We start from the raw sequence: 72,089 nt of genomic DNA on the forward strand, positions 1-72,089 counted from the left end.
TTTTGTAATCGATCTTTAAGACTTGATCCGCCTTGGGGCCCATCACCATACTTGCTTTTGCTCTCCATACTTCGAGTTGTTGCATAGGTAGTGGTTTTTTCATCATATCTGACCCATTCTCATCGGTATGTATTTTTTCAATCTGTAACAACTTGATATCCAATGCATTACGAATCTAGTGATATCTCACATCAATATGTTTGGATATTGAATGAAATGTTGAGGTTTTACTGAGATGGATGACACCTTGGAAGTACCTTTGAGGTATCTCAAAATCCACTTAACTACATTCCAATGCTCTTTTCTTAGATTTGAGAGAAAACGGCTTACTACTCCAACCGTGTGAGCTATATCTGGCCTCGTGCATACCATTGAGTACATTAAGCTACCCACTACTAAGGCATATGAGACTCTTTCCATATCTTCATTCTCTCTATTTGTGGAAAGACTTTGCTTTGTGGTCAACTTAAAATGAGTAGCAAGAGGAGAGCTAACTGTCGTAGCTTTCTTCATATTGAATCTGTCAAGTACTTTTTCAATATATCGCTCCTGTGACATACGCAACTTCTTCTATTTTCTATCTCGGTAAATTCAAATACCAAGAATTTGCTTTGCTGGACCCAACTCCTTCATAACAAAGGACCGATTTAATTGATTCTCCAGATTTTCAATTCTTGAAGAATTCCTACCAAAAATCAACATGTCATCAACATAAAGTAGTAATATTATAAAGTCATCATCACAAAATTTCTGCACAAATAGACAATGGTCAGAGGTGGTCTTCTTGTAGCCTTGCTCTTCCATAATTGACTCAAATTTCTTATGCCATTATCTAGGCGCTTGCTTTAGACCATATAGACTTTTCTTTAGCTGACACATAGAATCTTCTTTTCCTTTCAGCTTGAAACCCTTTGGTTGCTTCATATAAATCTCTTCCTCTAATTCACCATGTTGGAAGGTAGTTTTTAGATCCATCTATTCAATTTCTAAGTCTAGGCTAGCTGCTAAACCAAGAACCACACGGATGGAGGACATCTTCACAATTGGAGAGAAAATCTCATCAAAATCGATATATTTTCGTTGACTAAATCCCTTTTCAACAAGTCTAGCATTGTATTGTGGCCGGAAGTGCGTTCATCTTGCTTTAATCTATAAATCCACTTGTTCTTCAAAGCTCTTTTGCCTTTGGGCAACTTTACCAGTTTAAAAGTATGATTGTCATGCAATGAATGCATCTCATCTTGCAAGGCATCAACCCACTCTGCCGTATGTTCGTCTTCCATGGCTTCAACATAACACTCAGGCTCTCACTTGTCAATCATTAACACATACTCGTCATTAAAATACTGAGTGGAAGGATGTCGGTCTTTGATAGACCTCATGAGTGGAACATTAGGTGTCATCTCTAGTTCTAGCAACTAATCAAGGGTCTCATTTTGTAAGGGAGCATCTGCATCACTTGGACTCTGCTGGTCATCTTGAGTAGCATGTTCAACCTGCGCCGGCAAATATGTCAATGGCACCAGCTCCAAGTCAATCGAACCATCATTGTATTGGATCACTACTTTATCTATCTACTCAATATCTCGTATGGTGTGATCTTCAATAAACACAATGTCTCAGCTTCTCACTAGTTTCTTAACAACTGGATCATATAATCTGTACCCAAACTCATCCAAGCCATAACCTAGAAAGATACATTGTCGGGTCTTCACATCGAGCTTTGACCTCTCATCCTTTGGAATATGCACAAATGCTTTACAACCAAAGACACGTAAGTGATCATAGGTAACATCCTTACCAGTCCAAACTCTGTCTGGTACATCAAATTGAAGGAACACATGGGGTCATATTAAGAACATGTACAATTGTACTCGAAGCCTCACCCCAAAAAGATCCAAGCAATTGTGCTTGTCAAAGCGAACATCTCACTCTCTCAATTAGTGTTTTGTTCATTCTCTTAACTAAATCATTCAATTGAGGGGCCTTCGGAGGTGTCTTTTGATTCCCAATACCTTGTTGTCTGAATAATCATCAAATGTGCTTGAATACTCTCCCCGTTTTTAGTTCGAATGCACTTCAGTTTCTTTCCAGTCTGTCTCCCAACTAAGGTCTAAAACTGTTTAAACATTTCCAATACTTGATCCTTTCTTTCCAAGGTGTAGAGCCACGACTTTCTTAAATGATCATCTATGAAAGTCACAAAATACAAAGAGCCCCAAGTGTTCTTGTCTTTATAGGACCACAAACATCTAAATGAACTAGATCAAGTATACTTGACTTTCTTGAAGGAGGAGAACTTTTGAAGGAAACTCTATTCTACTTCCCTGCCAAACAGTGAGTATACTTTTTCAAAGATGCACTATTCATTCCAGACAGAAAGTTCTTTTTAGCCAATATTGCCAAAGTTCTTATGCTACAATTGTACTGTGAGCTCATTCTTCATAACATTAATAATGTTATTGGAGAGCCTTGCTTGTAGCATGTACAAAGTGGAAACCTTCTTGCCTGGAGCTATAACCATAGCACCCCTTGTAAGTTTCCATTGCCCATTACAAAAGGTATTGCAATACCCCTCATCATCAAGTTGACTTGTTGAAATCAAGTTCAAATGGATATTAGGAATGTGCTTTACATCTCTAAGAAGAAGCACCGTGCCGTTATTAATTTCCAAGCACACATCTCCAATGTCAATAATTTTAGCCAACCCACCATTGTCCATCTTCACTGTGCCAAAGTCACCAGGTTCATAATTTGTGAAGAAATCCTTTCTGGATGTAGCATGAATTGAGGCACCACTATCAATCACCAAGCTAGTTTCATGAGAAACAGTGTTTACAACATCATTATCATCATAAACAATGAAGACGTCTCCAGTAGCAATGGTGGCAACTTGATCATCATTCTTATCATCAACGTGGTTCTTCTCATTCCCTTTTTCCTTGTATTCTCTTTTCAATTTTCTACAATATTTCTTGATATGCCATTTCATGCCACAATGATAGCACTCAACATTAGTAAACTTGTTTGACTTGCTTCTACCTTTATCTCTGTTCTTGGGACCTCTGCTTTTACTCCTCCTCTATTCTGTAACCAAGATCTCTAATTGTGAAGAAGAACCCTGTGATTTTCTTCTCATCTTTTCATTCAAAACAATGCTTTTAGGCAGATCCATATTGATTACACCATTTGGGATTGAGTTAGATAATGACATTCTGAATGTCTCCCAAGAGTCTGGCAATGTACCAAACAAACACAAACTCTATACCTCATTGTTGAACTTGATACGTGACTGACTCAAAAATGAGTAGTACTAAAACTATCCCAAGTGCAGGAGGATGTTGTGTAATAATTAGGAATAAATTCCTAGATCATCTCCTTAGGGAAAGTTACTTAAAAATCAAACTCGTTGAAAAGGGTGAAAAACTTCACAAAGAGAAAATAAAATGATGGTATGTGCAATGGATGGAAAAGGGTACTAGTCATGGACTAGATTTATGTTTTTAGATTTTGATTGTCGGATTGGAATGTAAAGGACTAATAGATTAAACTCAAAAATTAATAAAACTAAATTAAGAATTAAACTAAATTAGGAAGTAATTGACAAAACATACACTGAAAATTGAAAAGCCCCAAAGTCAATGTTCTAGGGTTCATCATTGTATTCAAATCACAAATTCTCAAATTAAACCACCATAATTATAATCACTATTAAAATGAAAGCTTAACGAAACGATAAAAATAAATAACATGAATTAAATGAATAACAAATAAATTACTCAAACGTCTAAATCAAAATTCTCCAAAATAATTCAGAAACTTAAAACTGAAATGAAATAACAAGTAGGGAATTGAAAAGATCAAGCCAATTGAATGGAGATGAAGATTCGAAGCGGTAGAGGAGGCTGAGCTGCCTGGCAATTGGACTCCTTAAGGAGTTCTTCAATCTGCTGCAATGTGAGTGAATGATCCAGTAGAAAATTGTGTAGCTGCGTGAATGATCGATTGTATGAATCCTCCTCTCCAAATCTGAATGAAAATTAATGAATTCTAAGTGTTTCTCTACTCAAAACCGAGTTTTCCAGCCAAAGGTCCGTCCTAAGATGTAAAAAAAACATATATATACTCTGACGGCGGAATAAACCCTGATCTGTAAAATACGATATTCGCTCGAGCAGAGTGTCGAACGAACATTGAGCGTTCGACTCTGCCTAAGTTAGCTCGAGTGGCCTGTTGAGAGAACATCGAGCGTTCGACTCTGCCTGAATTCGCTCGAGCGGCCAAATACCTCTGCTTGAGCGATCTCTTTTCCCGCAACTCGCTCGAGCCCACTGTCGAGTGGAAGTCAAGCGTTTGAATCTGCCTGACTTCGCTCGAGCGGCCAGAAGCAGCCGCTCGAGCGATATGTACCATAATCCATATTAATCAACAGTTGATAAAATTAGAGCAGAAATTCATGCTTTTAATCAATTAAAATCACAACTTTGATTTAATCATTTTTCCATATAAAACTAATGATAAAGTAATGAAAGAATTAATATATATTGGTTCCAAAAGCATTAAAAATGCAATAATTCAGCTCAATCACACCCCCAACTAGCATTTTGCTAATCCTTGAGCAAAATAGCGAAAAGTAATTGAGATGAATATTGCATAAAGATTGAAATTCAAACAAAAACAATCAAACACAATTCTGAATTCTCACAAAAGTGACACGTTACTACTCAACCCCCAAGGGTTATACCCACCAAGACTATCTAAACAATCTTTCACATAAAATTAAGGCAAATGTCTCAGAACTCAAATGTGTGTGTTGAGCTAGACCGGTTGTGTGTTCCTCATTACTAGCCATGATTTGCCATAGGTTTTTTCAACCTTAAGATTAATCATTGCTGATTCTAACTACCTCAAAGCCCAAGCATCTAGCAGTTTTCACGCTAGCTCTGTTTTTAAAGGTTGGACACTCAACCCCCAAAATCTTGGGTAACTGTTTCTAGCCCTTTTTACTTAGGAAAGTTCACTAAGTTGCCTTTATTCCTTTTCTCTCTTTTTTTTTTCCCTTTTCTTTTTGTTTTTTTGTTTTTTTCTTTTCTTTTCATTCTAATCTTTTCAAATCCTTTTCCTTTTTATTTTTCTTTTCTTTTTGGCATGGCTCGGTAGTCCTGCAGTTTACTTCTCCAGTGTTAAATCAATGAATGGTAAATAAGGAACACTACAAGCGTAAGCATGTGCAAAATGTCCTTCAAAATTTGCCTTTCGTTCTACAAAAATTTTATCAAGTTTCATCTCAATAAGCATAACATCCCGGTGTTTTAAGCCACATATCAACAAAATATGATGCATAAAAAATCATGCTCTATGTTTAAGCTTGAAAATAAATCTTCACAAATGATCCCGCTCAACTACTCCACCAAGATGCTTAAATTTCACAAATCTTATTTTTTTTATTTTTTATATATATATTTTTTAAACTGTGCACACATGCTACCCCCAGCTAGTAAGAGACATAGTCCTCAACAAATCGAAAGAAAAGAAAGTGCACAAAACTAAGCAAGCAAAACAAAAAATCAACATGAAATATAAAATCAAAGCAAAAGAACAAATAAAAACAAAGCAAGTAAAGAAAACTGTAAAGAAGGAGAAGCAAATCAAAACACTTCCCTGGGGTCTTGCACAAGCAAGATCTCTTCATGTGGATCAAAGACTTTCAGAAATAACTTTAGACGTTGTCCGTTGACAGTGAAGCTATTACCATTCTTCTGATTGACAATGTCTACTGCATCATGAGGATGAATGGTCTTTACAATATACGGCCCACTCCATCAGGATTTAAACTTTCCAGGAAAAATGTGCAAGCAAGAATTGTAAAGGAGGACTTCCTGGCCAGTGTGAAATGCTTTGGATAAATTTTCTGATCATGCAGAATTTTCATGCGTTCCTTTGCGAGCTGAGCGTTGTCATAAGCATTCCGACGAGCTTCATCCAATTCATTGATCTGCAATTTTCTCAACCCTGAAGTTTCATCAAGTGACATGTTAACATGTTTTATGGCCCAAAGAGCTCGATGCTGAATATCAACAGGTAAATGACAAGTTTTACCATAAACTAATTGATAAGGAGACATCCCTAGATTTGTTTCAAAAGCTGTCCTATAAACCCACAAAGTATCAAGAAGTTTAACCAACCAATCTTTCCTATTAGGCTTGATGGTTTTCTCTAAAATAATTTTTATCTCTCTGTTTGCCAATTCAGTTTGCCCATTTGTTTGAGGGTGATAAGGGGTAGAAACTCTGTGTGTGATACCATATTTCTTCACAAGTATAGAAAATGGTTTATTGCAAAAATGAGAACCCCCATCACTTATAATAACTTTTGGCATGCCAAAACGAGCAAATAAAGATTGCAAAAATTTCAGGACAACATGATGGTCATTTGTTTTGCAAGCAATGGCCCCCACCCATTTTGAAACATAATCCACAGCCAAAAGAATATATGTATTTCCAAAAGAAACCGGAAAAGGTCTCATGAAGTCTATTCCCCAACAATCAAAAATTTCTAAAGTTAGAATAGGGGAAAGAGGCATCATTTCTCTTTTGCTAATGAATCCCAATTTTTGACAAGGCTCACAAGCCTTGCAAAAATTATAAGCATCTTTAAACATGGAAGGCCAGTAAAAACCGCTTTCCAAAATTTTTGAAACTGTTTTCTTTGCTGAAAAATGACCACCACATGCACCCATATGACAAAATCTCAAAACCAAAGAAAACTCATCATCAGGAATGCATCTTTGAATCAATTGGTCCGAACAATACTTAGAAAGATATGGATCATCAAAATAAAAGTATCGTACCTCAGAGAGAAACCGACGCTTATCTTGGGTGGACCATTCAGAAGGCATTCGCTCAGTCACCAGATAATTGACTATGTCAGCATACCAGGGAGCTCTATCAACCACAAACAGCTGCTCATCCGGGAAACTATCATCAAAAGGAAGGCTGACATTTGAAGAAGGAGATGATGACACTCTAGAGAGGTGGTCAGCTACCACGTTTTCAACTCCTTTGTTGTCCTTAATGTTGATGTTGAACTCTTGAAGTAATAGAATCCAGCGAATCAAGCATGGTTTTGCATCTTTCTTAGCCAACAAATACTTAAGAGCAGAGTGGTCAATGAAAATAGTAACAGGAGAACCAAGAATATAAGTCTGAAATTTATCAAGTGCAAAAACCACTGCAAGCAATTCCTTTTCAGTAGTGGTATAATTTTTCTGGGCATCATTCAAGGTTCTACTAGCATAATAAATCACAAATGGCCTATTATCCACCCGCTGTCCCAAAACATCTCCTAAGGCATAGTCACTAGCATCTGTCATAATCTCAAAGGGAAGGTCCCACTGCGGAGGTTGCACAATAGGTGCAGTGGTAAGCGATTTCTTAAGGGTATCAAAAGATTTTTGGCACTCATCAGTCCAAACAAATTCAATATCATTTTGTAAAAGAGTGCACAAAGGTTTTGCAATAGAACTAAACCCTTGAATAAACCGCCTATAAAAGCCAGCATGACCAAGAAAAGAACGAATATCCCTAACTGTCCTAGGAATAGGAAGTTTAGATATTAATTCAATCTTTGCCTTGTCAACCTTTATACCCTCAGAAGAAACAATATGCCCCAATACAATGCCCTGAGTGACCATAAATTGGCATTTCTCCCAATTAAGTAAAAGATTTTTTTCCTCACATTTCTGGAGAATACGTGCCAAATTATGCAAACAACTCTCAAAGGACTTTCCAAAAATAGAGAAATCATCCATGAATGTTTCACAAATATCATCAATCATGTCAGAAAAAATATTCATCATGCATCTCTGAAAATTAGTTGGAGCATTACACAAACCAAAAGGCATTCTAGTAAAAGCAAAAGTGCCAAAAGGACAGGTGAAAGTGGTTTTCTCTTGATCCTCAGGCGCTACAGCAATTTGATAATAACAAGAATAGCCATCGAAGAAACAATAATATGCATTACCAGCTACTCTTTCCAAAATTTAATCCAAGAATAGTAAAGGAAAATGATCCTTCCTACTGGCTGAATTAAGTTTTCTATAGTCAATGCACATTCTCCAGCCAGTAACCATTCTAGTTGGAATCAACTCATTTTTATCATTTTTTATAACAGTCAAACCAGATTTGTTTGGTACCACTTGAGTTGGACTTACCCACTTACTGTCTGAGATGGGATAAATGATACCCACTGCGAGTAATTTAAGCACTTCCTCTTTCACAACTTCCTTCATGGTAGGATTGAGCCTACGTTGAGCATCACGAACCGGTCTAGCATCATCTTCAAGATGGCTTCTGTGGGTACATACAGCGTCATCAATGCCTTTGATGTCGGCTATTGTCCAACCAATTGCGCCTCGATGCTTCCTTAATACTTCAATCAACTGGGCTTCATCCTTCTGATTTAGCTTTGAGGAAATCACCACCGGAAAAGTGCCTTCTTCAGGACCAAGAAACACATACTTTAAATCTTGAGAAAGTGGTTTCAGCTCCAACTGGGGAACTTCTTCCTCTGAAGATTTAAGCATGTCTGGTGGTGGTAGAGCTTCAAACTGGGGTTTCCATCTTGCTCCCGCAAATTGTACTTCAAGTGGTAACAAAGAATCTGCAAAACAATCAAAAAAATCAAAGTCATTTTCATTAATATGATCAATTTTCTCATCAAGTAAAAATTCAGGTGTTTGAAAAATATAATCATCATCAGATAAGGGAGAAGTTGAGCAAATAAAATCTGTTGGTGTCAAACTCTCCACAGCATTCAAATCACTTGTGTCATCAAAATGTGCTGGCATCTTGCAAGCGTTGAAAACGTTCAACTCAAGTGCCATGTTCCCAAAGGTAAGCTTCAAAAATCCACTTCTGTAATTGATCAATGCATTTGATGTAGCGAGAAATGGTCTTCCTAGGATGACAGGAGCTTGGTAAATAGTGGAGACCGGCTGCTGCATGTCAAGAACCACAAAATCCACTAGATAGTAGAATTTGTTCACCTGAACCAACACGTCCTCTACAATACCCCTCGGTACCTTAACTGATCTGTCAGCCAACTGTAGCATGATGGAGGTCTTTTTCAGCTCACCCAATCCCAACTGTTCATATACTGAGAACGGTAGCAAGTTCACACTACTCTCCAAATCAAGTAAAGCTCTCCCAATGCGTGATTCACCAATCATAATGGAAATGTTGGGAGAGCCAGGATCTCCAAACTTCTAAGGAGTCTCATTCAATATCAATGCACTAACTTGCTCCATTAGGAAAGCTTTCTTCTTCACATTCAGCTTCCTCTTCACTGTGCACAAGTCATTCAAAAATTTTGCATATGAAGGCACTTGTTGTATGGCATCCAAGAGTGGAATATTGATCTTCACTTGCTTGAAAATCTCTTGAATCTCCGTGTGATACTTGTTCTTTTGGCCAGCTGCCAATCTCTGAGGATAGGGAACCACAGGTTGGTATCCCTTACTAGTCTCAACATCTACACTCACAGGGTTCTTTAGCTCTGGTCTCACTACCTCTGATTCTTTCTCAACTTCATCAGTCTCTGTTACATCTTCAAATGTAGGACCAACTACCTGTGCATCTATAGGCATCTAATTGGTTGACGCCCATAAAGAAGGTAGTGTTTTTCTGCTATTTAAAAATAGACTTGCACTCTGCTATGGGAGGGATAAAGCAGTACTTTGGCATTACACTTATCCATTTATTACCGCGTGAGGAGGTAATCGATTGATGTAGAGTTGGAGTTTAAAAGTAGTTGCAGTTGGATGCTTCTTTCATTGACTTCCTAAAAAAGGACTAACACTTTCATTAAGTAGAGTTCATACAAAAAAGGGGACCGAATTTATACAAAAGAGAATAAAAAACCTGCAGCCTTTCTTCCTTTTCCTTCTTATGTTCCCCTCTTCCTTCCCCCAGTCAAAACAGCTTGTGTGATGACAAGAGCTTATTGCGGCTTTATAAGTGGCGCCTACTTGCACTAGACGTTGCTCCTCCTGCCATCAGCTTCAGCTCCTGTGCATAGCATTCTTTTGTCGAGGCTTATTTTCCTTGAAGCTCGCTTGCCCCTTGGGTTGTGGGAACTTTACCATTAGATGGTAGGTAAAGGTAATTTCCTTCAATTTGTTGAGCATTGGTTGGCCGATGATGGCATTATAGGATGGGGGAGCGCTTACTATCAAGAAATCAACCATGATTAAGGCAGTGTGGGGTGGGTTGTCGACCAAGACAGATAGGGTGATTGTCCCCACTGGTTGAACCATTTCCCCTGAGAAGCCCTTGAGTGGCATTGGGGTTGGTAGGAGCTGGGTTGCATCTATTCCCATGAGGATGAATGCTTCTCAAAACTAGATATCCATCGAGCTGCCATTGTCAATAAGAATTCTTCTAGTGGTGAAGTTAGCGATATGCATGGTGACCACTAATGCATCATCGTGTGGGTAAAAGACTCCCTCCTTGTCACTTTCTCCAAAGGAGATCAATGGAGTGGGCTTGCCCCTATGATACTTAGTGGGGCAGTAGGAGGTTGAGTAAACTTCCTGATATCAGGCCTTTCTCACATTTACTTCCCTTCTAACAAAACCTCCACTAACAAAACCTCCCGCGATGGTGCTGATTTATCCCGATGGGGGCACCTTTTGGCATGGTTGCTGTGGAGGGGCATATGGTGGTCCCCATTCGGTTTCCCTCATTCTCAAGCTTTCCTGCCTCCTGTGCTGATATCCTTTACTGAGACTCCTCTCCAGAGAACACTCCCTCCATGGCCGCTCTACTTGTCGAGACGGAGGGTATTGGGGTGGAGCCCGATCCCTCCCAGTGTGAACGACATTGCCTCGTGCTGTGGGTGGTCGACTGATGGTAAGTGTAATAACGATGCTCCTCTGGATTTGGTTGTTTATCCTCCTTCATGACGGTGAATGTTGATCGATCGAGTCGATGTGGCAGGTTCCTTACAGTGGGGTCTTCTTTCCTTATCTCAAACTGCTTTTGTTCAGCCTTCTCCTAGGTGTGGCTTTTGGTGTGGGTTTTCCCTTTTCTGCCCGCTTGCTCTAGCTCTTGTCATCCAGGTTCGGCCAATGTGCAGAGGGTATCCTTGGTGTTTATAAAGTTGTTAGCTTGGTCCATAAACTCTTGTAGGGTCGTTGGGGTCCTTTTGGCCAGTTATGCCATGAATGCCTATTTGGGCCAAACTCCCTCGAGGAGTGCTGCTAGGGTGATCTTTTAGTCTTGATCCTCTGTGGTCATTCGTTCCTTGTTAAAACAAGTAGGTAGGTCTTCAAGTTTTCATCTTCTCTCAGTTTGATGGTGAGGAGGAAGGCAGTAGGGCACCTTCTTCTCTTGCTGGCCATGAAGTGGGTGAGAAACAAGCAATCTAGTTCATCAAAGTTTTCAATGGAGCCGGGTGCTAGGGAGCCATACCACGTTCTTACCGGTACAGCTCCCCTAAAGGTCAGTGGGAAGGCTCTGCAAGCCACCTCTTTTGGAAACCCATGCAACATCATGTGAGCCTTGAACATTTCAAAATGCTCAACTAGGTCTCGGGTCCTTCATATGTCTCCATAGGCGGGACCTGAAACTTTGGTGGTAGTGAAACCGCCATCACCTTTGCGCTATAGGACAAATTCGTACTGATAAGTAGTTGATCCACTGTAGACGAGCTCCCCATTTTTCTCATCATCTCCTTATACTTTCCCTTGAGGTTGAGCAGCTCATCTTGCATACATTTCCTTTCTTCTTGGTTGTTTTTGCCCTCTTCTTCCCTCCCAGACTCCCGGTACTCACTAGAGCTCAAAACTCCTTGGTGTGCTGACTCCTAAAGTTTGTCTTTGAGGGCCTGGTTTTCTGCTCGGAGGGCATCCATTTCGTTGGTGAGCTTTCCTATTAGCTATTCCATGGCTGCCAATCTTGTCTCCATGTCACCTGAGTTTTCTTCTTTTGGGTCCCACACCAACTAAGAATGGGTCCTTGCAGGCATATAAATGACACATTTGTTTTTACAATTTTTCAGATCCCACAGACGGTACCAACTGTTAACGACATGTTTTGTACACCTTTGAGCTTGGTCCTCAGTAGTCTTAGGGTGGCCTGGGGAACCTCTAATACCTAAGTTAGTCCAAATTTGCTAAGCAGTGGGGAATTAAGGAGATGATGAGCATTAATATATCTTTAGCTAGAGGATTCGATCTCCCTTACCTGGTGGTCGAATGGGCCTTTTATACTCAGCTTGTAAAGTCAAATGGCCATGCCCTGCAACCTGGGAGAAGGGAAAATACTCCCAGAACTCTTTCCACCATGCTATCTTTAATGCGGTGTGGCCCTCTAGAAGTAGTCATTTAATGTGGTGTGGTTTTTTGGTGCACCCATTTAATGTGGCGTGATCTCCTGGCATCACTGGGTAGTCCAATCTCTTCCCTTTGGCGTGCTTCCTTTTTCTTCCTCCGACTTGGTTTCTTGCGCTTCTTCTCCAATGTCCCATCTCAATACGGGTAGTTATGCTCAACTTATGCAGGTTATGGGTCGATTCTCACTGGGAGATCCCCCGCGGGCTTAGGCCAAGCCACCTTAGGCTACTTGGAGTATGGGAGACATGCTAGATGTTGGGCCCAGGCTGGCCTCTGTGGGATTTGAGGCCCTTGACGAAAATCTCCCCAACACTACTAATGAAGATATATTTGTTGTGTAACAAATTTAGGGACATGTTAAATATGCTGAGGTTGATTGTAAAGGACCTAGATCAGACACTTTAAAGTGAGTTATGTGATGAAAATGCTTGGTCCCTCAGAGCCATATCAATTTTCAAAATTGATCAAGATTCATCAACCAAGATGGGTGGCTAGAAAGGCAATCATTACCATGATATAACAATATTATAGTTTTAATAATGACTGGAATCATTTTTTTTCTCATCATCAAATGCATGAAGTTATTAATGATGCAAAAAAATTGTTATACAAATTAGTTATATGTGTAAAGGTTTAAAACTAGTAGTGAAACCACAACAGTTGCTTATGGCATTGGGAATTTCATTATATAGAAAAACTTTATAAGATTAAAACCTAAGCAATAGCTGTACATGCTATACAAAGAATGATATCTATACATTCCATAATTAGATCTAATTAACTCCTAAACTTTGTACAATGATTGTAATGCCATAAGTTTCTCCTCAATGATTGGACTGATTCTCTCCTTAATTGTTGTCTTGATTGTTTCCAGAGAATAATCTTGTGTTGTCGCCAATATCCCCCCCTCAAGTCAAGCGTGGTTGGCAACACGCGAAGCTTGGATCTAAAAAGCATAAACAAGGGTTTTGATGGACTTTTGGTGAATATGTCTGCGATTTGCTAGTTGGATGGCAAATGTTGAATATTCAAGACACCATTGCATACCAATTCTCGAACAAAGCGAATATCAATGTCAATGAGTTGAGATCGTTGTTGAACCACTGGGTTTCGAGTCATGAAAATGGAACTGGTGTTATCATAGAGTAGGGTGGGCTTTTCTGTTGGCTGAATGTGTAAATCATAAAGTATGTTTAACAACCATTTGACCTTAGTTGTAATGAGTGCTAGTGCTCTATATTTGGATTCCAGAGAAGACCGAGATATGGTGGACTACTTTTTGGATTAAACATAGCCTAAATGGGCATGCCAAATGTCAAAGGAATTACAAATATTTTGTTTGCTAATGACAGTAGAGAAAACTTGGTTTCCACGCTTCAGTTCATAAAGGCCATCTAGACGATTACTGCTTGCCACCACCTTTCGAGTTTGAAGATTTTGTATGATAAAGTCATTGTTTGTAAAAGAGACAGACAAAGGATAATCATTGGTTAGTTTACTGACTAAGAGCAGATTTTTGGTTAAGTTTGGCACCACAAGAACATCATTAATTGAAAGAGTGGGAGTGGGGAGCAGGAACCTATGTATTTAATGGGTAAAGAGGATCCATTACCAACAATAACTTTGTCCTTACCAGTGTAAGGTTCCACCTTATCAAGTTGAGACACATCGGAGGTCATGTGGGCAGATGCTCTCGTATCAGTATACCAATCTGCAGTGTCATTGCTTATGGTGCAATTGGCAAGAGTTTTAGCAAGGTTTGCATCAGATTTGGTGTATCTATTTTTGCAATCTGTGGCATAGTGTCCTTCTTCACGGCATAGCTGACATCGAGGGGGGACGTTTATAGTGATGCTTGCTATGGTTTCCTCCCTTTCAATGGCCACCTATATATTTGTTTTGATAGTGATTTGATCTTGCATTTCAATTGGAAGGTGCAGGGAAAGAATAAGTCACATACATAGAGACACCACCTGGATTATGATCAATGGACTTGGGAAAAGGATCAAAACTCTCTACTTTAGGAACAGTATCTGTGAAACTTGGGATAGGAGTTAAAGAGAGTTGTGTGGTGGAGAAAGTCAAAAATTCATGGCCTAAAACACATAAATACCAATGTACTTTGTTAGTGTCTTCAACTGGACATCCCATTGCCGATAATTGATCACAATGAGCTTTGAATACTCGAGAGTATTCAGAAACACTACTAGAGCCACGCATCATGAGATGAAGTTCATCTTTTATTTGAAGTTCACGAACCTTAGATTTGTGGTTGAAAGTAGTCTCAAGAGAATTCCAAACATCTCTTGATGTTGTAAGGCCAATGGTAATAGAGAGTGCTTCCTTTGTGAGAGAGGAAAGAAGGATGCTTATGACTAGTTGGTCATGTTGCTTCCAAAGATTGTGGGCTGTGGGATCAGCGGTAGTAAAGGACATTGGAGCTGAGCCATCAACATGTCCATAGAATTTTTGGCATTGCAATACGGGAACCACTTGGTTGCACCAGAAAAGAAAGTTGGTGGATGATAAAGGGTTAGAATTGCATAATTAAGTTGTTTAAATGAGTGATTTATTTTATCAAATAAGGATTGAACACTTGATTATGCATCAAATTCTAATATTGAATTTCAAATTAATTGATGCCAATATTTTTGCACATCAAAGTCTCATATTTGCCCTTGAAATACTTAAACTATAACATCATTTCATTTATATATTGTAGGGCATTTATGGGAGGAAAGAAAGAGTGGGACTTATAAAGAAATAAAAGAATTGATTATGAGTGGAGTAGGAACACTCACACAAGCAGCATTACATGGACAGCAAACAAACTCACTCGGACTCACACATGCAACATACACATATGCAGTGGACTCACAGCACTTGCAGAAAAATCTTCATGCAGCAAAGACACTCACACACGTTGCAACACACTCACACATGCAGAACAGAAAGTACTCGGACAACAGCCACTACAGGAAAAGAAAGAAGACCACATGGACAGCACACATGCAGACATCCAGTGGACAGCACACATGCAGCCTCATTCGGACAGTAACTCACGCATGACAGCATCCACACCATTCACGCATGCAGGAACACATGCACACACGCAGAAAATGCAAGCTGCAGCAAAGACCACTCACACATGCAGACCAAAACGTGGACCAGCAGCACACCAATGCAGAAAACATGTTGCTGGAAGGCAAGATTTTCTTGCTTCTGCACATGGAAGGTCAAACTCTGCATGCTGGAACAAATCACATGGAAGACGGACAGCAAGAAATCACATGGGATCACGCATGGACCGAAAGCAGCAGCAGAATTTTTTGACTCTTTACTTTTCAATTTGTTTTATACGGCTGGGAGTCTTCATTTGGACGCAGCAGGGGGCGCATTATATTCTCCTTTTCACGTTGCAGACGGGGGATTGTTTTGGGAGAGAGTTTTTTTTCTGCTTTGAATTTTTTTTACGTATCTTGCTGTTGTTTTCCATACCTGAACTAGGTGGTTTGAATTTATTTTTCCTTTTAGTTGGTGGTTTAGACGTAAGACAGATTTTCTTTCATTTTTCTGCTTACCTTTTTTTCGTTCGGCGTTTGCAGAACAATACTTCTTCTTTTTTTTACGTTTCCCGTTTAGTGGAATCGGATTTTTTTGACTTGTTCCTAGTGCAGACCAGTTGTTCATTCTTGCTTTTACGAACAGTTATTTCTCTGTTTTGAACTATGAATGTTAGGGACTGAAGCTTTTGGTTTTCCTTTCACCTTATTTTTCCGTTTAGATCAGCCGTAGAGTGAGCTTTGAGCTTATGTTCTTTTCACTTTGTCTCTTTCATTCGGTGCAGTAGCTTAGTTTGGATTTTCTTCTTCCTTTCATTTCCATTCGGCTACAGCAGAATTTTATTTTTCTTCATGCCATTTTCTTTACTTTACTTTCGGTGTTAGTAGTTTTTATCGTCATTTTTTTTCCTTCTCCGTTCCAGACCTTGGCAGCTGGATTACTTTTTTTTTCTTCTCTTCCGTTGGTTTTTATTTTTTTTCTTCTGTCGATTACGTTAGAGTGCAAGAAGCTTCTTTGATTTTTTTTTTAACTTTTCATTTCTGTGTCTTTGGTAGAGCATGAGATTCAGTTTTCTTTTTTTTTTTTTTTCGTTTCTTTTGCCGAGATTGGTTGTTCGGTGGATTTAGCTTAGTTTAGTTTAGTATTTGATTTTTAGACTCCTCATTTGGTGGATTTGGATGTTTTCGGTAGTGATGGCTATACTTAGAATTACTTTTGCTGATATACATACCATGGGTAACTAATTTCTAAAACTTGGGTTGTGGAATAAGACTTAATTTATTTTGGGATCTAGTTTGATGCAATATTTTGTTGTTGAATGTTGATTTCACTAAGTTACTAGTTGAATTTAAATTGAAAATAGATTGAAGCTCTTGCTCTTGTTTTGTTGTTGACGTAAGGCACAACAAAAGCTTGAAAATTATCAAGGCTTTTCTCGTTTTTTTGTTAATGTGTATTCGGCTAGTAAAATAGAAAATCCCTTAGGAAAATATTGCAAAACTTGAGCTTAACCTTTTTATCTTCCGATTATCAATGCCTTGATTGGGTTGTTAATCGAGAAAATTATCTAGAATCCAAAATAAAGAGAGTCCCAAACCCAACCCAAGTGTTTGTTAATTTGTTTTTTTTAGAAACTCTAATTTCAATTTCGATTATCTTTTTGCTTTGCATTTTAATTTTATTTTCATCTCTCATACTCGATTCACTTGTTACTCACAAATCTCTTATACGCTTTGATAACCCTTTGTCCCTGTGGAATACGATCCTGGACTTATCCTTGATACAACTTGACACTTCTACACTTGGAAGCACATTCGAAACCGAGTCAAGTTTTTGGCGCCGTTGCCGGGGACAACTGGTGTTTATTAGAGCATTCCTCTACTGCTGAGAGGACGTTTGTGGAGCTGTGAATCTCTTCATAGCCTGGGTGACATCTAATCTTTTTCCCTTCTCTCTGTTTATTCTTCATAGTCTTTGATTTTCTGCTCCTGTTTGTATGACTGGTTGGACTAGAGACCATACATCTCGACTGTTTAGGACAGAATCATTGACATCTTTTAGCTCTGCATCATCTTCTGTTGAATCATCATCAGACACTGATAGCATCATGGCTGAAAATGAGCATCATGATAGGGAAGTGGAGAATCCAAACAGGACACTTAGAGAATATCTTCAGCCTGTTAGGACTAGCACACCTTCTTGCATCATTTTACCTATTAATGCAAATGCTTTTAATTTCAAACCCGGGATGATTCCATTGTTACCACACTTTTATGGTATGGAATTTGAAAACCCATATTTGCATATCAAAGAGTTTGAAGAAGTGTGTTCCACATTCGTGGATAGAACATGCACTGATGAAGTCATAAGATTGAAACTGTTTCCATTTTCCTTAAAAGACAAGGCTAAGACATGGTTAAATTCTTTAAGACCAAGATCCGTTGGGACTTGGCAAGAAATGCAAACTGAGTTTTTAAAGAAATTTTTTCCCATGCATAGAACCAATGCCTTGAAAAGACAGATCATGAATTTTGGCCAAAAGGATGTGGAAACATTTTATCATTGTTGGGAACGATTCAAAGACCTTTTAAATGCATGTCCTCATCATGGATATGAGAATTAGAGGCTCATTAGTTTTTTTTATGAGGGGTTGCAACCAAAAATGAGACAATTTGTGGAGACCATGTGTAATGGAGCGTTTTTTTAACAAAGAACCTGAGGAAGCTTTTGAATATTTTGATTATCTAGCTGAAAATGCACAATCATGGGATACATCTGATGTTCATGATAGGTTGGAAAGTTCAAGAACAATTTCAGGGGGTGGGAAATATAATCTGAGAGAAGTAGATGATTTGAATGCTAGGTTGGCTATGATTTCTAAGAAATTAGAAACCATAGAACTGAAGAAAGTGAATGAAGTACAAGCTGTACCTCAGATTACCTTAAGCTGTAATATTTGTGAGGACCAAGGGCATTCAACTAATGATTGCCCGACCATTCCTGCCTTTAAAGAAGTTCTCTTGGATCAATCTAATGCTGTTAATATGGTTGCTAAATCTTTTTCAGGTCCTTACTCCAACACTTATAATTCGGGATGGAGAAATCACCCTAATTTCAGTTGGAGGGGTGAACAAGCTGCTTTACCTGCACCCAACATAGCTGGTCCTTCACAATTTGCACCATACACTACCCCAGGAAGTTCAGAACCATCTCAATATGCCAACCACATGGTACCAGCTCAGAAAAAGAACCTTGAAGACAATTTCCAGCAATTATCCACCAACTTCCAGCAGCTGTCCACCAATTTTCAGCAATTCATGCAAAGCCAAGCTGCTATCAACAGTCAAAATTCACAAGCCATTGCTGAGATTCGAGGGTCAGTCACAAGGTTGACTACAACCATGAGTGCTCAAGAGAAAGGGAAGTTCCCTGCACAATCTCAGCCTAATCCCCAAGGCCAAAATCACCAATTTCAAAATATGGCAGGAGATTCAAATGTCAAGCAAGTCAAGGCTATTACAACCTTGAGAAGTGGTAAGGTGATTGGCATTCCAGCTCAAGAGGTAGAAAAGAATGGTAACACTTCTAAACCTCCTTCTGAAAATGAGGCACATGATCCTTTGGAATCTGAAAGTGTCCCTAGCACTACACTTGCACCTTTTCCTCAAAGGTTAGCCCCTTTGCACAAAGATAAGCATCACGCTAAAATTCTTGAAATTTTTAAGCAAGTTAGGATTAATATACCATTGTTAGATGCTATTCAACAGATTCCTACCTATGCTAAATTTTTAAAGGATTTATGCACCGTAAAAAGAAAATTGAATGTGCAGAAGAAAGCTTTTCTTACTGAGCAGGTTAGTGCTATTATCCAAACCAACACTCCTCCCAAATACAAGGACCCAGGATCCCCCACCATAGCTTGCATGATAGGGAGCTCAAAAATAGGCCAAGCATTATTAGACTTAGGTTCAAGTGTGAACTTATTGCCTTATAATGTTTATGTTCAGCTTGGATTGGGTGAGTTGAAATCTACTTCTATCACATTGCAGTTGGCTGATAGGTCTATTAAGATTCCTAGGGGTGTTGTGGAAGATGTTTTGGTTCAAGTAGACAAATTCTACTATCCGGTAGACTTTGTTGTACTCGACATGCAATTGACTACTCATTCTACCTTCCAAGCACCTGTTATCTTAGGAAGACCCTTCTTGGCTACTTCTAATGTACTCATAAATTGTAGAAGTGGAGTTTTAAAGTTGAGTTTTGGAAATATGACCTTGGAACTAAATATTTTTAATCTTTGCAGGCAACCGCAAGAAGTTGAAGAAGTTCATGAAGTGAATTTGCTGAAAAATTTCATTGATGAAAATTCTACACATTACTTTCAACTTATTGATTCTTTAGAAGAATTTGAAGAAGATTTGAAAATATTTGATAATGTTAATGACTCATCTTTTGTTTCCTCAATAGGTCAGCAAGTTACACCACCATGGAGGCCAAAATTTGAGCAACTTCCACCATTGACATCAACCCTCAAGCCTTCAGAGGAGCAATCCCCAACTTTGGACTTCAAACCTCTTCCATTGGAGTTGAAGTATACTTTCTTAGGACCACAAAGCACCTTCCCTGTGGTAATTTCTTCTCACTTAACTAGTGAACAAGAAGATAAATTGCTAGAGGTCCTTAAGAAGCATAACAAGTCTATTGGGTGGACAATGGCTGATATAAAAGGTATAAGTCCCTTGGAGTGTACCCATAGGATTTATTTAGAAGATGAAGCAAAGCCTTCTAGGGAAATGCAAAAAAGGTTGAATCCCACAATGAAGGAAGTGGTTAAAGGTGAGGTGTTGAAATTGCTTGATGTGGGTATCATTTACCCCATCTCGGATAGCAAGTGGGTAAGCCCCATTCATGTAGTTCCAAAAAAATCCGGGCTTACCATTGTTAAAAATGAACAAAATGAATCGATTCCTACAAGGATTCCTACAAGGATTCCTACTGGTTGGTGCATGTGTATAGATTATAGGAAGTTGAATGCCGCCACTAGGAAAGATCATTTTCCTTTGCCTTTTCTTGATCAAGTGTTAGAAAAAGTTGCTGGACATGCCTTTTATTGTTTCTTGGATGGATTCTCCGGTTACTATCAATTTGAAATAGCACCAGAGGATCAAGAAAAGACCACCTTTACTTGTCCTTTTGGTACTTTTGCTTTTAGGAGAATGCCTTTTGGTTTATGCAATGCACCAGTAACTTTTCAAAGATGCATGCTTAGCATCTTTAGTGACATGATTGAAAACACTCTAGAAGTGTTTATGGATGATTTTTCTGTATTTGGTGATTCATTTGAGAGTTGTTTAACCAATTTACAAGCTGTTTTGGCTAGGTGTGAAGAGAAGCAATTGCTACTTAATTGGGAGAAGTGCCATTTCATGGTACAACATGGCATTGTTCTGGGACATATTGTTTCATCTAGAGGACTTGAAGTAGATAGAGCAAAAATTGAGCTGATTTCTAAACTTCCTACACCTAAGTCAATTAAAGACATTAGATCTTTTCTTGGGCATGCGGGTTTTTATAGGAGATTTATCAAAGACTTTAGCTCTACTTCTAAGCCTCTATGTAAGCTATTGATGAATGATGTAAAATTTGATTGGACACCCGAGTGTCAAGAAGCTTTTTGTCGGCTTAAAACTTTGCTAACCACTGCCCCTATTCTTCAACCTCCTGATTGGTCACTTTCTTTTGAAATCATGTGTGATGCAAGTGATTTTGCTATAGGAGCTGTTCTTGGACAGCGTAGGAACAAACTTCCTTATGTCATTTACTATGCACGTAAAACTTTGAATTTTGCTCAAAAAAATTATTCTACTACTGAAAAAGAATTACTTGCTGTGGTATTTGCTTTAGAGAAGTTTCGTGCATATATTCTTGGTTCTCCTATAGTCATCGTTACTGACCATGCAGCTCTCAAGTATTTGTTGGCAAAGAAAGATGCAAAACCAAGGTTGATTAGATGGATACTTTTACTCCAGGAGTTCAATATTATCATCAAGGACAAGAAAGGAGTAGAGAATGTGGTAGCCGACCATCTGTCTAGGCTCACAATTGCTGAAACTGAACAACTGACACCTGTTTTTGATTCTTTTCCTGATGAACATCTTATGTTAGTTGAAAATTTGCCTTGGTTTGCTGATATAGTAAATTTCTTGGTGACAGGACAAACACCACCTCATTGGAGCGCTCAAGATACACGGAAATTCATGCATGAGGTGAGATCGTTCTTCTATGATGATCCTTACCTTTTCAAGTATTGTTCAAATCAAATCATTAGGAAGTGTCTGCCCAATGACGAAATTTCTGGTGTCTTAAATTTTTGCCATACAGAAGCTTGTGTTGGGCATTTTTCAGCCCACAAAACAGTGGCCAAAATTCTTCAAAACGGATCTTATTGGCCAACCATGTTCAAGGATACCTTTAGTTTTTGTAAAACTTGTGAACCTTGTCAGAAATTAGGAGGAATCACTAGGAGAAATATGATGCCTATGCAACCCATACTAGTGATTGAAATTTTTGATTGTTGGGGGATAGATTTTATGGGACCATTTCTTTCTTCTTATGGCTATTTATACATTTTGCTTGCTGTTGACTATGTTTCTAAGTGGGTTGAGGCAGTCCCTTGCAAATCTAATGATCATCAAGTTGTTTTAAAATTTTTGAAAGAAAATATTTTTGCAAGGTTTGGCATGCCTAAAGCCATAATCAGTGATAATGGCACCCACTTTTGTAACAAGAATTTCTCGGCCTTAATGAAGAAATATGGTATCCATCACAAAATCTCTACTCCCTATCATCCTCAAACCAATGGACAAGCTGAACTAGCAAATAGGGAGATTAAAAACATTCTTGAAAAAACAGTTAACCCGAACAGGAAGGATTGGTCTTTGAGATTGTCTAATGCCTTGCGGGCTTATAGAACAGCCTTTAAAACCATTTTGGGCATGTCTCCATATAGACTAGTGTATGGTAAGGCGTGCCATTTGCCTGTAGAGTTGGAACATAGAGCGTATTGGGCCATTAAGCAATGCAATTTTAACATTGATAAAGCTGGTTGTGTGAGAAAATTGCAGTTATCTGAGTTGGATGAGTTGAGGAAGGATGCCTACAACAACTCTAAGTTGTCCAAAGAAAGAATGAAGAACTTCCATGACAAACACATCCAACGAAAGACTTTTGAGCCTAATCAAAAAGTGTTATTGTACAACTCTCGGTTACACTTGTTCCTTGGTAAGTTAAGGTCTCGATGGAGTGGGCCTTATGTGGTACAAACTGTTTTTCCTCATGGTGTTATAGAGATAATGAATCCTCTCAATGGTAACATTTTTAAGGTTAATGGTCAAAGGCTCAAGCCTTTTATTTCTAACTTTGCACCTGAGGAATCTACTCTACATTTGCTTGATCCTAATTTTGATCTATCCATTTTTTTTTTCATTGTCTTCTTTTGTTCTTCAGTTTTTATTTTTATTTTTTTTTTGGTTGCATTCCTTTCAAAGCTATCCAGGTACTTCCTTTTCCTCTTTCCTTCAGTTTTTCTTCAAATTTTCGGTTCTTCTGTTAGTTGTTTTGCCCCTTAACTACTCTCTTTGTGTAAATTCTTTCGTTTCTCTTGCACCATTGAGGACAATGCTACAATCTAGTTGGGGGGTGGAAGAGAATTTAATTTTCTGTTTGCATGCCTTACACTTATGTTGGTCCACTTTGGGGGGAGTGTTAGTAATGAGTTGAAAGCAGATTAAATCTCTCATTCTTGAATTTTACATGCTGGAAAGTGATAAAAAAAAAAAAAATTGGATCCGTCCGTGACCTGACAAGTGTAGCTGGAGATTTGAAAAAAATCGCCTGATGTTGTTGACAAACAAGATTGAAGGCTCTGATTTTCTAAAAAAAATCACATTACTCTTTGACTTGGATGATAGCTCGTCTGGTTCTTTATGCTATCTCTATAAAATCAGTCCTGAAGTTCATCCAATCCGCATCAAGTTTTGTTCTCATCTCTATAACTCATCTGCATTCTGTCAACATTCTCGTTTTAAGCCTTCTATTCCTTTGTCAATGGCTCATTTTTCTAACATTTCTCTAGATCCATCCATGAGGCATTCTGCATCTCAACCTCCTGTCCTTTCTGCAGCTACCATTGGTGCCATGTTGCAACAAGAGAATAATAGTATGGCTAATAAGTCAGACTCCGATGCTATCTACGACTTGGTGAGTCTTGGGACTCGCTACTCATCCTCCATTGTTGCTTTTTTCCAGTGGGTATAAGCCAAAAACCATGAGGTTGAAAGACTTAAAGAACAAATTGTTGTACTTCAACGAATTGTTCAAGAGTCTCACACAAGGGAAGGAATCATTCGGCAGAAGAATAAACAGTTGAAATCTCTATTAGATTCTTCATTCTGCTTGCCAGTTCCCATGGATAGGAATGACATGATATTGTATGAAGAGAATGAGCGTCTCAAACATGAGGCTAAGAACCTCAAGTTTATGTAAAAGTAAAAAAAAAAAAAAAAAAAAGAAAATTTCTTTTTCTTTCTTGCTTGTTTTGCATTTTGTTTATTTTGTTTTGAGTCCACTACTCTGGAAGATCCTGCTTATTAGAATTAATTTCTGATTTTTCATTGTATATACCGTATTTGTTTGTTTTGTTTTTCTTTCTTTTGCTTTTTGTGTTTTTAACTTTGACAGAAATCTACTCCTTGTGTACGCTCGAATATCTCAGGTGAATTTTTTTCCTCTCTGTTTAATCATTTTCGTCTCAATATATGTTCTACAGTATTTATCTTGCTCCAATTCATGTCTGTATAACATACATCATCGAATATTCAATTGCTGAACATTGAGGACAATGTCACATTTAGTTGGGGGGAGGGTATTCTGTTAAAAATGTGTTAAAATTTTGTTAAAAATGTGTTAAAAAAAAAAAAGATTTGTTGAGGTCATGAAACATGTGGAATGTAGTGCAAATATGAGTATATGTCAAAAGAGGGACTTATCCACTTTATTTAGTTATTAAACCAAGCGAAAAATGTTAAAAGTTTTGCTAAAACACACACAACACATACCTGGAAGGCCTAGAAAGACTACATTGAGTCATTGTTGGTTGATTTACACTTCAATTGTTTGAGACTCTAATGAACCATATCCTAATGGCTTAGGAAGAGATCTGAAATGAATTAAATGAGAAAAGGGACAAGCCAGGGATCCAAAAAAATAAAAAAATAAAAATAAAAAAAATAAAAAAATCCTTTAGGTAGACTAGTGGTAAGGGCTGACTTGTGAAAGTGTGGATAGGCGCACATTCATAGGTCCGATTCCCCCACTAGGAAATCTAAAAACATAAAAAAACAAAAATTACGTTTGTGTAGTGGAAAATGCTGCCTATTACCGGGGTCCTTACAAAAAAAAGTAAGCGCCTTTCAAAGTGTAATAGCGTGAAAGCCGCCACTAAAATGGTTTTGAATTAGAGTAAGACCATGTGGTTTTCTCAGATTGGTTGTTGTGATTGAAACCATTAATGTCTCTTGGTAGTCGATCTTGGAATTCTAACCCCATTTCCATGCACTTGAAAGAAAGCAAGCTGTGTTACATGTAATTCCCTTGGTTGATTAACTAAATTGTGTATAAATCTCTTAGTTGATACAAAATTCAGATTAATCTATCTCCAGTGTTCTTAAACTCAACAAATCTATTTCATAGCATGTGATTCTCGAACTTCTTTTGAAATTGTAGTTGGAAATCTCACCTTTGCATGAATTCATTCACTTTATTTGCTAGAGTCTAGCAAAAAGCTAGTTGGGGGGTGTGATAAAGGGTTAGAATTGCATAATTAAGTTGTTTAAATGAGTGATTTATTTTATCAAATAAGGATTGAACACTTGATTATGCATCAAATTCTAATATTGAATGTCAAATTAATTGATGCCAATATTTTTGCACATCAAAGTCTCATATTTGCCCTTGAAATACTTAAACTATAACATCATTTCATTTATATATTGTAGGACATTTATGGGAGGAAAGAAAGAGTGGGACTTATAAAGAAATAAAAGAATTGATTATGAGTGGAGTAGGAACACTCACACAAGCAGCATTACATGGACAGCAAACAAACTCCCTCGGACTCACACATGCAACATACACATATGCAGTGGACTCACAGCACTTGCAGAAAAATCTTCATGCAGCAAAGACACTCACACACGTTGCAACACACTCACACATGTAGAACAGAAAGTACTCGGACAGCAGCCACTACAGCAAAAGAAAGAAGACCACATGGACAGCACACATGCAGACATCCAGTGGACAGCACACATGCAGCCTCATTCGGACAGCAACTCACGCATGACAGCACCCACACCATTCACGCATGCAGGAACACATGCACACATGCAGAAAATGCAAGCTGCAGCAAAGACCACTCACACATGCAGACCAAAACGTGGACCAGCAGCACACCAATGCAGAAAACATGTTGCTAGAAGGCAAGCTTTTCTTGCTTCTGCACATGGAACGTCAAACTCTGCATGCTGGAACAAATCACATGGAAGCCGGACAACAAGAAATCACATGGGATCACGCATGGACCGAAAGCAGCAGTAGAAGTTTTTGACTCTTTACTTTTCAATTTGTTTTATACGGCTGAGAGTCTTCATTTGGACGCAGCAGGGGGCACATTATATTCTCCTTTTCACGTTGCAGACAGGGGATTGTTTTGGGAGAGAGTTTTTTTTCTGCTTTGAATTTTTTTTACGTATCTTGCTGTTGTTTTCCATACCTGAACTAGGTGGTTTGAATTTATTTTTCCTTTTAGTTGGTGGTTTAGACGTAAGACAGATTTTCTTTCATTTTTCTGCTTACCTTTTTTTCGTTCGGCGTTTGCAGAACAAGACTTCTTTTTTTTACGTTTCCCGTTTAGTGGAATCGGATTTTTTTGACTTGTTCCTAGTGCAGACCAGTTGTTCATTCTTGCTTTTACGAACAGTTATTTCTCTGTTTTGAACTATGAATGTTAGGGACTGAAGCTTTTGGTTTTCCTTTCACCTTATTTTTCCGTTTAGATCAGCCGTAGAGTGAGCTTTGAGCTTATGTTCTTTTCACTTTGTCTCTTTCATTCGGTGCAGTAGCTTAGTTTGGATTTTCTTCTTCCTTTCATTTCCATTCGGCTACAGCAGAATTTTATTTTTCTTCATGCCATTTTCTTTACTTTACTTTCGGTGTTAGTAGTTTTTATCGTCATTTTTTTTCCTTCTCCGTTCCAGACCTTGGCAGCTGGATTACTTTTTTTTTCTTCTCTCCCGTTGGTTTTTATTTTTTTTCTTCTGTCGGTTACGTTAGAGTGCAGGAAGCTTCTTTGATTTTTTTTTAACTTTTCATTTCTGCGTCTTTGGTAAAGCATGAGATTCAGTTTTCTTTTTTTTTTTTTCGTTTCTTTTGCCGAGATTGGTTGTTCGGTGGATTTAGCTTAGTTTAGTTTAGTATTTGATTTTTAGACTCCTCATTTGGTGGATTTGGATGTTTTCGGTAGCGATGGCTATACTTAGAATTACTTTTGCTGATAGACATACCATGGGTAACTAATTTCTAAAACTTGGGTTGTGGAATAAGACTTAATTTATTTTGGGATCTAGTTTGATGCAATATTTTGTTGTTGAATGTTGATTTCACTAAGTTACTAGTTGAATTTAAATTGAAAATAGATTGAAGCTCTTGCTCTTGTTTGTTGTTGACGTAAGGCACAACAAAAGCTTGAAAATTATCAAGGCTTCTCTCGTTTGTTTGTTAATGTGTATTCGGCTAGTAAAATAGAAAATCCCTTAGGAAAATATTGCAAAACTTGAGCTTAACTTTTTTATCTTCCGATTATCAATGCCTTGATTGGGTTGTTAATCGAGAAAATTATCTAGAATCCAAAATAAAGACAGTCCCAAACCCAATCCAAGTGTTTGTTAATTTGTTTTTTTTAGAAACTCTAATTTCAATTTCGATTATCTTTTTGCTTTGCATTTTAATTTTATTTTCATCTCTCATACTCGATTCACTTGTTACTCACAAATCTCTTATTCGCTTTGATAACCCTTTGTCCCTGTGGAATACAATCCTGGACTTATCCTTGATACAACTTGACACTTCTACACTTGGAAGCACATTCGAAACCTAGTCAGTGGATGATAGCTTGATGGTAACCATGTGAACCATGGTGTGGAAGGAGAGGGTAGAGGAAGAATTTTCTAAGGCCATAGAATCAAGTGGATGTTAATCCTATAGGGCTCTTGATACCATGTAAAGGTTTAAAACCAGTAGCGAAACCACAACAATTGCTTATGGCTTTGGGAGTTTCATTATATAGAAAAATTTTACAAGAGTAAAAGCTAAGCAATAGCTATACATGCTATACAAAATAATGATATCTATACATTCCATAATTAGAACTAATCAACTCCTAAACTTTGTACGACGATTGTAATGCCATAAGTTTCTCCTCGATGCTTGGACTGATTCTCTCTTTGATTGCTGTCCTGATTGTTTCCAGAGAATGATCCTGTGTTGTCGCCAATAATATGCATGGGAACTTTCCCACCATGTCGGGAAAAATTTTCTTGGACAATTTAATTAATCACAAAAGTACACATGCACGTGTGCCATTTTTTACTCTTTTTTTTGGACAATTTAAAAGTTATAGAAGTACTTCAAACACATATATATGCTTTCCATTCTTTTGTTTAAAATTGTCAACAAAACGATCGATTTTAGAGCATTTGCTACTCACTAGTCACCACGAGATCCTTCATCAATTTGATCTCTTTTCTTTCACTTTATTCTCTTAATGATAGTATTTCTCTTTATTCTCGGTTTGACTACAAGGAAAAGCACTTCTATCGGAGATTTATTTTGCTCGCCGGAAATAGTAGCTAAAATTGCCTAAAACCCCATTTTCGCAATTTTTTAGGGTCATGGCTTGGACAAAACATCTGCAAATACTACACTATTCTGGAGATTATTTCCAGGGCAAAAACTGAAAAAATGGTTGCAAATACCGGACCATTTGAGCCAAAATCACTGAGAATAATCAATTATTTTTGGCAATTTCTTACCACCAATATAATTTTACACTGGTATTAATTGCCATTAATAGGAAATAGAGGCAACTTTACCTTGTCGCTAACACTTTGATGCTGTGACTTATTCTAGCTACAAATAAATATTTTCATGTACCTGAAAGTTACAGCAAAGATATGTTTCCGCAAATACTGTTGGTGGGGATTTGTTATCACCACTATATGGTTTTTCCACGATACAAGCTCACTGATTAAAGTTATTTGAAAACCTCACAATGACAACACTAAAATCATTTAAGGACAATATGCTATTTTTTTTTCCATCTAAAGTAGACCAACTTATAGAAAGTCTTTAATTTGATTTTGAAAGGAGTTGTTAGGCTATGCTGGTATAGTTGATCATAAAACAACATAGTGTTAATGAGTAAAAGAGGCCAATATGAAAAGAATTGAATTTGGGTCTTTTCATCCCATCATCAAGAAACAAAAAAAGTTGATGAGCACATTAGTTGGCTAAACCCTTCCTTTGTTACAATGTGATTGAAATTCTTTTGATCACATTGAAATAGAGGTTTGATGTTTTTAACTTGTTGCTATTTACCACAATGCTTTTCACAATTTCAGTAGGGACAATGCAGTATTAGACCTTGGTCTAATAATCAAAGCAGAAAAATACTGACTTAAAAAGCTTGAGAAGAGGTTCTTGTTTAAAAAAAACATGAATTGTTTTCAGTAGCTAAAAGGGATTGAAGATGGCATTTGCTTGCATAGTTTGTACACGTGGCCCTATACCTTGAATCCTTTACACTTATGAAGTATGTGGTTGCAAACTCGAGCCTTTATTTTCATAGCTGCAAGATGGATTTACATGAGAAAGCAGGTTCTCTCCAAGATGGATTTACATGTGTCTAATGACAATTCATCTATACTTCACATTAATAAGATGTCATTGTAAGAGTATAGATCTATGATACAGTCTCTAGGCCACCACAAAAATTAGTAACAACGTGGTCTAAAATATTTCAAATAATCATCAATATGTTGAGGAACAAGGAGCTAATTATAATATGTTACAAAACCCTCGGTGTGGAACTAGCTAGACAGATTGCTTCAAATCCTTTGTTTCTAAAGTAAGTCCCGATATATAAGAGCTCGTGTATGTTCTGTTCTGAAATAGTTGAATTCTCTACAAAATTGGATTGTTGAATCGTGTGAGTACATATTGGATAGCAACTCAGCTGGAAAAGTGGGTCTATATACTTACATATACCATACACAAAGTTTAGGATGATACAGGAGAAAACTTACAGCAAGAGGTGGCGCACTACCATGGGCTGGTATGGCGACATGAGGGGGGTAGCCTAATCACAAAGGGAGAGAGAGGGAGAGAGTGAGAGTTATAGAGAGACAGAGAGATCAGATGGAGGAGAGAGAGATACAAAACTTTTCTTGAGATGACGTGACAGCAGGCTCAGGGTGACAGGAGGGCAACAACAATTTCGCAGAGAATAAAGAGTATTGTGGCAACCAAGCAAAACTAAGGCAACACATACGCGCATTGCCTTAGTTTTCGATTTGGTGTATATATATGTGGTGTATATATATAATTGAGTTTTACTAGTGGTATTTTCGGCCAAAAAAATATATACTAGTAACATGAGTTTTTTGCAGTGACTAACTCTAGTCGCCAAAATCTTTCCCTTGCAGCTATTAAAAAACTTGACAGATATGACATGCTTGTTTTAGGGGAGCTTATTTGCCATGAAATATTTTCGTTGCAAATATTTTTTGTGGCAATTAAAGTGATTGATTGATAAGGGTGGGCTAATTTTTGACTTTGGTCAAATTCCAACAAGGCTCTAACTCGAAATTTGGAGTGAAAGTAGGAGTAACTCTGACTCATCTAGTTGGAGTCGGAGTCAGAGTAAGAGTCTGTGGGCTCCAAACTCTGACATATATATATATATATATTTAAAATCACATAATCAAAAATGGCGTCATTCCACTTTAAGAGGAACAATGTTGTTTTGCTCATAGGGGGTAAAAAATGCAGGACCCTCTACTAAAGTTACTAAACAATGTCGTTATACTTCAAGTGGAATGACGTTGTTTCGTGAAGAAGGGGGTCCAAAATGCAGGACCCCTTCTTTCACCCTCACTTTCACACAATAGACCTTCAACTCCCTTTGTCTCCATACTATGCTTCACCTCCCCCGCCATCTGCTATCACCTCAGGCCACCATGAACCATTGTCTAGAGTTCATCACAACTTGTAAGCCACACACTCAATCACTCAGTTTTTTTTTTTTTTTTGTAGAATTTTAGAGTTCCAAAATCATTTAATTGTCCCATTGTGGTTTGATATTTATGAAATATGTATCATTCGTTATTTATTTTAATGATTTGTTGTTTGCATTTCAATAATTTCAATTTTTAGGTTGTAAAATTTAAGAATTAAGGGATTTAGGTTTTGAGAAAATCGGATGTTTTTGCTCTAGACAAAGTTTGCTCGAGTGTGGCTTGAGCAAATGTCATACAGATTGTTCGATCAAGCATTTGCTTAAGTGTGGCTCGTGCGAATGTCAAACAGATTGTTATCTCCAGCCTTCACACAGATTAATTTTAATTTTTTTTTAAAATCACAAACACGACTAGACACATGTTTTTTCTTTTCAATGTGTTTTTAATTTGTAGATAATTTTCATAACATGTTAAATGTCGGTTGTTTTTTAATTGTTTTAGATTATTTGAATAGAAAATTATGGATGTTACACCATCTCATCATGATTCTCCATAACGGGATGATGCACAACTGTTGGTGTCATTGACAAGTACTTTGGGTCGTAGACCCTCATCTAGAGCATCTACTGGCTGTGTAAGTAATCGAGTCCCAATAGATCTAGAAGATGTTAATATGCTTAATAAGGAGGAGGATTTGATGAACGTTGAGGCTAATCCACTAACACAACTTAGTAAAAAAAGGTCGTGGACATGGAAATATTTCACCAAAGTTTCCCATGATCGTATGAACCCACAGGCTCAATGCCACTACTATGGGCAACTATGTGGTTGTCATTCGAATAAACAAGGCACATCAGTATTAAAGCACATCTTATGGGCTGCTAATGGTATAAGATACACAAAGGGCTGGTGGCAACTAATTACACGTAGTTGAATTACGAAACTTTTACGACCATTGATAGCATGTAGATTAAGAAGCTATAAATCCCTAAATATAGTGAGAGGATGTTGAGGGATGTTTTTATAGAGATGATCATAACTGATGAGATGCCTTTTACCAAGGTTGACAAGGCAGGCTTCCGCAAATTTGTGCACACTTTAGAGCAACAATTTCCCACACCTTCACGGTATACTATGATGCACGATTGTTTGAAGAGGCATGCCAAAGAGAAGTCAGCAATGAAGGAAATTTTTGTCTCCATTGGCCAAAGAGTGTCATTTACGACTAATACATAGACCTTCATACATAATGTGGGCAACATGTGTATCGCAACTCACTTTATTGATAGTGAGTAGACATTGCACAATTGGATTATTGGTTTCAAAAAAATTATTGATCACAAGAATTCATCCATTGGCAACAAGATCGATGACTGTATAAAGGATTGGGGGATCAGGAAAGTGCTTTGTATTGTGATTGACAATGCCAATGCGAATGACAGTGTCATTGATTGGTTCAATCAGAATACAACGGTAAATGAGGATTTCATTCATGAGAACTAGTTTATCCATGTTTGATGTTGTGTCCATATCATCAACCTAATAGTTTTTGAGGGGTTAAAGGAGGTTGATGATTTCATTATTAAAGTCCAGAACCTTGTGAGATATGTGATGGCTTTCACCCAATGGCTCCGCCAGTTTAAGGCAATAGCTGAACAACTTGAGATCCCATCTTCGAATATGTTGCAACTGGACATTCCAACTTAATAGAACCTACATACATGATGTTGTATGTAGCGCAGAAGTGCCAAACAACATTCGAGCAAATCGAGGTCAAGAAATGGGGCATAAGGTATGCTTTGCTGGAGTCAGTTAGGGGGAGAAGGGAGCTCGATGTGTCGAACATAGTTCATTAGGCCAATGTCAAGTAATTTGTTCAATTTTTGAAGTTATTGTATGACATAACTATGTGGATGTCTGGGAAAAGATATCCTACTAAGAACACGTACTTAAAGAGCTCTCAGGGCTTTATGACCACTTGCAATTGAGTTGTGTTGATAGTGCGAGTTTATTGAATGCAATGGCTATGAGGGTGAAATAAAAATATAATAAATATTTGGGGGATGTGGACAAGATAAATAAATTATTATTTGTGGCTGCAATCCTTGACCTCCGATATAAGTTGGTGATTATAGAAGATTGGATTGGGGATGTCTTTGGTGATGAGGATGCTGATGAGTTTATTAGAACACTTAACGGATATTAATGATTTATATAGCCATTACAATAGCTGTGGTCAGTCTTCAATCGAAGGTGGTAGCTCCTCACACCCAATCGGCTCAACATCTTCCTAGGATAACACACATGCACAAAGTTTAGATTTATTGCAGTTACGATAGTATCATCAAAACAATGCATCGATAAATATTATACAGTGTAAGTCTGAGGTTGAGCGTTACTTTATGGAAGATGTTGAGGCACCTAGTGATACATTCCAGATATTAACTTGGTGGAAGGTGAATTCTAGCAATTTTTCAGTCATTTCTCAAATAGTCAGGGATGTACTAGCCATTCCTATCACTATAATTGCCTCTGAGTGGACGTTTAGCACCAGAGGTCGTGTCTTGGATGCTTGTCAAAGTTTATTGTCTCCGCACACCATTGAGGCCCTCGTTTGCACGCAAAAATGGTTAAGTTCAAAGCACATTGGAGTAGATACTGTTGATGCCGCGAGAGCTATAGGCTTGAATAAGATAACTTTATGATTTTAAATGATTATTGACATAATTTTAATATTTTCATTATTTAATTTATAATTTATATGATTTTGTGGATCTAGTTATAAGCTCCAAACTAATTGTGGATGACTGAGATAGAGATACCTTGGGATGGCCCCTTTATTGGTAAGAAACTCAATACTATGATTACTATCATGGAAAACTTGTCAGAGTTATAGGTGGATGTGAGTTCATAATGTGTCCTATTTTATATCATATATCACTTGGCTGATGGTTTAGAAGTCTATAATTAAATGAATAAAGAAAACATGTTGCATTTGATCAATAAAACTTCAAGTAGAAAAATTGAAAATCACTATCGAGTCATCGATTCAAATGCATCAATTGTCAAGACTGATGCGAGGGATTGTGGCTATTTCATATTTGAATGAATTCTATGACATTATTAATATTTTGGTACTATATATTTAAATTTATTGCAATTTGTAGTTTTGAATTTATATTTATTGTTTGCAATTTGTAGTTTGATTGTCATTGTATTTAAATTTTAGCTTTTAACTTATTTTTCATAGTATTTTAGATGTTTTTAATTTTTTTTACAATATTTTATTTTTCTTATATTTTTAAGTAGGGGTGGGCCAATCTAAGTTCCAAATTAGGCCTTGGATATTAGGTTGTGGGCCTAGGCCTAATTTGAGTAGGGCAACTAGGCAAGCCCACTTCAACTTTGATCGGAGTCAAAGCATATTTTGACCTCCGACCCTAGTTAGAGTCAAAGGTTGGAGATAAGCATTCTGACTATGTTGGAGTCGAAGCCCACACCTACTGACTAAGGTGCCATGATCAGCATTGTCGACAACTTTTTTTTGCGGCAAAACTTTTATTGCCGCAATTTTTTGTTTTTTGTATTTTTGTATTTTTTTTGCAGCGACTAAGCGAATCGGCTGAAGTAAGTGTTATTTTTCAAACAATTCATTTTTAGGTGAGCCTTTTTTTGGTGACTCAAGGACTTTCGGAAATGAATTTGTTTGTTCAATTGAATCTATTTTTATTTTTTAGTTTAGTATTGGTGATAAAACAAGACTTGTCATGAAGAAGCTTTCACTTGGTAACAAAGTTTTATTCTTTCTATGAGTATAAAATTTACAATTAATCCATATCATTTTAAAAATCAAATTACTGTAGCACTGGTGCGGGTTTGTTATGTCAAATTTTATACTAATTACAGTTTCTCTCTCTATTTGCTCTTCTTCTTCTCCTCCTCCTCCTCCTCCTCCTCCTCCTCCATCTTCTTCTTCTCTCTCTCTCTCTCTCTCTCTCTCTCTCTCTCTCTCTCTCTAAATTCTTCTGGAGGAGGCTACCATCAAAGTGAAGCAACCCATCCTTTTCCCTGTATTGACCTACAACATTCTTTACTACCGACTCATAGTGTTACAGGTGGTATCAAGAGAAAGGTTCCCAAGTGACCTAGAAACAAAGAAAGTAAGAATTGGTAGAAGGCACTCGCCTGAATCAATTACAAAAGGATCTTACATCACTCAATCTATAGAATCCCAAGTAAACAACTTGGAGACCGAGATGTTGGCACTCAAGAGTCAATCAGACTCTATCATGTAGTAGTTGACCTCCTTGACCCTGAAGTTGCAGCGGAAGGATTGTGGTTGGTCCTAGGGAGAGTCATCTTCAAAGTTCCAAAACCAGTAGCTAGTACATGTAGAATAAGGGGGAGAGCCTCCACCACATTCGATAAGGCTTGATTTCCCAAATTTTAATGGTGATGACCCTAATGGATGGATATATAAAACAAACCATTTTTTTTTTCATACTACGATACCCTACCCCAACATAAACTGAGCTTAGCCTTCTTCCATATAGATGGTCAAGCCCTAGATTGGTTTCAGAATCTTGAAAAATCAGGGGCATTAAACGACGGGGAGATATTTATTAAGGTTTTATTGGTGAGGTTTGGGCCATCTTCATATTATGACCCCATGGACGCCTTAACTAGGTTGAAACAGACCGGATCTGTAGAGGAATATAAGTCAAATTTTGAGTCATTGTCAAATAGAATTAGGGGCTATCTGAAGGGTATAAGCTAAGTTGTTTTCTTAGTGGGCTCAGGGATGAGATAAGGTTACTTGTAAGGATGTTAAATCCTAACAATTTGTTGACAGCATATAGTCTTGCAAAGATTCAATAAGAGAATGTGGGCATTAATAGAAAAGTTCATAACACTTGTGAAACTAGGATCCTGAAATTACCCCTTGTAGCTACAGGCAACAATGTTAGATTTGGTTCTAAGGCCATTGTCCTTGTTCAAAAGATCAAAATACAACAAATGAAAGAGAGACGTGATAAGGGTCTCTGCTGTTACTATAATTCCAAGTGGAATCCAGGTCACAAGTGCCAACAACCTAAACTATTTTTGATAGATGAGGTAGAGGAGGAATCAGTTGATGTTTCCTTAGCAGTGGAAGAAAATGAAAGCGAAGAAATAATTGACCTTGCTACCAATCAAGCCCAACCTGAAATTTCTCTTAATGCACTTATTGGGTCCCTAAGCACTAGACAATAAGAATTAAAGGGAGATTGGGAAATCAAGAAGTAGTGGTGGTGGTTGACACTAGTAGCACTCATAATTTCTTGGATCCCTCAGTGGCTAAAAAGGGAGGTTTGGATGTGAATCATAGGGAAAAGATGAGAGTTAAGTGGCCAATGGTGAACGTATGGGTTTTGAAGGGAAATGTGTAGCTTTGAGAATTAAAATGCAAGCTCATATTTTCACCACAAATGCTTATGTGCTGGTGCTTGTGGGATGTGATATGGTGTTGGGAGTACAATCGTTGCATGAGTTCGGGCCTATACTATGGAACTTCAAAGAATTATCCATGCAATTTCAGTATAATGGGTAGGCAGTTTGTTTACAAGGATTATGTCCTTCCAATTTTATTGAAGAGGGGAAAATAAATAAAAATCACAAGCTGGAAAGATAGGGTGTGTTATTATAGCTGGTTGAAACCAAAGAAGAGAAGCTATATGGGGATATTCATGCAAGTGTACAACTGTTACTTGATCATTATAAGGAAGTTTTTGGTGAACCAAAAGGGCTACCCCACCCCAACCCCAAGACCATTCTATCACCCTTTACCGTAATACCAAGCCTGTTTTAGTGAGGCCTTACCACTACCCTTACTTCCAAAAGGATGAGATTGAAAAAATTGTAAGGGAATTATTGAGTTCAGGGGTGATAAGATCGAGTACAAGCCCCTACTCCTCCCTAGTGTTACTTTTTAGGAAGGCAGATGGGACATGGATGATGTGTGTGGATTACTGAGCCTTGAACAGTATGACAATTAAAGATAAGTTTCCAATTCTAATTGTGGAGGAGGTGTTGGATGAATTCAATGGATCTACGCTTTTCTCTAAGCTGGACCTACACTCAGGTTACCACCAAATCAGGGTTAAGTCGAAGGATATCCATAAGACAGCTTTTAGGACTCACGAATGGTAGTATGAATTCCTTGTCATGCCCTTCAGGCTAATGAATGCACTCTCTACCTTTCAAAGTATATTGAACGAAATTTTTAAACCATATTTGAGAAATTTTCTATTGGTGTTTTTTGATGATATTCTAGTATACCACAACTCACTTTAGGAGCACCTAGAACATCTAAAGGTGACTCTAGAGGTGTTGAAGCAACATGGTTTGTTGGCCAAAATGTCAAAGTGCCGATTTTTTTACTTTAGAAGTGGCTTACTTGGGGCATGTGATTTTGGCTAAGGGGGTTAAAGCTGACCCAAACAAGCTGAAGGCAATTAATGATTGTCAAGTTCCTACCTCACTGAAGTCTCTAAGAAGGGTTCTCTAGGCTCACAAGCTATTATAGATGGAAATCTTGCAGCCCCCCTTACCCAATTGCTAAAAAGGGATCAATTTGAGTGGAATAAGGAAGCTAAAGAGGCATTCCAAACCCTAAGAAAATAGTGACTTAGCCCTCAATGTTAATCCTCCCAGATTTTTGTCTACCCTTCTGATGGAATGTGATGCCTCGGGAAGTGCTATCAGGTTGTTCTTAGGATATATATATATATATATTTATATAAACCAATAGCATTCTACAGTAAGGCCTTGAAGGGAAGGGTGTTGGCTATATCAATTTATAAAAAGGACCTACATGCCTTGGTGATGGAAATGTAAAAGTGGAGACTATACTTATTGGGGCAACCATTTGTGGTATTGATCACCAAGGTCTTAAATATCTGCTAAAAAAGAAGGTAAGCACCCCTATGCAGCAGAATTGGGTGTCTAAATTGATGGGTTACGATTTATTAGTAGAATATAGAAAGGGGAATGAGAATACAGTGACTGATGCACTATCCAAGCCGTTAGAAGGCGTGCCTACTTAGGAAGAAGTTATTATAACTGCTATTTCCTTACCAACTCTAGATTGGTTGGAGGAGATCAAGCAAGGATATAGTGGAGATGCAAAATTAATACAAGAATCCAAAAGGGAGATTTACCATCCACCTATGCAGTGAGGAAAGGGCTATAATTCTATAAACAAAGATTAGTGATTACTGAAGATCAAACATTTAGACAAAAGCTCCTACATCTACTGCACACTAGTCCTATTGGGGGCCACTGAGGTTATGAGAAAACCATGCATAGAGTCAAGAGCGATTTCCACCGGCAGGGTATATAGGTAGATGTTAAATAGATGATTAGAAATTGCGACACTTGCCAGAGTGTAAAAGCAGACCAATCCAAACCTAATGGCTTGCAACAACTGCTACCCACTCATTACCCACTCCCTCACAACCATGGTCACAAATTACCATGGATTTTCTAGAGGTTTACCCTCATCCCAGGGGTTGAATTGTGTGTGTGTAGTGGACAGGTTCACAAAGTATGCACATTTTACCGCCCTAGCCCATTCCTTCACTGCAAAAATAGTTGCCTAGTTGTTCACTTGACACATCCTGAAATTGCATGGAATGCCCCAGTCAATAGTTTTCAATAGGGACGACACATTCACCAACCTTTTTTTGCTAGAATTATTTAAGATTCAGAGGGTCGAGCTAGCCTTTAGTATTGCCTATCTTCCCCAGGTGGATGGGCAATCAGAGGCAGTAAAATAAAACATTGGAGAATTACCTAAGTGTTTTGCTGGAGATCGTCTAAAGGATTGGGCTCACTGGGTTCCCCTATCAGAGTATTGGTACAATACATGTCAACATTCCTCAATCCGTGTGACCCCATTTGGAACTTTTTATGGCTATTCCCCACCTAGAATGTTGAACCATACCATTGGACTAGACTGAAGCTATGGAGGAAAACCTAAGAGCTAGATATTAGATGTTGCAATTATTGATGCATAATTTAATGAGATCACAAGATCGTATGAAAAAAATATGTAGATTTGAAACAGAAAGAGTGGATTTTTCAAGTTGGGGAATGGGTGTACCTACGTCTTTAGCCGTATCGACAGTCAATTGTGGCTCACCTCTACAGCCTTAAGCGAGGACCGTGGTTCTACGAACCTTTTCAGGTGACCCACCAAGTTGTAGAGGTGGCTTACAAGCTCTAGCTGCTGGATATCGCTGCCATCCACCCTATTTTTCACGTCTCTCAATTCAACAAGAAGCTTGGAAGAAAACTCGTGCCCTCCCAACCATCCCTCTAGTGGGTTTTGGTGGATTACTCAAACCTGAGTTCGAGAAAGTGTTGCATCATAGGATTCAAAAAGTATAAAAGCTTCCTCAAATAGAGATCTTAGTTCAATGGTAAGGGATGTCTAAGGATGATGCAATGTGAGAACCATATGATGCTCTCAAACTCTCATTCCTGCACCTTGTGGGCAAGGTACTCTGAAGGGGGTGGTTGTGTCACACATTGATCCAGAGATAAAGAGATCTACAAAGGAAGATAAAGTCTAAGTACTGAAAGAGTTAGGGGAGAAGTGAAGTCTAAATTCTGAAGTCAATTAGGGTAATTTGGCCATGTGGGCCTTGCGCCTTGATGTAATCCAAGGCTTGCTTGAGTTGTTATTCTACTAGTTAAGGTTTAGAGTCTTGTTTATGGGTTAGTTCTGTGGGCCTGAAAGCCAATCTATGGTCTTGTCTTTCATTTAGTTTAAGTAACCATCAGGTTGTTTTGGGGTTTTTCATTTTGTCAGCACCTATTTCACTTATCACTAGTGCAAGTGTGTTATGTCAGATTTATACTATTCATAGTTTCTCTTTTTATTTGCTCTTCTTCTTCTTCTTCTTCTTCTTCTTCTTCTTCTTCTTCTTCTTCTTCTTCTCTCTCTCTCTCTCTCTCTCTCTCTCTCTCTCTCTCTCTCTCTCTCTCTCTCTCTCTCACTAAATTCTTCTAGAGGAGCCTACCCTCGAAGTGAGGCAACACATCCATTTCCCTATATTCACCTATAATATTCCTTATTACCGATTCATAGTGTCACAGATTCTCTGGTGATTATCACCATATTACCTCAATAGGCCAAGTTCTCAATCCAGGGCTTATTGAGCTAGGCTTAGGCTTAAGCCCACAATATGGTCCAGCTGGCCCTCGAAAGGAGAGGGGACTAAATCCCTTCCAAGCATCTTATCATGGTTGTCTTCATGGCCAAATTAAGGATTTCATTTGTATAGGATATTTGTGTGAGTTCTATCTTTTTATCCATCTTGATTGCTTAGTTTCAAAATTAGGGATTTTGCTTCTCAAGTTTCAAAACCAAAATTTTTTCATATTCATTGCAAAATTACGGAGTTCATTCAGGTTTTCCCATTCTTAATTATTTTGAAGCAACATTAATTTTTGCACTTTTTCGAGAACTTAACCTAAGTTTTTCACCTATAAGTTTTGGATTTTGATAGTCTTTTTTACGTTTTTTTTTTTTTGGGCTTAATGGGAGGTCCAATTTTGATCAATGCCTCTATGCTCTGTGGGTTGTACTCATTGGTTTGATCTTTGGACTTATAATCCAATCTTTGGCTGCAAATCTTGGTGTAAGCACTGGTAAAGCTGCAAAAGTGTCACGAGTGCATGGGGGCAAGGTCTTGAAGAGGAAGAAGGTTGATTGGGGTTGGATGGTGAGTAGCTATGGGAAACAAATGCTATGAAGTAGTGAGTCTGGAAGGGGAGTGACAACTTTAATAGTTTCTGAAGGCATAAGGATTCGAATCAATATGACGTGTAGTTTTGGTTAATGGTCCTTTTAATGAAACGATGCGTTTTTAGTTTTAAAAAGAGTGTTGCAAGTCGTCTAAGTGAATTGTAGGTGATATGGAGTTCGTTTTGAGTTTCATTTCTTGCATTTAAGTCTTTAGTTAAGCGGCGAGTTTTGGTTGTTGTGTTTGAGTCCTTCGTGGTTTTGCAAGTATAAAAGCATAAGCCATTTCTTGTAATACGAACTTTGATCATTCAGAAGCTCGAGTGTTGGAGGTTGAGAACTCCTTGAAAGTTCTCTATTTAGGGAGGTTGAGAACTCCTCCAAAATTCTCTGTCAAGGTTAGTTAATGGAATCTTGCATTTGATCATACATGCATGTTCTTGCATTCATTCATCTTATATTGTGTTCTGGGCATTCTTTCATCTATTCTTGGGTTCTTGGAATCCTGTGTTCTTGGGTTTCTTGTGTTTCAGGGGTTCTTGTTATCAAGAAAGTTACAAGCGATATCAGTAATAGTCAATCCTTGCAATAGAGAGTTTGATGGCAAAAGGTACGCGTCAAGCATTGACAGGTCAACAAGAAGGGTCTCAAGGCACCAAGAATTAGTCCAGAAGCAGTTGTAGCATCATCAGCAAGCAATTGTTGGGATAACAGAAAGGTTAGACCAAGTTTTGATTATGTTGAGATCCTTGCTTGAATCTGTAAATGTCAATTCTCATAGAGAAAGAGAGGTGTCTGGTGAGTCTAGAATTCATGAAGAGAGGGCTATTTTTCAGAGAAGTTTTAGACTGGATTTACCACATTTTAGTGATAATGATCATGTTGATTGGATCTTTAAGGCCAACCAGTACTTTCAATATTTTCAAATACCCTTTCATAAAAAATTGATGGTGGTTGCGCACCATATGGAAGGAGTGACATAAGATTCTGGACAATTCAATTCATGGGAGTCTTTAGTGGTGGTTTTACAAGGAAGATTTGGGCCATCTGCATTTGATGACTCAATGGAAGCTTTAACTAGGTTGAAACAAACTACTTTTGTTAGTTTGTGTACATCACAATTTGAGGCCTTGTCTAATAGGCTAAAGGGTTTATCTGAGAGGCATAAGATGAGTTGCTTTATTAGTGGATTGAAATATGAGATCAGAATCCCTATAAAAATATTTAATCCACTAAATCTTGGGGCTGTTTTTGGCTTAGCAAAGTTGCAAGAGGAGTATGTATTTTCTTTGAGGAAATCTTGGAGGCAAAGTGGCCGTTATGCTGATAAGTGACCGTTGATAATTTGGGGCATGTTGATTTAGCTAATAAAAGCCAAAAGAGTTTGTTTCCTTTGAAGAAGGTTAACTCTATGCATATGGATGAAAAAAGAAAAAGAGATTGTGTTTTCACTGTGATGAGAAGTGGAATTCCGTCATGTGTGCAAGAACCCTAAAGTGTATTTTCTACATGAGGAAACTAGTGAGGATCAAGAGGCAGTTGGTAGTGTGGAGGAACTTGAGGCATAACTGTTGCTTGAATTGAAGGAATTGTTGAAGAAAGAATCTGGGGAACTTGAGGTTTCTATTCATGCCATTTCTAGTTGCATCAATAGTAATGCCATGAAGTTGTTGGGCAAGATTGAATCATTTTCTTGTGAAATCCTTGTGGACTTAAGAAGCACTCACAACTTCCTAGATCCATTAGTAGTGAAGGCTGCTAACTTGAAGGTCGTAAAAGATGGTAATCTTTAGGGGAAGGTGGCAAGTGGCACTAAAATAACCAGTCAAGGAAGATGTAAAGAGATAATAAGTGTGCAAGAGACTAGATTTATGGTTCCTTTTCATGTGTTAACTCTGGGAGGTTGTGACATTGTATTAGGAGTTCAATGGCTTAGAACATTGGATCCTATTTAGTGGGATTTTACTAATATGTTGATGTAATTTGAAGTTTGTGGTAAGAAGATAGTTTTGCAAGGGCTAATGTCTGAAAAAGTGCAGGTTGAAACTATAGTTAATATGTTGAAGTCTTCTCTTGTTAGGCAGCAAGGCTGGTTGTTGCAATTGGTAGCAATTCATGATAAGTAAGATAAGGTTGAGATTTTACTTAAAATTGAGGAAGTTTTACAATAGTTTAAAATTGTTTTTGAGGAACCAATTGGGTTACCTCCTACTTGAGCTTGTGATCACCAAATTGTGCTGAAGGAGGGCACTACTCTAGTTTCTATGAGGCTATACAGATATGCTCATTATTAAAAGACAGATATTGAGAAGATTGTGCAAGATTTATTGAGCAATGGAGTGATCAGACCCAACCAAAACCCATTCTCCTCACCTGTCCTCCTAGTGAAAAAAGTTGATGGAACTTGGAGGATGTGCATCGATTATAGGGCTTTCAATCAAGAAACTATCAAAGATAAGTTCCCTATTCCTGTTATTGATGAGGTCCTTGATGAGTTGCATGGAGCAAGGTATTTCTCTAAACTTGATTTAAGGTCAAGCTATCATCAAATAAGAGTGAGGGATGAGGACATTTCTAAGACTGCATTTAGAACTTATAAGGGCCAGTATGAGTTCTTGGTAATGCCTTTTGGGGTTACCAATGCACCTACCACATTTCAAGGTTTAATGAATGATGTTTTTAAACATTTTCTTAGAAAGTTTGTCCTTGTATTCTTTGATGATATCTTGATATACAACCAAGATTTAACTTAGCACTTGGTGCACGTAGAAACAGTCCTATCTATTTTACAGCAAACATTTTATTTGCAAAGAGATCTAAATGTAGGTTTGCAGTAGTTGAAGTTGACTAACTAAGCCACATTATTTCTAGGGAAGGAGTTAAAGTAAACCCAACAAAAATCTTAACTGTGGTTGAGTGGCCCATCCCTAAAATAGTGAAAGCATTGAGTAGTTTTTTAGGCCTTATTGGCTATTATAGAAAATTTATAAGGGACTATGGGTCGATAGCTGCTCCATTAATAGTGTTATTGAAGAAGAATTGTTTTCTGTGGTCAAATGAAGCTGAAGAAGCCTTTAAATTGTTGAAGAATGCTATGTCTAATCCACTTGTTTTGAAGCTGCTAGATTTTACCAAGGAATTCACAATAGAGTGTAATGCATTAGGAGTTGGGTTAGGGGCTGTGTTGATGAAGGATAATTAGCATATAGCTTTCTTTAGTAAGGCTCTCAAAGGTAAGACATTATTGCTTTCCACATATGAGAAGGAATTTTTAGCACTTGTATGTCCAGTAGGGAAATGGAGGCCATACTTGCTTGGTCAAACTTTTAAGATTAAAACCAAGCTTTGAAACATTTGCTTGAATAGAAGATAGCAACTGAGGCTCAACAAAAATGAATTTCAAAACACATGGATTATGAGTTTGAAGTAGAATATAAAAAGGGAAGAGACAACAAGGTGACTGATGCACTTTCGAGGAAAATGGAGGAAGACTCAGGTACTTTAGCCCTTATTTCATTTCCTACTCCTATTTGGTTAACTAAATTGAGGAATAGTTATACAGTTTATGCTAAAATTTCTGATATGGTGGATGCTTTGTAGCATGGTGTATGAGCTCCTACATAATTTACCTTACAACAAGGTTTATTGCTCAAGAAAGGAAAACTTGTTATTGTTCCTGGCTCTTCATTTCAGGGAAAAGTATTGCAGCTTATTCATCATAGTCTTGAGACAGGTCATCTTGGTTATCACGAGACTTTGTAGAAGGAGAAGTTAGATTTTTATTGGCCTAGTATGAGGAAAGATGTTAAAAAGTTAGTAAAAGAATGCCAGATTTTCCAAGTTAATAAAGGTTAGAATGTGCTCCCAACAAGGTTACTTCAACCCTTGCATATTCCTCAAAATCCTTCGCTTGACATTGTCATGGATTTGATTGAAGGATTGCCTTCCTCTAGTGCTATGTCAGTTATCTTAACTGTGGTTGATACATTGACCAAGTTTGGTCATTTTTTCCCACTAGCTCATCCTTATACAGCAAGTAAAGTGGTAGAAGTGTTCTTTGCTAGAGTGTTCAAGCTTCATTGCTTGCCTAAGACCATAGTGTCTGATTGAGATGTGGTGTTTACCAATTCATTTTGCAAAGAACTTTTTAGGATGTAGGGAACTACTTTGGCTATGAGCTCAGCTTACCATCCTCAATCTGATGGTCAAGCTGAGGCCATGAATAAAGCTGTTGAGGCTTACTTAAGAGCTTACTGTGGCTTGAAACCTAAAAATTGGTCTTCTTGGTTGCCTATGGTAGAGTGGTGTTATAACACCATTTTGCATTTATCTACTAGTCTCTCACCCTTTCATGCTTTGTATGGCATGCCTCCACCAAGATTATTAACTTATATATCTGGCATTACTGCCTATGCTACTGTGGATCAACACTTGAAGAATAGGGAGCAGATTTTGTGCTTCTTAAAGGAGAATTTGAAGAAGGCTCAAGATAGAATGAAGATCTATTTAGATAGGAAGAGGTCTAAGAGAATTTTTTTCAGGTTGGGGATTGAGTTTTTCTCAAGTTATAGCCCTATAGACCGAAATCAGTTGTCATGATACATAATATGAAGCTTGCTCCAAGGTATTATGGTCCTTTCTAGGTCCTTCAAAAGATTGGCACAGTTGCTTACAAATTGCATTTGCCATCCTCATAAAAAATTCATCATGTTTTTCATGTATCATGTTTGAAGAAAAAAATAGGGAACAAGATTTCTCCTTTGCCTACACTTCCACTAGTTGACAGTGAGGGATGTGTTCAACTTGAGGCAAAAAGAATCATCAACAGAAGAATGAAAAAGATTGGGAATCATTGTACAAATTAATGGGTTGGAGCTGAAATGGAAAATAATTCTCGGGAATTATTGTACAAGTTAATATCTTTGTATCCATATTTGATAGGCACGGTCTTGTGATATGTTACACGTGACTTATGGGCAAGACTTTGAAGAGGTAGTGATTGTCACGGGTGCTTGGGGGTAAGGTCTTGAAGAGGAAGAAGGTTGATTGAGGTTGGACAGTGAGTAGCTGTGGTAACAGATGATATGAAGTAGTGAGTCTGGAAGGGGAGTAGTAACACTTTAACGGTTTCTAAAGGCATAAGGATTCAAAGCAATGCGATGTGTAGTTTTGGTTAATGGTCCTTTTAGTTTCAATGCCACTTACGTATGTTCTTTCAATATTTACGTTTTGAATGGCTTAAAATGTGTCGAATAATACGTGCATGTGATTTAGAATATGATAAAATAGGCATCCCCTTACTGTTAATGCTATGGCCTTTGATTTTCTTAGATTTTCCAACAAGCCCGGTTGGAGGGTAGCACTACCATGCGTTGTGAGCTTAGTTCATCTTTGCTGTTGCGTATTAGAGTTTGATTAAAGCAATGTATTGACCCTGTTATCTTTCCCGTTTCACTCTATGAGGCAGAATTATAGAATGCTCAAACTTGGTTGGACTTCTTTGCTCACTTGATATTGCTATTTGGTACGAAATTAAATCATTTATGGATGATCATGCTACTGATTTTGTAACTCATATATTGTAATATTGTATTTTGTGATGTAAAGTATAAATACCAAATAATGTAATATGTAGTGGATTGCATTATGTGTCAAATGCATTTTACATGATAAATATTGAATTTTTTTCCCTTTTATTTTAAATGCATTTAGTTAGGAAGATAATTAGTTATTTTTGCTAAAACTTAGTTTTCCATTTCGATATATTTTTATTGTTATGAAAAATATTCAATTTATTATTATGCTTTTCAACATGACTTCCTGAAACTTTTCTTAATAAAATATAGACTTTTATATATAGAAAAAAAATATATCATTTTCAACATACTTTTTTTCTTGTAAAAACTTTAACAAAATATAGGCTTTTATAAAATTTTAAAAAAAGAAATCTCGGTTTCACCTCGGTATTAGCCGGGGTCATAACCCGGGCTAACCTGGGTTTGGACCCGGGCCTAAACCCAGCCTGGGTTTGAGGTTCTCGACCGGGGTGATCACCCTTGCGGGCAAGCGGACAATCAGAAGAAACTCGCCAAGGGAAAAGACTAGGATAATTGTCTATACTTTGTTAAAAATGTTTATACAAGTTCGTATTGACAAATGAAGAACTATGAAGCACTAGTTAGAGAGATTGTAAGCAACTTGTTTGACCATTTTTCCTCAATGATGTTTATGAAAAAATAACTTATGAATAGGCGATGCATTGTCACCTTCAATCACTACAAAAAGAAAAGCAAAGTTCCAAGCTGTTGCCGACCAGTACAGAAGCAAACCAAAATTTTCAAGATGTGAAACTTCCAGTGACCCGGTGATAAATTGAAGACGATGATGAGGAGGAGGATGATGACGCGTTTCCATGATCAACTGTGGGAAGGCAGGCATCGTAAAGGTTATCATCATTTTGCTCCTGCTTTGGCCTGAGAAACCTTGCATCATTTTCCTTCAGCTGCTGCCCTGAACGGAAAGACTGAACTGGACCAACTGGTTTTCCAACATTAAAATCAAGACCAGCTAGGGTAAGATTCCCTGCATTGGGGAGTTCCAATGGCAGCGAAATTGGGAAGTCAGGGACTACAAAGGGATAGGATTGAAGGTTAAAAGTGCAGTTAGAATTCAGTCCAAGAGAGGCATAAGTGATGGTGTTTTGTAAGGAGGGAAACTTCATTTGGTAAATTGAGGTAGCCCCAAATTTCATGTCATTATTAAAGTTTCCGAGGAAACTCGGTCTGGGTTGGTCATTACCGAATTCAGGTTTCCTAAGAAAATGTGGTGCAAGATCTTCTACGTGTGTTTCACGTTCTGAAACATTCATGTTTCTGGGAAGTGTAAGGGTAGATTGAGCATGAGTAGCTGCTGGATATGCATTAGCACCGCCTGAGTTTATTTGGCCACCATTTCTGGCTACAGGCACTTCATGGTTGTGTTTTCCCTCATATGTTGTGATTACACATTTAATGTCGTGAGAGGCCCTTTCCACATGCTTCCGCACAGAACATCCGGCGCTTGTGCATTTGTAGTAGCTCCTGTAGGCATATGACAACAAAGATTCAAATGAATATAAGAAAACTAAATGTAAGAACGAGCTATCTTGCCAACACGGAGAATAGGCTTTATACCAAAAAAATGGAAGCATGACAAATATGCAACCTGAAAAAACACCATAAAACTATTAATCACTCGACGGGATTTCAGTGTGTGTGTGTGTGTGTCAATAGTACCTAGGGTTTGGATTTCCTTTGACAACTTTTTGCCCATATTTTCGCCAGCGGTAACCATCATCAAGTATGTCTACTTCACTCTCTATTTGGACAACTACTCTTGGTTCACGGACAGCCCTGGATGCCAAATTTGTTTCAATCAAGCAGTTCTCTGTCTTCCTGTAATGAAAAATAAATGTGCATTATGAACTAGTGTTGCAGCTGTGGTGGCGTTAATAGAAGCCATTAAGCATGGTATAATACATTCTTTTTGACTCGGACTCATCGACATCGGCATCATCTTCAAGGGAAATGCTTCCCTGCGTGGCCTCATCTTCATTATCATCGTCATCATGACTAGCAAGTCTAGATGAAAGCTCTGGAGTTTCAGCTGATTCAAGTACTCCTACAGATTTCCCTTGTGCAGTTGATAATGGATCTGAAAACTCCAATAAAACAGATGCTGAGGAAGTCCCTTCCACCCCATTAGCCCTCCAATCAGAGCCAAATTTAACATCCTTTGAACCCAACTGAATATTCCTCCAAACTGATCCGCCTTCAGATTTGATACAGGTCCCACTGTCTTCACCCATCTCTGATGTTTCATCGATTGAAAATGTGGAACCGACAGATGCTCGGCGGTTAGGCTGAGGTTTTGCATGATTATGAGTACCCTTATAGACTATTTCTGTTATTTGACCATCATGGGATCGTTCCACCTTTTTTTTCACCTGACAATTTGAATGTGTGCATTTATAGTAACTTCTTGGATATTCACTACCTTTTACCTGTTTCTGCCCATACTTTCTCCAATTGTATCCATCTTCTGATGCCCTTAACACTCCTGTAGAAGGATATGACCCTTTCAAGTCTCCTTCCAAAAGATGATTTGTCCCAACATCCTCTCCATGAATAGGTTCTTTCGGAAGAGACATTTGATCGCTGGCTACTTCAGAGTGATGAATTGACAAGTCAATGCATTCGGCATTCATAACCATGCTTTTTAACACTTTCCCATCAGCGGATAAACCCATTGCACAGTCGTCTGTGGTATCTGCTTTTGGGAGTTCTGCTGGGAATTCAAAATCCATTTGTGTTGGCACTGACTCAAGTGCCTTATTGTCAACATCAGAATTCTAAGCAAGATTGCAAGGGATAGAAACATAATTAGCCCAAACATATCACATATATAAGACATTTATTAATATATTAGTTACCGAGAAACTTAATAAATACATACGACTAGTGTGTCTAGAAAGGTGTTATAATGAATCTTCTGGCAGGAAGACCAATTTAAAGTTTTTTTTACAAGTAAAACTTGAGTAATATTGACCATAACAGAGACAAACTCAAGTAAGGATGTGCATGAATAGCACGTGCCTATAAACTAAGAACTGACATGCAAACAGAAGCTTGAATTAGAAATTTACTTATCTTATAATCCAAAGAGAAAAAAAGTGCATGGGCAAAAACATGCTATCCATCAATATTGAACAATTAATAACACGGAAAATAAACTTCTTCGAATAATTTAGTAATCATTTTTTAGGTTTACATTTTTTATCACACTCTTTGAATACAAACCTCAAGCATGACTAAAACACAGCTAGTCCACTGGGTGGAAGTCCAAATCTAGACAAGAAATAAATAACTTCATTTTCTCTCATCTATCATGTTAACATCTGATAAGGAGTCAGAATCAGTTTAACTTTCCCAATACTTATGATCACTCGGCTGAAAAGCATCAATCCTTCCAACCCTGAGCCAAGTCAGGATACTAGAGAATCCTAGCAATGACGCTTATGATGATCTCCCGGATCTCAGGTCTAAAAGATATCTTTCTTCTTGTCCATTTGATGAAACTAATTTTCCTTTCTTAAAATGGAGAACTAGACATGGTCACAAGCTAGCAATCCCAAATCCATAAAATAACCAGCAGCTTAAGCTCATCATATTTGATTCTTTCCCAGCCAAATTTGAACCATGAGCCTATGTCAAGTATTCCTACATCATACTATCAAAAAAACAAAATATATATATATATATATATATATATATTCCTACATCTGCAATTCTTTACCAGAAAATATTGCAGATGCAGAAGTAATACCCTCTTCATCTGTAATTCCTATTACCAAAAAACAGTTTTCAACAATCAGATTTAAAAAAAATAATAATAAAAACATTGCAGAAATACATTACCATACACGTTTGCCAAAAAACTCTCCACAATTTTCTTTTCTTTTCTTTTTCTAACGGAATTTTATTGTGCAGAACAATATCTGTTATGCATGCCAGGTCTCTTCAAGTGCAGTCTTGAAACCCAGGAGCCAGGTTGGTTAGTCATTCCAGAGGTTCAAGCATATCAACCAGAAATGTTGAACATCCCACAATAAGCAATCAATATAATTCCTCATTGATTTCTAACTCAGAATAATAGTCTAAAACAACAGTCAAGCATCAATTCCATGGGCATTGAACAAGTTTTTGGAAAATATTATGACTAGTTTTACCAACAGAATAAGAGTCAATGCTATGGCAAGTAATTTTTTATTTTTTATTTAAAGTAAAAAGATTTTATTGATCCATGTAATTAAGCAAAGTCCGAGTACAAAGGGAGTATATAAAAAGAGCCTAATTACAAAATGCTATGGCAAGTAATTGAAGATGCATTCATGAAATCATAAAACAAAAGTGCAATCTAAGGGGAATGGAGGCTTCTTTAGTACACTGCCTCTGTACTTAAGTTGTTACCCACTAGAGTTGTATCAACACAATTATCAGAGCTCGCCCATTCTCCACATTTTATCCAATTCTGCTTAAAAAATGGGCACTCGGTACAGGTTTTTCCACTTCCACTAGAGCCAAAAATGATTACTAGAAACAAGACTTATTGATCTAGAGGGACATGAGAAGTATAAGATAAAGCTAGTTACCTCGAACTGATGTAGGATTGCCTTAAACTCTGGTTATCTCCAAGCTGGTTTCCAGAAGATCACTTATAACTTGAAGATAGAGGAAGATACTTCCAATAAAAGAAGGATGAAAGGGGGAAGAAAGAAGAATGTTTTCAGGCTAGAGAGTACCATATTGGTAACTCTTTAGTGCTTCACACAAATATTCACATATAAGTAGCCCTAGGATAGTATACCAAACCTAAAATACAATTGAGTATTCATAGAGTCAACACACAATGTTGCAATTGTAAAAGCTACTACCTCAAACCCTCCTACCCAAAATAGGATGTTCCAAAATTTCAAGGAAAAGCTATCAATTTTTAACATTCAAATCTTGAAAAGAAATTAACTTTTCAAAATTTCCCTTAGAAGAAATTATCAAGTTTTATTGCTAAGGGTATGGCAGAAAGGTACAATAATCAATATTCCAACTTAAGGTAAACACTTACTTTGGTGCCATAAATTTATTAATTTATGATTTTGGTCCTTAAAATCTAAAATGTCACAATCAAGCCCCTGAATAACTCAAATTATCCTAATTACGTCCTTCCTGCCAGCCTCATTAATACCAGTAAATGGCGTCCTTCAGCAATAGAAGATCTGGCACAAATTAGCGATGATCTGACAACTGAAGCTCCACAAAATTCTTCTTATAACATTGTATTGGATCCTAGTAAGATAGAATTTGCATATTTTAAACTTACAGAGGAACTAATTGAATATCTAGACTTCCAATTGTAAAATTATCAGAAAGCTTTCACATGACACGTCATCAATTTGTGTTAATAACGTTTAAAGGACTTTATTATGCTAAGAACGAATATTTTATCCCAACTTCATCAAACCCAATTTATTAAATTTTCATTTGTCCTCTGAGCATATGAGAGGCACATGTTTTTAATAGGATTCACATTGTTAGATTAACAAAGGGGAATTTTTAGATGTTGAAGGAGAAAAATATAATGGTGGACTAACACAAGAAATCCTATTAAAAGAAAATGTGCCTCTTACAAGTGGCAGTTCAATTACTGTATTTGAGAAATTTCTCTCCTTCCAATAAATCATATAATTGAGGGACTTTATTTAGAAAATTTAAATAACCAAGAGATTTTGTTAAGACTTCTAATAGTTAGGGACCAAATTGTAACTTATTGTGGACATTAAGGACTAGGTACTTGGCAGAAAAAAAAAGGTTCTGACTTTTGGATGTGGAAATACATTATTGGATAATTGAAAAATGCAAATTAAGCCACCCATTATGAGTAGGAGGGAGTATTAGAGTTATGCATACAATACAAAATTACATACAATCATTTTACGTCTAATATTTTGACCATATGAATACATAATCTATGACATCGGAAAAAATATAGTAGTAACAAAAGTAGATAATCTACCTGATCTATAAATCCATAAAAGCCAGAAAAAGAATCAGGATTCTCATATGGTACAAATTTGAGGGAGCCAACATCACTGCCCCTATCCCCATCTTCAGCAGCCATCGAACTCAGCATCAAACTTTCATGGCTGAGAGGAGGCAATGGAAAAGTTCCAGTGGTTGGGGAATGCGGTGCCTAGAAGAATAAATCATTCAAAAATTAAAAACAAAATTTGAACGTGTCTGGCATTAGAATGCCAAGCAACAAATTGACTGATCTAAATACCAGTTAAATTATGATTTTTTTCTTTTTTGGTGGGAGAAAGAGATGAGGAGGGGGGGGGGGGGGGGTGAAGCAGTTTCTGCATTTGTAACTACAAGTACCCACAGTGTTTATCTGGCTTCTGTTTCCATAATTTTATTTATTCATTTGTGTCTTCTAGATCAATAATCAGAAGCCAATGAATGCAGTGCAAAATATTGGTCTCTTATTTGGCGTGGAATAAACTAATAAAATATGGATTGGCTCTGGGAGACCACTAAATATGAAATAAAATCTTCACCACCAAGTGTATCACAACATTTCATGCAAGCAACATTTTTTAAATACCAAGATCAACAGGTCCACAAAAGCAAAACCAAGGGAATAGTATTATAACTCACGCAGAAATTGAAACTCTGAATTTTCAGTTTATAAAATTAGGACTAAGAAATATTTAAATAAAGAGGCACCATCTGCAGACATCCAACAATGATAAATTGTATGAATAAAGAAACCAAAACTTGTAACCTGATTTCAGAGTTCTTTCACATTTTCTTGTGTTTTTCTCATCTTTCATTTTGAGAAATGATAGAATGAATAAAAAGAAACAAAATGGTGCAATCCTAGTACATCTGACGCATACAAGAGAAACCAGAATTCCAGTTTTTTCTTTCTACGATATAATACTTCAATCTCCCTTGAATTTTGCCAAGATTACACAGACATCATCCTTCAATGTTTTGTACTTGGCATACAATAGACCGAATCTAGTTCATCACATGATTTGGATAAAAGTACATTTTTCCCTTTTATAACTAATCGGACATACTGCTCGTGCCTTCGTGGCATTAAGGTTTTTTGTAACGCATTTACCTTTTCTAGTCAAAATTTTGAAATGACTTAAATGGTTCCTCGAGCACTCTTATTGGATTATGCAAATGCAAATCAAATGGGTGTTTGGCTAATAGATTCTCAAAATATGCTGCATTGGATTATGCATATGCAAAAGTAGATGACTTTTTGCTACAGTAAATTAGTTCTTTAGATCAAATTTGATAGTTGCTATAGCATGATCAAGAGGAATAAAAAATCTTTTCTTTTCTTGTGTACGTTATGTGTTATTTTCCAATGGAATGTTTTGTGCAGTTTGTGTACGTTACGTGTTCTTTTCCAATTAATGGTAGAACATTAATATTTCCCTCTAGCTCTTAATTTAGAAAAAAACCTAACAGTAAAAATAATTTAGAAAAAAAATATATTATTAAATTAATAATATTTTTTTATTATTTTAGCTTCACAAGTTTTTCATAGAAGATATACTTGATTTGGAAAGAGTCATGCTGAGTTTAATATAATGTACTTGTAATGTTGGCTTAGGATTTTTTGGTACTGGAAGTTTTTTTAGACTAATATTATTAATAATTAACGTATAATTGCTAGAATGGTAAAATATAATAATAAATATTTTTTAATCATCTAATATCACAAGATGATAATAAGAATTGAAATGATAAATAACATTTTTCTGTAAAAAAATATTGTCACTACTTACTATATGAACCTATTATTTAATATCACATCATGAATTATGAGATAATGATGAAAAATGAGATCATGAATATCATGTTTCTATAAATATATATATATATATATTGTCACGACTCACTATATATTGGGAAATGATTTTTTAAGAGAGAGAAAATATTTTTACAACAAAATGGAAAAAACAAAAACAAATGAATAAACAAAAGAGAAAGAAATAAGGGAAAATAGAGAGAGAACCCGGATGTTTGGTAGCATGATGGGGGAGTCAAGCAAGGCGGTGGGGCTAATCCCGGCGGGAATAGTTAGCCTCGCCGCCGGAGAAGCCAAGGGGCTCGCGTTTCGGAGCAGCGCCGTTTTGAGACAATGAGCATTGAACCCGCACTTGGCCGCCCGCCTCTCCGCAATGCTCTTACTGGGGTTCAATTCCAAAGAAGAAGAACCCCCGGCTATGGCTTTGACATCCTCGACTTCCATAGCCGAGCGATCGGGTGAATCGGTTATTGAATTTCGCGGCGTTCAATCGGGTTTGGGTTTCACCTATAGAACTGAGGATGCAACTGAGAGTCCGAGACTCGTTAATGAGAAGGATCACGACTTTGCGTCCAGTTTCGCATGCCATGGAATTGAGAGTCAGAGAGAACGGTTTCGTAATCGTTTGAACTGTACTGACATAGGCACTTACGTTGAGTGATGTTCTGCATGTGCAAGTTTATGTTGTGAGCAAACCTCACAAAATACTACTTTTTTCTTCTGGAATCCGATATTAAAAATATATATATTCTTATTTTTATATATTTTATTTTTTCCGAAGAAATTCTACGGAGTTATAAAAATTTACATAAATAAAATAAAATAAAAGTTAAAAATTAAATAAAATATTATTATTATATAATTTTTTAATATTGTTTTTATTTTAAAATTTAAAAAAATTATATTATTATTTTATTTTGCCTGTAACTTTAAAAAAATTTTAAAAATAAAATAAAATAAAATAAAATATTTTATGAAAACAAACGAGATAATTGTTTCGTTACGCTCGCCCCTAAGAAACAAATATATGCAGTATATTTTCGTGATATCTATTGTACATTCTTTGCGAATTTTGTGAACAGATTTACTGTTTATTTCAACGTATCATTGCTCATTTTCTTACCAGATTTTCTAATGTGACATTAAATAACCCGTAATTAGTTCAATGTTATTAAGTGAATCCTTGGGTTTTAAAAGATTTCCACTTAAGTTCGAATTTTACAACTTTTCCGTAAAGAAATCAAAAGAATAAATTTATAATTTTTATTTTTATTTTTTTCATGATGTCAACATTTTTTTAAAGACGATAAAAGAAATTAGGTGCATCCCCGAAAATTTTGGTGGCGAGAGTTATATCTGACTTATTTGCGGCATGCGGAGGTAATGCCATACGGCAAGCTTTCTTTCTCCAAAATCAATTACACGTGACAAATCTCGCTCTAAGCGTAACTATAAGAAACTATTTGCGGTAAGCATGCCACGTGGGCTGCCACTCAAAGATTTCTTCGGATCCTTCTTTTGACTAATTTGTTGAGAAGAATTCTTGTCTTAGTTTAAGCACATTTCTTGAGGCACTTTTGCTTCCTTTTTTTCTATTTATTTATATTTTTTTGTCATCTTCTTTAATTTTATGAGTTCATCATTTGTAGATATTTCTTCTTTAATATGATACTCCTCAAACCCCATGTTTCTTCTTTAATTTTGTGCCCATTGTTATCAGGATTCATCCTCGTATCATATTATAAAATAAAACAAAATGAAAAACCTAATTACAAGGACAATTACATATTAATATATGCATCAATCTAATGTAATTAGTCAAAAAATAGATTTTATTAAAAATAATATTAATTTAAATTTTGAATATAAAAGAATCAATATTGGTATACAGATTAATATGAGATTTTACTTATATGTAGTAAAACTCAAAACAAAATAAGTATATTCTTAAGATTAATTTCTCTTATTTGACTCAAATGAGAATATTGTTTAAAAAAAATTTGGATGTTCAATGCGCACATGTTACGGCATGAAATTGCATGAACTAAGTTTTGTGTTAAGTACATATCCATATATTCATTTCGTGGTTTGCCTTTATATGTCTATGTTATCTGCTGTATATTATTTGTTTACTTACTGAAATTTCTTGAAATTTCACCGTAGTAGTTTACACATCCATTCCCAACCTGGAATTGTAGAACTTTGAGCAAGACCAGAAGGAGCTAGTCAGGATGATAAACAAGACCAAAGATGAGCTCGACCCGGATAGGAGACTTGGATTATTCATGACTTACTTGAAGATAGCAGAGATTTAGAAATATACTATAATGATTTCCTTGTTAGTAAAAGGCCTTTAAAGATAATACTTATTATGTTAAAGTGTAACAATGAGTTTGATACTCCATTATATTGAAGTGTGGTTTAAAGCTATAAATGAAGTTGGGATATTAGTTTTATTCTGGTACAATATTTTATGAGATGACCTATTCTGCAGCAATTATTGCATACTACTAGTATTATACTAAGTGCATTGCATGTTAATTGTCATAAACGAGGGTTATGTAGCCTTGTGTTGCATGTCCCAAAACTTCAGTCACTATCCAATTTCAAGCGGGGATTGGAAGCATCACATAAACCCTCTTTGGTTTGATAGAAAAATAAATAGTTGGATGGAATAGTATTTGGCTAAGGTGGTATGATTAGTGATCATATTGCTTGATTTTCCTTCATTTCCTTCACATTTCTATCTCATGATTCTTCTTAGTGCCAAGTGTCCTAAATTATTCAACAAGTGTGGTATCTTGCCTACCAAGTGTCTACATTAAACTTTTCTAGACTGATTTAAACAATCCACACTATGATCTGAAAAAAATGGCCTGCGTGCCACATGGTGCTAACATAAAACTGCAAAAGTTACTATTCACTCCAAAAATGATGAAAATAACTTTATACTATAAAATCCTAAATAATCATACGAAACTAGGAGCATAATTCGTTTTGTGAATTTCGTCTCCTAAGTGCCTCAAATAAATCGAAACATGTTTTCTGAAAAATGAAAATATTTTTATTATGTTATAAAATCCTAAATATTCATATGAGACTAATGGCACAAACCGTTTCTCATCCTCACACTCGTAAGTATCTCAAATAAGTAAAATCGCATTTTTGATACCTAAGTGTTTAAAAAACTGACTATGCTTACCGATTCAAATCTACATGATTGTTCGACTCGTGTGACCTTTTTCAGGATTTTTAGGACATTCCTAAAGCCTAAAAAACTTCATCCACTAAATATTTGGCAGGCTATTACACAAAATCTCAGATTATTCCGAGTATTGGCCTAAGTTATGACTAGGTTAACCTGGGCGGGTATTTGAGCCACATTTTACACTTGAGTCCAAGTATAGTCGAGTACCCGGATCCATGTGCGCATTGAACATGGATCCAGGTACTTGACTACCCCACTCTGGTATCCTTTTCACAAGAATCCATTCGAAACCCGTCGATTGTATTTTGTTGATGTAAAGGCTGTGACGCCCTTGGATTTCTGTTTGGGATCGGATGGACATCCGAATGGATGTTTATTCTCAGCAAGTTAATAGGAAACTTTTACACAGGTTAATGGTACATGCATGACAGTAAAAACATGAATGCATAATTAAAATCGTAAGTAAGCATAATATAACTTGACATATAGCATGGCATAACTAACATACCCTGAACAGAAACGTGAACCAAACTTGACTTGACATGACATGAACTTAAACCTAAAACACAATATGGACTAGCAACATAACAAGAACTTGAACTTGAAACATAACATGGACTTGAAACATAGTATGAACGTGAACATACAGAACATAAATATGAACTTAAACCTAACATAAACCTGAGCATAACATGACATAAACATGAGCTTGAGACATAATGTGAATGTGAACATAGCATAACATGAATGTGAACTTGAACATAACATGTACGTGAACATAACATGAACATGAACATAACATAACATGAAAATGAGTTTGAACTTAACATAAACGTGAACATAACATGATATGAACATGAACTTGAAACTTAATGTAAACATGAACATAACATAACATAACGGCAGATTATACTCCTTCACCGTAGTACTCGACAGCGCATAGCCTTGACTGCAGTACCAGGCAGCGCGTATTATCCTTAACCATAACATAACTTAATTGATTTAACCATCTGTAGTATGGTAGATTATATTCCCTTACCTTAGTACTCGGCAGCGCATAGTCTTGATCGCAATACTAGGCAGCGCGTATCATTCTTGACCGTAATACAAATTAACTAATAACTGAAACTTAATTGTTTCAAAATGCACAATTGTATTCGAGGTGAAACGTGACTGAAATATGAAAGAACATAAATCCTGACGTCACATAACATGACTTGAATGTAACTTGAGATATATGACTTACTTAAGATAGAAATATTTTGTAGTATGACATAATATGCAACATACAACATTTCATAACATGGTCTAACATGTAATAGTAAATATTACGTGACATGACATACATGTAATAGATGTCATAACATAATATGACATACTTGTAACATTTAGCAATACGTGACATAATAGATTGTGTAATAGATAAGCATTCATGATAGAATAATCATGCGTAACATATAAACATGTAATGACGTGGCATGTCATGGCATATATGATAACATACATACATAAATTGTAGATCTCTTACCCAACATACATACACAGTAAACTGATAGTAAATTAGAAACTAACTTACCTTGATCGTCACGTTTTACGAGAATAAAGTGCGAAACACGAGAAACTGTAAGAGGGTATTCTAAAAGTTAGAAATTTAATTACTAACAATTAAAAATGTGTAAAAGAGATAACTTAAAGTAAAATTACCATTTTACCCTCTCATGTGGGAAAATAACCATTTTACCCATAACTTAAGGATTTCACATCCTAATTCCAAAAATTTCTAAAATTTACATTCCACATATAAATTTTTTCCTAAACTCAAATATGAACTCAGAAAAATTTAAAATAAATCACAACTAAGGAAAACACACTATGACCGAAACATTCATAGGTCATTTCTTTTGATCTTTGTTACAATTCCTTCCAACGTCAAAACTCATGCTTAAACCAAAATTTTGCAACAAATATCTTCCTATTTTAAGTTTAAAATCATACTTAAAACATCCATTTAGAAAAAGCTCATAGTCAACACTAAACTTTTTATAAAAAGATCCAAATTCTTGAATCACAAGCTTTGACCCTAAATCAAAACATCTCTAAGAATTCCAAAAAAATCAAATCTTACTTCTACCATATTCATAACATCATCCTAAGATCAACCATACTTTAAATCATCAAAATAAAGTCACCAAAGTCACAAAATAACACTTTGAGTTTTTAGTTTTATACTTAGTCCAAAAACAAAAACTTTTTCCTCAACTAGTTTTGATAAATCTTTTGATCAATGGCTTAAGAAGGTGAGATCTTTGAAATAAAGCATCACATGGTTTTAAAATGTGTCCTAAAGAATATCCAACCATCAAACTTAAAATCACATGGCTAAAACTCAATAAAACATGGATCTAACCAAAAAAATCAAATCTTAGGACTAACTGAAATTCTCTTGTATAGAAAAATAATATGTTTAAAACTAATACTAAATATCTTCAAAAGAACATTCTAACATGAAAATTAGAGACTTAGGATTATCATATAAAAATATCAAAGCCATTAGAGTAAGATCAAACCACGAAATATTCAAACTTTCTCCAAATAAAAACTGTTTTTCCACTTCCAGTTTTCAAGTTTCCAGATCTAAAAAAATCTATCGTCAAAAGCTTTAGTCATGCAACAAAACTTCAATGAACACTCTTAAAAACATGCTAAAAACACTCCATAAAAGTTTTAGACCAAGATATGTCTATTAGCTTGGTCAAAAATCCCAAAACATAACATACTCTCCAATTTCACACCCAGAATGACCTTGGAATGATACGAATAATACGAATAATATATCTATGGAAACTAGACTCAAAGACTAACAACTATTATGAAGTAGTCATCTTGTGAAAATACTTACAAATGGTTAAAAACTCCACGCAAAAAGACATAGAAATCTGCCCAAGAGAGCTTTTTTGGGTTTCTCTCTAAGAACGAGGTGAAAAAGTGATGAAAGGAAAGGAAGTATGTCTTGCATGACTCAAGGCTTCTATAGGGGCAAGATATGGACCTGAATGATCTTGATTGGAGGTGATTATGTGACATAAAGTAGAGAATAGTGAGGGACAAAGGATAGCTTGCAGAAGCTTTGAGGTATAGGGGTTGATGGGGTGGGTTTCTCCATCTCATCAAGGCACTATTGGGTGCAGCCAAGGGCAGTGAATGGTCTGCCATGTGGGGAGGAAACTTCTTGAAGAATTTTTGCCAAGGTGGCCAAATTCGTGGGTTTTGGTGGACCTCAACCAAGTGGACTTCAATTTGGGGTTTAAAGGGGATTTGGTTAGGGTTTGAGATACTATCAAGCCCAAATCTAATTTTTTTTTACCCAATCAAATTTTTCAGATTTAAAAGGTTGGATAATGATGTCATAACAAGAATTTTAAAAAGCATGTGAAAGTGATTTAATCAAGTGATTAAACACAATGCTAGAAATTGGATCAAAAGGACTTTGAAGGCCAATTTTAGGGTTTGGGGAAACCGTTTAGGGTTTTGGTTTCAACCAAAATTTTGGGGTTTTAAATGGATTCCAACTATTTAGGATTTCACTAGGGTTGAAAGCCTCTTTCATCTGGCTCAATTTGGTTGATCAGATGAAAAACGTAAAACTTAGGTAGCATGATCTCACAACTTGATTTCCTTCACAAATCTATCTAATGGTTCCTCTTTGTGCCAAGTGTCTAATGCTATTCACTATGTGTGGCTAAGATCTTGCCAAGTGTCTAAATAAAATTTCTCTAACATAATTTAGATATTCCACACTGTGATTTTGAAAACACTACACTTAGTATGCTTATCGAGATTACTATTCACTCCAAAGAAATGCATAATAAACTTAGTACTGAAAAATTCTAAATATTCATATTAACCTACAAATGAAAATCATTTATCTATTGCAAGATAAACGATTCGGTGACAGAAGAGGAAAACGATATACCACATCCGACATCATTTGAGGATTCTACAACAACCAGTACTAGAGCTCTTGATCATATTTGTATTTCTTGTCAATGTTTTTTGTTTGTTGATTCTGGTACCAATTTTGAGGATGAAATCATTTTTAAGAGGGGAAGGATGTGATGACCAGGACTTAACTAACCCTTTTAGTTTATTTTGGTGTTTTGTTTTGGGCCAAGCAAGGTGGAATAAACTAATTAGAACTTAGGCTTGGCACACTAGGAATCTAAGGCCACAAGGAAGGCCCAGAAGCCCATGTGAGGTTTAGCCTCTATAGAAAAATTAGGGTTTTGAAGCCCCAAAGAAGTAGGGCACACACCCAACCTATTTCTTTGGATGCCACATGTCATCCAATGAAACCTACACAAGGACTTGATGAATTTAGACTGAATTGTGGGAAGAGAGGTGAGAGAGTTTAGGGTTGAGCCTTACATGCCTACCCCTAGAGAATCACCCACCCTTTTTGCCATGCGTCGTGCATGCAAGAATACTTGCTTGTAGGTAGAAATATTGTGACCCTTGTCACTAGTAGAAAAGAGCTTCTAGAAAAGGAAATGATAAGGTTATGGGGAAGTGATTGATTGAGTTGAATTATTACATTTTTAATACTTTTGGAACCAATATATATTAATTATTTCATTACTTTATCATTGGTTTTATATGGAAAAATGAATAAATCAAAGTTGTGATTTTAATTGATTAAAAGCATGAATTTCTGCTCTAATTTTATCAACTACCAATTAATATGGATTATGGTACATTTCGCTCGAGCGGCGGCTTCTGGCCGCTCAAACGAAGTCAGGCAGATTCAAACGCTCGACTTCCGCTCGACAGTGGGCTCGAGCGAGATGCGAGAAAAGAGATTGCTCGAGCGGAGGCATTTGACCGCTCGAGCGAATTCAGGCAGAGTCAAATGCTCGATGTTCGCTTGACAGGCCGCTCGAGCGAATTCAAGCAGAGTCGAACGCTCGATGTTCGCTCGACAGGCCGTTCGAGCGAATTTAGGCAGAGTCGAACGCTCGATGTTCGCTCGACACTCCGCTTGAGCGAATATCGCATTTTTACAGATCAGGGTTCATTCCGCCGTCAGAGTATATATATGTTTTTTTTACATCTTAGGACGACTCTGGGGGCTGGAAAACTGGGTTTTTGAGTAGAGAAACACTTAGAATTCATTTTTCCTTTGATTTTCGTTCAGATTCGAAGAGGAGGATTCATTCAATCGATCATTCACGCAGCTACACAATTTCCACTGGATCATTTACTCACACTGCAGCAGATTGAAGAACTCCTTGAGGGGTCCAATTGCCACTGCAGCTCAGCCTCCTCCACCGCTTCGAATCTTCATCTCCATTCAACTGGCTTGATCTTTTCAATTCCCTACTTGCTATTTCATTTCAGTTTTAAGTTTCTGAATTATTTTGGAGAATTTTGATTTAGACGTTTGAGTAATTTATTTGTTATTCATTTAATTCATGTTATTTATTTTTATTGTTTCATTAGGCTTTCAATTTAATAGTGATTACAATTACGGTAATTTAATTTGAGAATTTGTGATTTGAATATAATGATGAACCCTAGAACATTGAATTTGGGGCTTTTCAATTTTCAGTGCATATTTTATCAATTACTTCCTAATTTAGTTTAATTCTTAATTTAGTTTTATTAATTTCTGAGTTTAATCTATTAGTCCTTTACATTCCAATCTGACAATCAAAATCTAAAAACATGAATCTAGTCCATGACTAGTATCCTTTTCCATCCATTGCACATACCATCATTTTATTTTCTCTTTGTTTCACCTTTTTCAACGAGTTTGATTCTTAAGTAACTTTCCCTAAGGAGACGATCTAGGAATTTATTCCTAATTATTACACGACATCCTCCTGCACTTGGGATAGCTTTAGTGCTACTCATTTTTGAGTGAGTCAGTGATGCCTAGGGAAGACCAAGGGACAAGAGGCACAGCAACCATAGAGAGAGAGTTTTGATTTCTAAGAAGGCTTTCCATGAGTCATGCATGCATGATGAAAGATACAAGATGGATGACAAGAGCCATATGCCTAAGGGATTTCTAGAAGAATCTTGGTGGGAAGCTCATGAGGTGGATGGCATTTGGGAATGGTGCATGCCACCCACATTGCCCAATTGCATTTTTCCAAGATTCTGGAAGATGAAAGATCATCTCCAGAGTTGAAGGGGTTTTGGCAGCCACCTACACGCACACACACTTCACTTGCCACTTGGCAAGCATGCACACAGGTAGAGCTTCAAGAATTATTTAGGGTTTGGAGATTGACCATTTTACACTAGATTCACTAAACTTAGACACTTGGAGAAGGGCTTAAGGGGAATTAGGATTTCGGTTTGGGTAACCCACAGGCCACTTGTCCAAAGTTAGCTTTGCTTTCCAACACAATCTAATGATGGGGGAGGGAAAGAGACACACATGGCAATGATGCCATTTGGCATCCATGCACCAAATTTTAAATTTTTCTAGAGGCAATCACACACCTATAAGAAGGGGGAGCCAAAAAATCAAGAGCCTTTTGGTCTTTTTGAAGAAAAGCTTAGATCTTTTTAGACTACTCATTTTCTCTCTAATCTCTACCATTTTCTTTTAATCCAAACACCATTTTCTCTTGAATGATGGGCATCAAGGTGGACCAAGTCTTAAAGATCATTTGCAAGTTCTAGACGGGGCAATCACAAGATCAAAAGCTAAGAAGAGTAAGGAAGCAATGTAAGGATTGGTTAAATTCATTCAAAATGAAGCTAACTAGACTCCAACATTTAAGATGGGCTTGAAGGTAGGAGAACCAGTTTTGATCTATTTGATGCAAGCTATGGAAGAGTGCAACATGACTTAGGATTTAAGGATTTATTATTTGGGCCTATTATTATGTTTATGTGATTGAAGGACTTGGATTTATTTATTTTATTAGAAGGGCTTATTTTTGTAGACATAGGATTTAGTCTAGATTAATTGGGATTGATGATGCTTGACCCACATATATCTTATGTTTTATTAACTAGGGTTTCAAGAGAGCTTTTTATTATATGGACTTAGAGGGGGTGCAGACCACATGGTTATTTTGGGAAGAATTAATTTTTAGTAAGGGTTTCTAGTGAGAAGGCCATGTATTTTGCCCAAGGGCATTTTGGAAAAGGATTTTATGTTAGTGTATGGTTTTTGGGGGATTGGATATTTAAGGTACTGTAGTCGCAACAATGTTCATTGGTTTATGAAATTTGATGAATTTTATTCTTTATGAATTGAGTTTATCTCCTTTTATTCTTGAATGAACTTTTGAACTTATCAAATGCAAATCATAACCTTTGTGGCATTTTTCCTCATTATTTAGGTTCTTGAGACAGGTTCTTTAATGGCCTAGATTTTCATATAATCTACGTTTTTGAAACGAGTTTCTCAACGGATCTAGATTTTCCATTGGCTTGATTTTGGCTTTCTTGGGTGAGTTTTCAAATTGACTATGGGTTTAAGGGAATCCATTTGTGTGGGTTCATATCATTTGATATTCAGAGTGAGATAATCAAGTCTGATTCTATCTTTTAATTCTTGCATTACATATCATCAAAAGGGGCAAAAAAAAAAAGAAGTGGTTGAATATCATAGTTGTGTGGCTGCCGAAATTCCTTATGGTTTTTGTGTTGGGTGCCATGTTTATCTTATTTTTCAAAAAAAAAAAAAACAAAAAGATACAAACAAGGGGCTGCCAAAATTTCATCTTATTAGGGCTGCCATGTTCTTCATCATCTAAGTTTATCAATTGCTTAGAGTACTATTTCATTGGTTCTCTTTTACTTCTTTGTCAATTTCGTGTGTTTGAATTCAATTGTTTGATTTTTACGATTGAATATTGCTATTTGTGATTGTATTAGTGGAAACGAAAAGAAAAACTCGAAAAAAAAGAAGAAGAAATTTGTTGATTGAGCCTTATCATCAAAGGGACAGAATATATTATTCTAGCTGGTATCTTATTTCACAATTACCCTTTCCCTCCTTCAAATTCCTTGAGTCTCATGTCATTTTATTCTTTCCTTGTTTCTTGGACCTAATTGCTGGTTGGAATAATACAAGATTGTATTATCTTAATTTAGTTCAACTAGTTCTTAAAAAACTTGAGCAGGAAAACTATTGAGGTAAAAGACAAAAGAGTGTGAAATCATTATTGGGAAAAAGTCAATTATGAGTGAAACATAAGTGGAGTGTCATTATTTGAGTGTAAATATGTAAGGGAGTGTGTGGGATTTTTGCCACTAACATTCTTTTTGTGCAGTGTATTACAATGTCTCATAACAGTGACTTATCACTGAAGGGAATGGCAGATAATTTATTCTTTGTATTGCAGGCCATGCAATAACAGTTTGAGCAATTGAATTTGGTGTTGGGTGATTAAGCTGAATTATTGCATTTTTAATGCTTTTGGAACCAATATATATTAATTATTTCATTACTTTATCATTGGTTTTATATGGAAAAATGAATAAATCAAAGTTGTGATTTTAATTGATTAAAAGCATGAATTTCTGCTCTAATTTTATCAACTGTTGATTAATAGGAATTATGGTACATATCGCTCGAGCGGTGGCTTCTGGCCGCTCGAGCGAAGTCAGGCAGATTCAAACGCTCGACTTCTGCTCGACAGTGGGCTCGAGCGAGTTGTGAGAAAAGAGATCGCTCGAGCGGAGACATTTGGCCGCTCGAGCGAATTCAGGCAGAGTCGAACGCTCGATGTTCGCTCGACAGGCCGCTTTTAGCGAACTTAGGCAGAGTCGAACGCTCGATGTTCGCTCGACACTCCGCTCGAGCGAATATCGCACTTTTACAGATCAGGGTTTATTCCGTCGTCAGAGTATATATATGTTTTTTTTACATCTTAGGACGAACTCTTTTGCTGGAAAACTCGATTTTGATTAGAAAAACACTTAGAATTCATTATTTTTCATTGATTTTCATTCAGATTCGGAGAGGAGGATTCATACAATCGATCATTCACGCAGCTACACAATTTCCACTGGATCATTCACTCACATTGCAGCAGATTGAAGAACTCCTTGAGGGGTCCAATTGCCACTGCAGCTCAGCCTCCTCCACCACTTTGAATCTTCATCTCCATTCAATTGGCTTGATCTTTTCAATTCCCTACTTGCTATTTCATTTCAGTTTTGAGTTTCTGAATTATTTTGGAGAATTTTGATTTAGACGTTTGAGTAATTTATTTGTTATTCATTTAATTCATGTTATTTATTTTTATCGTTTTGTTAAGCTTTCATTTTAATAGTGATTATAATTACGGTGGTTTAATTTGAGAATTTGTGTTTTGAATACAATGATGAACCCTAGAACATTGATTTTGGGGCTTTAAAATTTTCAGTGCATGTTTTGTCAATTACTTCCTAATTTAGTTTAATTCTTAATTTAGTTTTATTAATTTCTGAGTTTAATCTATTAGTCCTTTACATTCCAATCTGACAATCAAAATCTAAAAACATGAATCTAGTCCATGACTAGTACCCTTTTCCATCCATTGCACATACCATCATTTTATTTTCTCTTTGTGAAGTTTTTCACCCTTTTCAACGAGTTCAATTTTTAAGCAACTTTCCCTGAGGAGACGATCTAGGAATTTATTCCTAATTATTACACGACATCCTCCTGCACTTGGGATAGCTTTAGTGCTACTCAGTTTTGAGTGAGTCATTGGGGGAAGTGAGGGATATGATGGATCAATAAGATGAAGTGATTAGAAATTTGCATGGTGCGAGAGATAGGAGAAGATGTGAGCCTAGGATAGAACATGAGTATGAGGATGAAAGAGATGGTGAGGATGAAGAAGACTTAAAATTTGAAGTTGGGATATATAGACGTAGAGGAGTTAGGCATGAAAAAGGAGTTAGGGAAATCCCAAGGGTCGAGATGGGGTAGATAGGAGCCTTGAGAGTATCAAAATGAAAATACTATATTTTCAAGGTAGAAATGATCCTGAAACTTATTTAGAGTGGGAGAAAAAAATAGAGTTGATATTTGATTGTCATAATTACTTTGAGGAGAATAATGTGAAGTTGACGGTAATTGAGTTCACTGATTATTCGATTATTTGGTGGGATTAATTAGTGACCAATAGGAGGAGGAATCTTGAGAGGCCTGTAGAAATATGGGGAGAGTTGAAAGCTCTCATAAAGCAGGGATTTGTACCTAGCCACTACTATAGAGTCCTCTACCAAAAACTAAAAAAATCTTGCACAGGGGTCTAAGAGTATAGATGATTACCATAAGGAGATGGATGTGGCTATGATTCGGGCTAATGTAGTAGAGGACTAGGAGACCACGATGGCTATATTTTTGAGTGGTTGGAATAGGGAGATAGCCAATGTAGTTGAGTTGCAAAATTATGTGGAGGTAGAAGACATAGTACACATGACTATTCAAGTGGAGAGGCAGTTAAAGAGAAGGGGGACAACAAAATATACTTTAGTTTCTAGCACTCATTGGAAACCAAAGTGGAATAAAAATGATCAAGCTGTAGTGAAGGGAAAGACCGAACCACCTAGGGTGAAAGATGAGGCAACTAGTAACAAACCCAAGGTAAAATCCCAACCTTCAGGAAATATGTTTTAAGTGTTTGAGTTTAGGGCACATCACATCTCAATGTCCAAATATGGGGGTGATGATTATGCATGACAATGGAGAGGTGATGACTGAGAGTGAGGGTGATAGTGAGGAGATGCTCAAGTTGGTTGATTCTAGTGATGAGGATGGGGTGGAATACCCCGTGACAGGTGAGTCTCTTGTTGACAGACGTGCTCTTAATACACAAATCAAGAAAGATGATATGGAGCAGCAAAGAGTGAACATTTTCCATACTAGATGCCACATCAACAACAATGTATGTAGTATGATCATTGATGGTGGGAGTTGTACTAATGTTGCTAGCACTATTTTAGTTGAGAAATTGAATTTACCTACCTTGGGATAAATAGGCAAGTGTTGTTTCTTTTTCAATTGAAAAATACATGGATAAAGTGCTTTGTAATGTGGTGCCTATGCATATTGGCCATATTTTATTGGGGAGGTCATGGCAGTATGATAGAAAAGTAATTCATGACATGTTCAAGAATAGGCATACTTTTGTAAAAGATAATAACACCATTACTTTTGTACCATTGACTTCAAGGCAAGTGTACGAAGATCAAGTGAAATTGAAAAGAGAGAATAAGTTGAAAAATACTTGTGAGGTTGAGAGTTCAAAAAAAGAAGATGAAAAAGAGAGTGAAAAAAAAAACAAGAGGGAAAAGAAAAAAGAAAGTGAAAGGAAAAAAGAGAGTGAAAATAAAAAAGAGAGTAAAAAGAAAAGAGAGAGTGAAGAAAGTGAGAGAAAAATAAAAAGAAAACTGAGTTTTTTTGCTAGGGCAAGTTTTAATACTAACGAACTTGAAGTATCTTTACTTAGTGTTGTTGTCTCTTTATTTCAGAGATATGAGGTCATGATTCCTAGTGGTATATTTAGTGAATTGTCATCTATTAGAGAGATAGAGCATTACATTAATTTTGTGCTAGGTATGACAATCCCTACCCGACTTTTCTTGGAAGAATATGAGTCCTTGACACATTTGACGGGATAAGATAAGTTGACTAGAATGCATGCCAGGTGGGAGGAATGTATTGAGACTTTTCCTCATATCATCAAATACACATACGGTAAGGAAAATTTGGTGGTTAATGCATTAGCAAGAAGGTATGTCCTTATCTTTATTTTAAATGCAATGTTATTGAGATTTGAGTATGATAAAAAATTGAATGTTAATGATGATGACTTTGCTAGTGTGTATGGAGTATGTGAGAAAACATGGTTTGGTAAGTGCTAAGATTAGATTGGTATTTGTTTAGAGAGAATAGACTTTTTGTGCCTAATAGTTCTATGCATGAGTTGCTTGTGCGTGGAGCACTGGAGGTGGCTGGATGGATCAATTTGGTGTAAAGAAGATTTTAGACGTGTTATATGAAAGTTTGTGGGAGTAGTATCATTTGCCATTCATTAACTCATTGCATGAACATTTGCGGGAGTATCATTTGCCATTATTAGAGTTTGTATATAATAGGACCATGCATACTACTATTTTTTATTCTCCTTTTGAAGTTGTTCATAGTTTTAATCCACTTATTCTTTTAGCTTTGATACTTTTGCTTGTTGATGACAAGAGTAGCATGGATGGATCTTTTCAAATTCTTGAAAAATAATAATGATAATATATATAAAGTGGATCTTCCAAATGAGTATCATGTTTATACTACTTTCAGTGTTTCTGATCATTCTCCTTTTGATGTAGGTGAAGATTGGAAGTTGAATCCTTTTGAGGAGAGAGGGAATGATGGGCACAAGGTAGACCAAGTCTTAAAAATCCTTTGCAAGTTCCAGATGGAGCAATCACAAGATCGAAAGCTAAGAAGAGCAAGAAAGCAATACAAAGATTAGTGCAATTCACTTGGAAAGAAGCTAACAAGACTCCAACATTCAAGATGGGCTTGAAGGAAGAACAACTAGTTTGATCCATTTGATGCAAGATATAGAAGAGTACAGCATAACTTAGGATTTAAGTATTTATTATTTGGGCCAATTATTATGTTTATGTGATTGAAGGCCTTGGAAGTGTTTATTTTATTAAAATAGCTTCCGTTTTTTTTTAGGAATTAGTCTAGAATAATTGGGCTTGATGATGCTTGGCCCACAAATGTCTTATGTTTTATTAACTACGGTTTCAAGATAGCTTTTTATTATATGCACTTAAAGAGGGCACCGACCACATGGTTATTTTGGGAAGAATTAGTTTTTCAGCAAAGGTTTCTAGTGGGAAGGCCATGTATTTTGCCCAAGGGTATTTTGCAAAAGGATTTTATGTTAGCCTAAGTTTTTTGGAGATTGGGTATTTAAGAAATTGTAGCCACAACACTATTCACAAGTTTATGAAATTTGACGAATTTTATTCATTGTGAGTTGAGTTTATCTTCTCTTGTTCTTGAATGAACTTTTAAACTTATCAAAGGTAAATTACAACCTTTGTAGTGTTTTTTCTTATAATTTAGGTTCTTGAGATAGGTTCTTCAACAAGTTAAGCAGAATTAGGAATTTGTCCCTCTTCCTCATCCGACACATATCTTGGAGCTCAAAGCCTTATTCTTATCTTTAAACATATGAAGGCTCCCCTACACGCTGTGTGTTTCGCTAGTTACCACATCAACCAACAACCCACTTTGATCGAGGTGACTACATCTTAGTCTTAAATATACATAGTATGGTAGTTCACATTTTCGCCGTCACCATATGGCACCCACTAGCTTTAGGTGCAACCCTGCTCCAATATCCTGTCTCTTTTAGAAACCATTCGAGATCTGTCGACTGTACTTCGTCAACTTAGGAGCTACTACTCTATTTCAATCACTTTCGAGTGGACATAGGAGTTCCACTAGGGCATTCTTCCATCCTAGTAATTGGGGTTGAGATAAAAATTTAAACAACTCTTTTCTTTTAAAAACAATTTCACAAACCAAATGCATGTGACATGGACTATGACACCTTGCACCTTTCATGAAACATGTACCCATGAATGCCAAGACTTAATGCAAATCCTACATCATGAAATCATGTCCAACCATATACATGGACTATGGCCGAAAAGTCCTTCTTTTTTCCCAAGGATATCCTTTATCTTCCAACCATTAAGTGCAACTGTAGAATGAGGTTTCCAACCAAGACTCCCTATCAACTTCTCCTAACTAACTACTTGAACAACATGAGTCCTTTAGCGTAGAGAGAGCATACTCTATTGCTTGTTTTGGATGCTGAGTGTCTCCCTTATACAGGAACTGATTCCTTCTATGCTAGAAAGACTAAGCCAAGAGAAAGAATTTCTCAAGATCCCCTGCATGCCCTTCCTATCTCACCTTCATTGCAAGTTGGATAAAATCCATTGTATCACCATCCAAATACAGGTAATTGAAAGCTTGCTTCCAATACGATAAGTAGATGAATAATAAACTAGTGCATGAGCCATATCCTCCCCACTCACATGACAGATTTTACAAGTATCATTTGCTACCACCTTTCTCACCAATAAGTTTCTCATAGTAGGTAGCCCTTGCTTACAAGCTCTCCAAGAAAACACTCGAACTTTATTAGGAATGGACAGCTTCCACATTTGCTTCCCAAAGAATTGTTGGGATTGAGAATTAGAGCATTCCCCCTTGTGTTTTGTGATTCTTCAAAGACAAGTAGAACTTGTAAGCAATCTTCGCCGAGTAAACACCTATCCTCTCAAGATGCCAAATTAGATTATCTTCTCAATTAACAGGTCCAAGTTGTAATCTCAGCACTTTGGCAGCTTCTCGAGGGGCTATAAGGCATCTTACTAGCTCAACATCCCACTAGTTAGTGTATTCATCAATGAGTTGTGCAACTGTTTGTTAACTTTGTAGTCGATCCTAATCATGAACCATAAAGACAAGTCGTTGACTAGGCAGTTAAAAATCTGTCCAGATATTTATAGACTTTCCATTACCTACACACCATTTACAACCTTTTAGTAGAAAACCTTTGGACTCCTAGATCCCCCTCCAGGCATATGTGTGAAGCCCCCAAATTCTGCTTGGGATCGGACATACATTTGAAGTGTCGAGACGTGCAACACGAGATTCCCTACCCCCATTCATGACATATAAGATGCAATATTTCTAACATGCATCTAACATTATGCAATATTCGTAGCGGATAAAATTTTTTCTTTAGCAATACTATGTACTAAACTAAAAATATCCCAAATGCTTAAAACATAATTCATATATAA

General features: G+C 36.8%; 1 protein-coding gene and 1 non-coding gene across 2 annotated transcripts; both read right to left on the reverse strand.

Moving 5' to 3' along the window:
* Positions 1 to 17,962: 17,962 nt before the first annotated feature.
* On the reverse strand, positions 17,963 to 18,070 carry LOC122274849. The gene has a single exon (XR_006228391.1). It is a non-coding gene; the product is annotated as a small nucleolar RNA R71 (small nucleolar RNA).
* Positions 18,071 to 46,748: 28,678 nt separating this feature from the next.
* LOC122318233 (WRKY transcription factor SUSIBA2-like) lies at positions 46,749 to 54,721 on the reverse strand. Its single transcript, XM_043135437.1, has 5 exons — positions 54,233 to 54,721; positions 52,208 to 52,384; positions 48,118 to 48,989; positions 47,875 to 48,033; positions 46,749 to 47,679 (listed from the first exon to the last, which is right to left on the reverse strand). Exons 1-5 carry the CDS (start codon positions 54,467 to 54,469, stop codon positions 46,938 to 46,940), a joined length of 2,187 nt encoding a protein of 728 aa, XP_042991371.1. The 5' UTR covers positions 54,470 to 54,721; the 3' UTR covers positions 46,749 to 46,937.
* Positions 54,722 to 72,089: the final 17,368 nt, after the last annotated feature.

The sequence above is a fragment of the Carya illinoinensis genome, chromosome 8 (genome assembly GCF_018687715.1).
Source record: "Carya illinoinensis cultivar Pawnee chromosome 8, C.illinoinensisPawnee_v1, whole genome shotgun sequence".
NCBI lineage: Eukaryota > Viridiplantae > Streptophyta > Magnoliopsida > Fagales > Juglandaceae > Carya > Carya illinoinensis.

Coding starts and splice junctions, on each gene's coding strand:
- LOC122318233 (XM_043135437.1), bottom strand. CDS start 54,469: ATGGAAGTCGAGGATGTCAAAGCCATAGCCGGGGGTTCTTCTTCTTTG. Junction 48,034..48,117: donor GAGTCCGAGTCAAAAAGAAT/GTATTATACCAT, acceptor TTTTCATTACAG/GAAGACAGAGAACTGCTTGA. Junction 47,680..47,874: donor AAAGGAAATCCAAACCCTAG/GTACTATTGACA, acceptor ATATGCCTACAG/GAGCTACTACAAATGCACAA.